Genomic DNA, 72,089 nt, shown 5'->3' on the forward strand with positions numbered 1-72,089 from the left:
TTGAAGAAGTGTCAGGGAGCCTCTTGTGCTTTTGGAGGAAGTTTCATTAAAGTCACACTGCTGGACAGGTGTCTGAACAACTGATAAACCTTTAGTCAAAGATGCACTTATCTGCATACTTGAGAGCATTTTTTCAACTTAAACTCTTGCTTTAATCTAAGCACATGCTTAGTGTTACCTGAACTAGAGCAAGTTCAGAAAATGGCCCTCATAGAGCCAGTCACCAACAGATTCACAGTCCCATGCCTACACTGCTACTCATTGAAGGATGTACTCTACTACTTAAAAATGTGGAGTAGCAATAGCTTGGATAGCTTGGCTCTGCAGGAGAGGTTCAGGAAAGTTAGAATTTCTTCTGTAGTGTATAATTTGTCTCTGAGGAAGGAGCCTGTACCAAGTGATACCCAGAGACTTGACAGGGATGCAACTGATTGGATGCACTTTATACACTTTATACTTTTTTTTTTTTTTTTGCCTATATGACTTTAAGTTCTATGTTGGTATTCATGATTTATTTGGACTTCTGTTTTATTTTAACAAATTGCCATAAGGAATCCAGTGAGCTTTTGTGACCATAAAAAGCATAACTGAATACAGGCATTACATTTAAAAGGGAGTGAGTGGAGGTTGGTTGTTCTTAATTTGATCTGGAAGACAAAAAAAGACTTTAAAGATCTCAGTTGGCATATGAAAGAATGCCCTCTTCTTGTTCTGGGTTGTATTGTCTCATTAAAAATGCCCCCTTTCCTGTAATCACTATTTCGCAGTTCAGCCATCTCCAGATACTGTGAAACAGCTGTGCAAAGGTCAAGTACAAGAGGGCAATGGGAAAAGAAAATGACACCACAGCTCCCAGGGTTTCCAACCACCCTGTTAACAAATTTACTGACACAGGGCATAATTTTTACTGACGCTGCCCATTTTTTACTGACACTGACTCTTAAGACTCCATGGGGAGCAGATGCTGACATCTCTCTTGACTTTGAAAAGCTCATTGCTGAAACAAAATGGTTTTATGCAAAGATTTACATACAGCGTCTAAACATTAAGCGAGGGATCAGTAGTTCTTCAAGTCTGAGTAATGATCCCACATGGCAGAGCTACATTTTAATTAATAAGAATGCATTCGTACTTCACCTTTGTACTTTTTTTTTTCTTTTTTTTTTTTTTCCTTTCTTGGAGGGATCCAGTGCATCCTGAGAGTTTGCTCAAACACATCCCTGTTTCTTATCACACAATAATGCAAGTCTCCTTGGGCTCAGCTTCTGCTTGGTGCCAACAATCCTGACACCTTTATGACTTTTTAGTGAGGGCAGTGGAGTTTGATGCAGGTATCTCTGAATCACACTCTTTATCAAGCCCTTGGGTATGAGGTCAGAGTGGCTGGTAGATCTCAAAGAACTTGTCACCTCCTGGATAGATTTCATTTAAAATAGTCTTAGTTATTTGGAAATTGCAGTTATTTGTTTTAATGCCATGCTTAGTTTTAGTCTCCTTGGCCTCTCCAGGTTTCTTGCTGATGACCTTGTAGTCCTACATAAACATAGTTTTGCCTGGTTCATCTTTTAAACCTAACCACTAAGCTGTGCTCTGTGTGATGTGCCTGTATTTTTTTTTTCCTTTTCACTGCTTGTGTTTCCTCTCAGTTGTTGACTATGACTGGAAAATAGGCGTACAAAGCATTTTGCATTCTCTGAATGTACCACACAGTAATTCTGCTGTCTGAAAACTCTGTAATGTCAATAATTGATGCACTTGAGAAGTGGTAATTAAATTAGTTAATTATGCTGGTAAAATTACATGCAATTATGTGACTGCAGGGTATGTTTAGTAAATTAGGCTTTCCCATACTCACTACATATTGTGGTGCCAATTTTGTTCCTTGATGATTAGGTAGCTTTTGATACTTCTTAATTGATTTAATACCTGGATCTTCATTAGCCCTCGATTGCTATGCAATGTATGTCTGACATTTTTCTCTCTGATATTTCAGAGTATCGTTCATCAAAAAAAATCAATCTATACGTATATACGAATTCCTGTCAGATGTTAAAGCATCAAGACTTCAGGGAAAATGCTCTCTTCTACAAGTGTCTTGCAGTGACTTGCCCACTAGTGTGAGATGCCAATCAACTAACTGTCCCTGGAAACTCTCTGATGCAGAATAACTGATTTCATTTATTTTTCTCCTGAAAATTCCAAGTAAATAAGTGTTTCAAAGAAGACTGGCATGGTGACAGCTGTTTTAATGACACCTGTTATCTTTTCAGAAAGCAGTGAAAGGTTATTAAAAGGTAACAGTAATTCAAATGAAAGTTTCAAGGGGGTCAGATTGATTGTGACTGGTGTATGGGTGAGGTTTGCTGTTCCTCATTCATATGTGCTGAATATTGTACATGTCAGAATCACCACCCAGCAGATGGTTACCTTCATGCTGGCTGTGTTTGCTGTGACAAACCTTTACCAGCTCTGCTTGTCTTCACACCTCATATTCTCCTCCACCAGCACGTACTCTGCTAATGTCAGAAATGGTGCTTCTGCATGTGATGACTGGGCTTACTCCCTCTTTAGGGCACTTGTTACAAACTACTAAAAGCCAGATCAAGTGATTTGATTCCTTTATTTCTCTTCATAAGACAGGATTTCTGTGGGAGAAAGGAAAGGAGTAATTGCTTGTCCTTTGACTCTGGAGTGTTGAAGTATGTAACGTTGTCTCTGCCTGAGCCAAGTCCAGCAATGGGGCAAAATCAAAAACAGTAGGATCTAAACAACTGAGCAGTCAAGCAACTGAGCTGAACCTGAGATGAAAAGGTCCCACTACTAGAACAACTTAGTAGTAGGACCTGATGGGTTATATCCTGCTGAAATAGCGACTCTGGGAACTTGGTACAAGTATAGGCAGACAGAACCTTTGACTATTCTGAGTGTCACAAACTTTTCTTTGTCCCTATCTGTCCCTGTGCTGTTTGCCCAGCTGCTAGAACATGTGCTGGGATATGAAAGGCAGGCCGTGCTAATGACACACTCCTTAATGAACTAAGCATAGACTGCACAAAGAAACGACGCCCAAGGAAAGGCTTTTGGAGGTGTGCTAGAAGTCTTGTCTTTCTTCTTAAAAGAAAAACACCTTCCCTATGTTTATCTGTAGCTGCTGCATTTCTCAACACCTACTTTATGGGAGCTTTAATTTTAAGCTGAGGGGACAATCCATGTCACTTCTGTTTGCTTTGTTTAGACCTTTCCTGCCTTTTCCATTTTCCTGTTTCCTCTCAACAGTATTTATTATGTAAAGTTTTTTTTTCCCCCAAACTGTAGTTTTGTCCGGCCTATCTTATGATGTGGCAACTTCATAGCTTAAACTAAGAATTTTTTTTTGAGAGAGAAATTCTAGTATTTCTGGAGGGCTACACCTGCAGCTGGTCAGCTAGCCAGCTTCTGAATCCCCATGTATTGTAACTCTTCAGACTTACTGGTCTCAAAGATCTCAAAGACTGAATCAGGGTAGATGACTTCTAGATTAGTGCTTATAGGGATGTTTCTGCTTTTATTAATGTGAAAATGTCACAGATTCCTGAGTTGGTTCTGTAGTTTTCAAGCTCAGGGTAGAATTCAAGTTAACTGGGTACTACTGGATTTGAAGGATTTCCTGTCTGCTTGCTCCATCAACAAGAATTGTGATTCTATTTAAGAGGCTAATAGCTATTTTGAAAAGCCATAGTTTTGTTTTATGGGAAGAACTGTTCTTGAAGTATATAGGAATAGAGCCAATTAGAAGGAAGACAGTGAAAAGAAAAACCCTGTGTAGAAATGTGCAGATTTAAATGGGAAAGTGTTCTCCTAAAGATACAAGGGGGATGTATTGAGGGAGTAAGAGGACCTCCTGCAGGCATGTAATGGTCTTACCAGTGAGTGTTAAAATTCCACCTGCTTTGCCTGGCATTCTCTGACATTCACTATCTTTGTTCAGTTTTCCATGTTTGGGAAGGTACTTGAATGTTGAAAACAAACGGGAGATTAAACCTAAAATCACTATAGGAGAGCTGGGACTGTGCAGAAGTTTCTTGATCTTTTTCTTTCAATGGAGACAATTTCTACCCAGCACTTGCAATCTTTTGAAAGCAGTGCATTCAAAACAACCTATCTTAATTTGGCACATTTGTGCTAGTGAAGCTGGCATGCTACCTTGTTAGCTGGCTTGGTGCCATCCCAACAGATGGACAGGAGTATAGACAGCCAGGAGACCATGTTCAAGCATCAGTATGTGTGTTGAGGGCAAGATCCCTAGCCAGGAGTGTTGAAACACTTGTCTGTCCTGTGCTTCAGCACTCGTGGCTAAGATGATGTACCAGCCCTAAGTGGAATTAACTGCGCTGGCATAAGCCATTCCCCCTCCAGGGCAGGGGTTGCTCTGGCCACACAGACTTTGGGTTAGTGTTCTAGCAGGTATTCCTGTATAAAGTCCAGGTGTTCCTGAAAAGACACGAATGTTTTGTACATCATGGAATTTAAAATGTGGTAGGCCAATTTTAAAGCCGTATGTGCAGTAGATCATACTCAGAGAACAAACAATGCTCCCTCAGACACAGCAAAACCTGATGTGCAGGAGGTTGAGGTCAGTTCTAAACAATGAATTGCAACAAGATTTCTGCTTAACTTGGAAAGTGGGCAGAGTTTGACCAACACAGAAATTCATTGTTGAACTCCTCTTGGCATCTTTCATGCTGTGTTTGTCTTTGCCCAAAGGGACTGCACTTTCTGCACTTTTCCAGAAGGACAGACAAACACACATCTGCAGACACTGGGTGCTTCTGTAAATTGAAGTAGTTACTTGACTGCATTTATGAAATCAAAGACAATGAATAAGGAATGATTTGGTAGTCTAAGGGCCTGAAGGAAAGCCATGCCTCCATTACAAGAGCCACTTTTTGAACTCTAATCAGCTTTACATTTGTGTCTGAGAATGGCCACTTTTGTTTTAGTTCATATTTGCTCCAGGGTAAACTAAATCTCCACTCAAAACTGAAATGAGCACTTGTTTGTAAATATCTTTCTAACTAAATTGCTTTAAATTTACTAGGGTTAAACTGTAATCAAGCTCTAAATATAGACTCTTTCCAGACTCCTGCTTGATATAACTTCAGTTAGAGAACTGGCAACCATTTCAAAAGAGTTGAATGGTATTTTCAAAACCATACAGAAGACACTGATAGAAAGCTATGAGGCAGCCCGCCAGGAATTGAGATCTGCAGTCCAGAGGCCTGAACAATTATAAGTGAAGGCAGACAGTGATATTTGCAATAGATTTATGAAGCCAGTGCTGTAGTATATCATATATGGAAAATTATAAACACAGTTTGCTTAGATTTTCTCTTCCATCAACAAAGTCTTAGATTCAGCTTTTAGCTGAAATGTTGTCATGAGGAAAGGTCTCTCTTGCCATAGGTGACCAGACAAGCATTTTGTCTCAGGCCATTTGGAGTCAAGCTCTAAGTCATCATGTGATATCTTTTCTTCAACATATCCTGATAGATATATTAGGATAATTTTGCATGGAAGTCATGTAACTGTATTTTTCTAATTTTAGCAAGAAGGATAAGTGTTGAACTGGCAATACTCATTCTTACACATAAGCCATCCAACAGTTGAGTGCATTCTCTTCAAATGTGTGTAACCCTAATACCCAAAATCTGCTGTATGAAGTAGCTACACAGCTCCCACTGTCTGGCTGTTTGGAGAGGTTTGGATCTTTGGGTTGTAATAACCTTTCTAGTCTCTTGCTATGGAGAGAAGAGTGCCTTGCTCCTTACTCTGCAGTCTCCTAGTATGCACATATGCATGCAGATTTCTCTACTTGCACAGTTTGGGTGGAGCTTCACATTCTCAATATTCTACAGGCTAATGAGTCTGTCTTCTACCCTTCCTCTCTGGTCTCACGGCCATCTACAAGTGAGTTACAACGACAGGCTGAACTGAACTTGGAAGCTGATAGAAGTTTTCTGTGGGAACCTACAACTTGTGCCTGATTTATGAGGATATGTCACTGGTCATACAGGCTTCAAGCAAATGTCCTTTTATCTCTGTGGCCTTTCTCCAGTTGAGGCTGCAAGTGGTGTGTTCAACGAGGAGTAAGAAGAGAAGTGTGCGTGATACTTCACTGTAACACTCCCATATTTCCTCCTGGCCTTTCCTTTAGCTGGAAGTTGGTGGTTACTGTGGTCTTAGTGACCCTCATGGGATTTATCTTCCAAAAATATATCTAGTTTTCCCTCCAGCTTTTAGCATCTGTAGAATCCTTTGGCAAGGATTTGCATTTGTTTGCTCTTTGTAGTGTGGTGAACCATGTTTTAGCTTGTTGAAACAGATTTTATTACCTTCTTTTTTTCTTTCTTCACCTGTATTTTTCCAGGGAGACAGAACAAGAGAAAGTGAATGAGAAAGAACATCAGTGATTCCTGTGCCTTCTGTAGTGCTTGTGATTTTGTGGGCCTATGTTACTTTGTCAGTTATTACAACTTTGACAGTTGTTGGGCTTTTTTTTTTTCTGGATTGAAATACCCTCAATAGCACTTTCCAAATGGTACTGTCATCTCTTTGTCTAAGTTCCTATGAAGGATCAGTAGAAAAATGCTGAAACCATAGAAAAGTCTGTGTATTTAAGTACTGTTTCAATGTTAACTTATCCAGAAAGGAGACATGCCTGAAATGTGTTAGTCATCTCAGCTGATGCAAGGAAACAGTCTTCTCGAATGGCTTTAAACTGAAAGAGGGGAAGTTTAGGTTAGACAGTAGGAGGCAATTCTTTATTCAGTTTGGTAAGGCACAGGCACAGGATGCTCAGAGGAGCTGTGGATGCCCCATCCCTGAAGGTGCTCAAGGCCAGGTTGCATGGGGCCCTGGGCAGCCTGATATACTGGGTGGCAACCATGCTCTCAGCACAGGATAATCTTTAAGGTCCCTTCCAACCCAAACCATTCTATTATTCTTGCTCCTCCCTTTTCCCGCAGCCCCTCTTTTTTTCAGGAGATCTTCTTACAGTGTCTTGGATAACTTCCCTGCATCTAACTTCTGATTGAGGCTTGGCATCTTTCCAATTAATGACATTTTTGTGTTGTTAACAGAAATATTTTATCCTTGTCTGTAATTTACTTTCCTACTGCGTCTCTCTAATTGGGAGAGTTCAACTTTAAACTTCTAGCTCATGTAGCCAGATAGAACAATGTAGTACAGATAAATTTCAGGTCAGTAGTAACACACTACACTTCTTTTTACAGACTTTCCCTGTTCTAGGTGTATGTTGATGCAGGAATATTCTGCCTCAGTGTATTCTACACTGCTACCTGCAGTGAGAATATGATCATTTGCATATCCTTACATGAAAAAGGATTTAATTGTGTATAATCTTCTGTATAGACTTGCAGGGCACCAATTTGATTTCATCCCTAGTCCACTTAGATTCGTAAAGGTTCACATACAGTGCAAGTGAATGAACACTATTTTAACAGTAGGCTTTTCATTAATATATTCTTGTCTTTTGCATTTTACATTTTAAATTATAATTAGTAGCAACAGGTGCAGACTAGATCATCTTTGCAGAAAAAAAGAAAAAAGCAGCTGTAAATATGTATTACTTCACTTTCTTTAGAGTGAGATTTGGTGCAAATCTGTCAGATTCCTTATGCATGAGTTCTGTCTGCTTTGCTGATTCCTGATTGAGAAATGTAGCTAGAAAGGCTAGGCAGGGGGTTATGAAGAGATTGAGATTATCCACTTCATGTTAACTGTAATGTCTCAATTTGCCAGTGAAGTGGATCAACTGGCAGAACTGTCTAGGGCAACTATGTATTTGAGGCTTAAAGTAGTGTTTTCCCAAAGGCTTTGGGAGCTGAAACTTTATTGCTGCCACTATGCAATGTATTGCAATGACACCTGTGTAATTTGGTAGGCTCCATTTACTATCACTTTGGCTTCTTGTTGGCTTTGATAGAGACAGAAGAAGTGAAAGTGTCGCAGAATGAGGTCTCCATGTGCTCACTGGGCTGGTATTCAATCTCTTGCCTGGCTTGCTGGTACCACCAGCACCAGATATTTAAAAGATTTGATGTTAATTCTCCAAAATGTGTATGTTAATGGCTTTGAGTCACGTGATACAGTAAAACAAACCAAGATATTAATATTAATAAGGAGCATTTTATCATAGAGTCATAGAATTGCTCAGGTTGGAAAAGACCTTCAAGATCATCAAGTCCAACCTCAGCCTAACCATACTACCTAACTCTAACAACTCCCTGCTAAATCACATCCCTGAGCACCGCTTTTATAGTCTCTTCTGGTCTTTCAGTCTCACGATGCCTCTTGGGTCACGATTTTAGCATTTTGTGTATCACTGTTAGTTTTAAATGAAAGTTTTGGATCTCACGTAACCACTAACTTTCAGGAGCTGGGACTTTCACCGAAGTATTAAAAGTTCTAATGTTTATGATTGGAATTGTGGGAGCTGGAAAGACTGGGCTTTGTCCTGATTGTCCGTTTATTTTATAGGCGCGATTGATTATAATAGGTCATCTAAAATGCTGTAAAAAATAATGAAATCAGACGTTCCTGCAATTAGTTGCAAAGTATTTGAGAACATGCTGTTCAGTCAGCTATACCTATACACCATGCTCAGCCAAACCTCAGATATGTTATACGTGTTAATCTGTTTGTAAGGAGAGTTTATACATATGGACGATTGCGGCGTGAGTTCTCTGGGCATATTTGAAAAGATTTTTGCTTCTTTGCGTAAGGAATACTTTTATTTTACAGTGCATTAAAAGTAACTCTTACTAAGCCATATAAAGGCATATCACATCCTTCAACTTTGTGACTCACTTATTTCTTGATTATACGCCAAACACAAATTCCAATTCCTTGTGTTTTACTTACAATAACATTAGTGTTTAATTCTACAGATTCAATCAAAGCTACACTTATATAAAGAAAACAAGTTCTCTACTTTATAGCTGCATTAAGTGCTTTCCCCCAAAATGGTTTAGGGGAGTTGTTTTTATTTATTTTATTTATTTATTATTTTTTTCACAAAGCTAAAGACTTTGTTTTGGTTTTAGTACTTTGTATTTATAGATACCGAGTGATCGTTTTCTGGTTGATTTCACATTGAGCTCTCTCAAGACTAGTTGTAATAGTTTCATGCTCTTTAAATCTTTTCTTTCTATTACTACTATACTTTATATTCTTAAGCTATTAACTCTGAGCTCAGTTAATGATTTGCTGCTTTTTTTTGAGAGTATCTGAATTGTATTGGTGTTAGCTATTAAAAAAAAAAAAAAAGCGGGTTAAAAAAAAAAAAAGAGCAGTAAGACTTTGTTTCAAGGGCATTTGACAAGATGGACCAACACATAATAGAGTGATCTTTGCCTATTTTTGGTTTTGTTTCCTAAGTTTTGAGTTGTTTTTCTTAGCCAAATGCTTGCATAGGTGTTTGGCAGTTGATCATTTGTTGTGATTTTTCTGGACAGAAGCAATGAATAAATGAAGCTTTTTCTCCTGATTTCACCCTCTGGTATCTAAGAAGGTTTGCAACTTACTTGCAGGCTGTTTTCATTGATCTGACACTCAATTCAATTTAAAGGTGCAAAATCAGAGACTGTGAATATCTCTGCAGGCTGAAGAAGGGTCTGCTTCCGAGCACAGAATGCAATGCCTTAGGCTGCCACTCAGCACAGGAACAACTATGCAAGCCAAGTATCCCACTGCAGAAGCAGAGTGCTTTTTTGTTCATGAGCTAAAAAAAAGGGGGAAGAAACCTGCCTCCTCTCACTTGGATTTTTTATCTTGCTTTGAATAGCAGGGGTTTGGTTCAGAAGTTCCATCTTTTCTTCACCTGTCTTTTTCCAAACACGTATATGTATGTGCGCACTGACTTAAAGGAATAGAGAGTGGACAGAAACTATGATGCTATCACCTGTCTGGTACTTGGGTGTATGATGATGATAACTGAGCAGCAACTGGATTTAATCAGTGGGATGATCTCTGTTCTTAGGAGAATGTGGCAGTAAAATAAAGCTGCAAGGGAAGAACTGGGGATGGAAAGAGGATTGCTACACCATCCCCATGTTGTGCTTGTTCATGAAGCTTGACTTTGTAAGGATCAATCTCTGTTCTTCCTAGACTTCCAAAAAGGCAACATCATATCTGACAACATCACAACTGAAATATGTGGTGGTTTAACACCAACGGGTAGCTCAGTTTCATCACACTGCTCTTTAACACTTTCTTCAAAAGGAGAAAGGGGAGAATTTGATGAGAAAAGTTCATGGATTAAGTCCAGGCATTTACCTGGATGCCTAACTGTGCAGCCTGCTGTAGGGAGCCTGCTTTGCAGGAAGGTTGGACTAGATGATGTCTAGAGGATCCTAACAACCCCTACAAATCTGTGATTCTGTAATAATGCTTTGTCATTGCCACTCCTCCATGGCCAATCTCTGCCCTTTCTCCACACTGCATACTTCCCACAGGATGCTGTCCTTCCCCAAATGATCTACATCCACTGCTGCACTGTGGGCTCCTCTGTGGCTGCACGTGGAGATCAGCTCCATGGGTGCCCACCATGGGCTGCAGGGGGACAGTCTGCTCCTGGGCTGCAGGGAACTTCTGCTCTGTGCCTGGAGCACCTCCTGCCTTCCCTCTGCACTGATCTTGGTGGCTGCAGGGCTGCTTCTCTCAACATTTTTTCTGACATGAAACAACTTCTGGGCTGTGTTCACAGAGGCCACTCCTGCAGCACTTCTGCTACCAAAACCTTACCATGAAAGCCCAGTAATGTGGTATGGGACCAGTGTCCTTGGAGAGACCTCAATTAATCATTGTATCCATGGTTGGGACAGTACTGAGATGCTGCCTTCAGGCTTACTAAAGTTACAGTTTGACTATGGATAATATTAAGTGCCAAATATGAAATTTCTTTATCAAATTTGAATGCATTCCTGTATCCAGTGCCTCTTTTACCAGATATTCAAGTTTCCCTCTTAGCTCCCCTTCCCCCACAGGACAAAATGCCAGCTGTCGTTTTTTTTGCTATGGGACTGAGTGCTGCTTTACAGCTTTTGCTGAGTGCTTGCCTTCCGTGTTTGTTGGCAAGGATCCTGCTTTTTAATGTCTAGTTTGTTCCTTCTCTTTAGTGACTATTTGCAGAAAGAAGTGCTACAACTTAGGGAAGGAGAAGGGAAAATTTGCGTACGTCAAATTGAGGATAGAGCTGCAGACTTGCCTTTAATTTCTGCTTGAGGAATTGGACATGCAGAGTCATATTCAGACTTGTGATAGATAATTGGTACTTGCTGAATATGTGTTTTCATAAAACAAAACAACTTGAATATGAGGAGAAATCCCTTGGCTGGTTCAGCCCAGAGCAGAGGAGCTGATGGGAGGCCTCATGGCGGCCTGCAGCTCCTCATGAGGGGAGAGGAGGGTCAGCGCTGAGCTCTGCTCTTTGGTGGCAGCAACAGGACCTGAGGGAACAGCATGGGGCTGTTCAGGGGAGGGTCAGGATGGCTATTAAGGACAGGTTCCTGATCAAGAGCGTGGTGGCCATGGAACAGGCTCCCCAGGGCAGTGAGCATGGCCCCAAGCTGACAGTTCAAGAAGTATTTGGACAACGCTCTCAGACACAGGATTTTTATTTTGGGTGGTCATGTATGGAGAGAGGGATTGGACTTGATGATCCTTATGGGTTCCTTCCAACTTGGGATATTCTATGATTCTATGAATAGTTGTATTTACTAGATATGTCTGAGTTATTACATTTGCACTGAACAGCATGTGAAATTCACATAAGGGCATGGGTGATAGAATTAAGGAGTTTGTCTCAGACTCCTTGTAGCTGAGAGTACTGAAGAGTATGATCTGAAGGACAAACCCTTGAGTTATGGCACAAACTGGAGAAGATTTTGCAGTGAAAGTTCAGAGGAGCACACCACCAAAAGTTGAAGTCAGAGGCGAGAATGGGCTGTTGAAAGAACTGATTTTTGGCTGATGGATTCATGAACAGCAGAACAAGAGAATGAAACCTCACAGAGCAACAGAAACGAGTGTGTCTTTTACTGCATCCTGTGTGTTGGCACTCCTCTTTCTCCTTGTTACCAGAATAATTCCATGAAATGGAAAAGACTTCTTTTCTCCTACTGTACCCTGCTCCTTTTGCAGAGAGATATTCTTCCTCTCTACCTGTGATAAGTATCCCATATGTGACAAACATGTACCTGGTGTGGAATTACCATCTATTGGTTTTCAGCTGTGAGCAAACCAAGAAGTTACAATTTAGGTTAGATGTTAGGAAGGAATTATTTACTCAAAGGTTTAGGGAGGCACTGGTACAGGCCACCCAGAGAAGTTGTGAATACCCCATCCCTGGAGGTGTTCAAAGCCAGGTTGGAGATGGGGCCCCGGGCAGCCTGATCTGGTGGGTGGCAACCCTACCCACAACAGGGTGGTTGGAGCTCAATGATTTTTAAAGTCCTCTCCAACCCAAGCCGTTCTGTGAACTTACTACCTGTATGGATTATTTTCCATTATCCAGGAGGTAATGGTAGCACAGGTTGTCCTTTGAGTTAAAACCTGCCAGCACAAATATTTTTTAAACCCTGTAGTGCTGTCAAGAGCCCTTGCAATGAAGTACTTTGATTTGAGAAACACTTGAGATATCTGACTCCAAATTCGTGAAAGTCGTTTTCACATTAGATACGTATAGATGTGGATCTAGTTCTCATCATGCTCTTCTAGAGCTTTATTAAACTCCTCACTCTATGTGTGCTCAGGGAGGATATGAAGTCCAGCAGAATCACCGAGAGTTTACTACTCCCACAGAGAATGTTTTGTCAATGGGAAAAAAATATATATTACAATGCTGTCTCCTGGAAGTATTTCATTACTACACTTTCCCTTCTTTAGTAGTTTCTGATCTTAGTATTGTGTTGCTTTTTTTCTCTCTTATTATAGCCAGATGATACCTATTATTTTGTAAAGCATTCTTCACATAGTATCTACCATCACTCCAGGGTTAAATAGGATAGCATATGTAGTCTCCAGTTATCTCTGGAGTAGAGATAACTACATACCATAGAAAATGGAAGGTAGAGTGGATGTGGAGTACTTTATGTTCCCCTGTCTGAGTAGTCTTGCATTCAGGACGTCAGTGGAGGTACCAAGGCAAATAAACAATTGTAAAAGGAGGAAGAAATCAAGAGGAAAACAAGGTGGAGAAAAGAGACTGTTGTAGTTTTTCTTTGTTTCTGTTGAATTCTGTTTGCATGGGTGGAATTGATGTATTGGTGAATCACAAAATAAGTGTTAGAGAGTGGAGGGATAGAGAGTTTTTTGCACTATTGGAAGTGAGAATGTGTGAAAAGCTGGAAAGAAAGTCAGTACTTGTTGAACACCAGGGCCACAGATCGCACATTGGCAAGAGTAAGCCTGTGGAGGGTTTTTAAAATAACAAAGTCAGTTTTGATCTGAATCTTGTGATGAAGTGAAAGCCAGTGGAATTATCCAGCTTTGCCAGGCCCAAGTCATCACAGCTCATGAGCTTTATCTCCCCATTCTATTACTGTATCTTAAAATTTGCCTAAATACAACAAAACTATCACAGATAATCTTGAGTTACTTTTATTCTTTTTTTAAAAAAACTTCTTTCTTCTCATACAGATTTGTCAAATGTCAACTTCCTCCAAGATCTTGCAGAGCAACAAAGCAAGCAGAAATTCTTATGCTTATGTAGGATGTGGTTTTGTGGTGTCTTAATTCATTTGAGTGAATTTAGCTCAGGCATTACTGATGACTTTCTAAATCTGTCACGTCATAAATTATTTGCCAAAACTGTTACTTTTCTTTCCCTCCCCAATTTATTTGTTTATCTTCTTTGATAAAGGAAGACATTTATTAAATTTATTGAGAGGATCAGCAGCAAAAAATTTATTCAAGGTCTATTTTTAAAAGTTGGCCTCTGCAGTTTCAGAGCAAGACTATGAAAGTATGTGGTGGTCCAGCTGTTCCTGAGTTATCATCGGTAATGTTGATCTATGCCTGGTTTGTTTTTTTATAATAGAACAGGCAGCATGCTAACAGAATAGAGACTTCTTCACAAACTGTCCAGGTAGTGAATCTTAATATAAATGAGATTGGCATGTGGTTCTGTAGTAGCACGTCTGGAGAGAGGGGTGGTTCAAATGCAAGGCAATATGAAAATTTTTCAGCAAAGATATCTCTGTGCAGTGCATCAGATTCTCTGCAGCAGGCTTTTAACTAGCAGATCAAAGTAGACTTGCTTTTAACTCTCTAAGACAGTAGTGATAACAGATCACAATTAGAATAAATTTATTCCTGTGTAAGTTACATTGCACAGCATCTGTCGTCCCTAGCTTCTCATTTTGACCTGTAGCAGAAAGAGATGGAAACCATTATGTAATTAGAAAACTATGACTTAATTGCTATCACAGAAATGTACTAGGGCAAATCGCACAACTGGAATACTATTATTGAGTGCTATAAGCTTTTTAGAAGGGTAGAGTGGACATGAGGGGTGGGGGAGCTGCCTTCTATGCTAAGAAGTGGATTGATTGCAAAGAGCTGCCACTGATAATCAGCCATGACCAGTTGAAAGCTTGTGGGTTAAAATTAGGGACCAGATCATTAAATTAGGGACTAGATCTTGCTTCAGCTGCAAGAGGTATTCCACTCGCAGCTGATGGGAGACTTCAGTCACCTGGATATCTGCAGGGAAAGTAAGATGGAAGTTGCAGGCAATCCAGAAGGCTTCTGGAGGATAACTTCCTAGTTCTGAACAGACCAATCAGAGGTGAAGTGTTACTTCATCTGGTGCTCACCAATGCAGAGGAGATCATTAAAGAGGTTAAGACTGGAGGCAGTCTGGGCTTAGCAACAACGCCCTGATTGAGAATGTGATCTCAAGGAATATGGGCCTTAGAAAGAGCAGAGTCAGGACCCTGAACATTGGGACAGTGAACTTCCAGCTGTTTAAGGAATCATTGGGTGAGATGTCTGGTGAACTGTCCTTAGGGAGATAGGAGTGGATGAGAGCTATCAGCTCTTTAAGGACAACTTTCTGAAAAAGCACAAGAGCTGTGCATTCCCCCAGCAGAAGAAATCAGGCAGAGAAGGCAGGAGACCAGCATGGCTGAACAAGTACCTGCTGGTCAAACTGAGGGAAAAGAAGGAAAAGTACAAGCAGTGAAAGCAGGGATGAGTGGCCAGGGAAGGATACAGGAATGCTGTCTGAACATGCAGAGATGAGATCAGAAAAGCCAGAGCAAGTCAGAGTCTGTCTCATGAGACTGGAGTCCATGGGACCAGACGAAATGCATCTCAGAGTCCTGAATTAATTGGCTGATGTGGTTGCCAGGCCACTCTCCATCATATTTGGAAACTTGTGGCTAGAAAAGCTCCTGGTGACTGGAAAAAGGGAAACATCATTTCCATTTTTTAATAAAGGGAGAAAGAAAGACCCGAGGAACTACAAGCTGGTGAACCTTATCTCTGTGTCTGGGAAGATATGGAGGAGATCCTCCTGGAAGAACTATTAGGGCACATGTGATATGAGGATGTGATTGAGACAGGCAGCATGTCTTAACCAAGGGCCTGACTAATCTGGTAGCCTTCTGTGACAAGGTGACAGTGTTGGTAGACAATGGAAGGGCAACTGGTATCGTCTACTTGGACTTTTGCAAAGTGTTTGACATCGTTCCACACCACATCTTTATCTCTGAACTGGAGAAATAAGGATTTGAAGGCTGGAATATTTGGTGTTTGGTTGGATGGTTGCAGCCAGAAGGCTGTGGTCGACAGCTCTGTGTCCAAGTGAAGGCTGGTGATGAGTGAAGTTCCCCAGGGGTCAGACTTGGGACTGGTGTTCTTCAACATCTTTATCAATGACATTAACAGTGGGATTGAGTGCATTCTCAGCAAGTTTCTAATGATACCAAGTTGAGCAGTGTAGTTGATACAGAAGAAGGAGGAAATGCCATCCAAAGGGACCTGGACAGGCTTGAAAAATGGGTCCACTACTGAGGTTCATCAAGGCCAAGTGCAAAGTATTGCATTTGTGTTGTTGCAATCCCAAATATGTGTGCTGGCTGGGAGAAGAACTCACTGAGAGCAGCTCTGTGTCCAGGACTTGGAGATCCTGGTGGTTGAAAAGCTGGACATGATCCAGCAGTGTGCTTGCAGCCCAGAAGGCCAACCATATCCTGGGCTGCATCAAAAGACAGGTAGCCAGCAGGGATAGGGAAGTGATTGTCCCCTTCTATTCTGTCATTGGGCTCTAAAGCTGCGTTTCAAAACAAAATCAGAACAGAGCAAGAGCAAAACGTTTAGTTTTCAAGTTACTGTGTAATATCTGATCATTTTATTTCTTTCAACTTTCTTTCATATGGGCGACTGTGGATGTGAATTGACTGTGAAAGTGTTTGCCACAAGGTATTGGCTGAGGCCAGAGGATTTAGCAGGATTAAACAAGGGATTGAACATTTATATATAAATAAGTCAAATATTCTGAATTATAATTGTTAATGCTTAAAAAGAGATACAAAAGCCTCACACTTCAGGTTTTAACTTTTAGGGATGAGGATAGAAAACTTTGCTACAGAGTGACCTTATTGCATTTGACTGGAGTGTGTTGTGTGTGAATGTGTGTTGGCATGTGCCCCACTTGATAGCTGGGCAGCAACAGCGGCTGTAACTTTTGTTCCAGTAGTTGGGCACCCTCACAGAAATATACCAAAGGGTGGTAAGGAAATGAAAAAGATTCAGCTTTCATTACATTTGTTTCTGTGGTCTCAAGTTATGAGTCACCTTTCAGGCATGAGAAACACCCATGGTACCACACCTCCCTGGCAAAGCCAGGTGCATGAGCACTCCAGAGGCTTGATCTTGAGGGAAACACTGGGAAGGCACTCGTTCTCTGTGTCTCAATAACAGTTCTTGTTGTTACCTCAGGCATTTTTCTGTCAAGCCCTGTTAGTGAAGGAGTGTCATACCAAACTATTGCTTTGCTTGCAATAGTGTTGTAGCACTTAAAATAGTTAGTCGTGACCTAAAGAGGTTAACAGGAGAATGTGCAGATTTTGAAAGCAAATGGGCTGTAGCCAGAATAGTGCCTGGCTCTTATTTCTTTGGTCTACGGAAAACTTTCCTTAATCTCCTTACAAGTTTATGGGTGGGAATGTGAGCACACACAGGAAGAGAAACTGCTGAGGATTTGCAAGCAGACTACAAGTGGAGCTGTTTGTAAGGTTGTTTTTGTTATGCTCTGCTACCCTTAAACCATCAGTGTTGTTCAGGACCTCATACCTATAGATGGACTCCCAGTCCAATTTCTTTGTTTTCTGTTTGTTTTTTTTTTTGTGGGGGAGGAGGGGGTGGACGGGGGTTTTGTTTGTTTGTTTTTCTGATCATCCTCTTTCTGAGCTAAGGTCAATTGTGTAATTCTAAATTGTCATGTAAACATGGATTTTATAGGATTACTGGACAGCTTTTGTGCTTTGATCTGTTAAAGCAAACATTAGGGTATATTGTTGGTTATTATTATTATTATTTTGGAGAGGTGGTTCTTCTAATTCCTGAATTGTAAACATGGCCAAATGTCTTCAAACTAGGTGGAAAAAGTCACAGAAGGCAGAATTAATGGGATCCTGTAGTCTAAGCAACACTCATTGACTTGCCAGATCCTCCATCACTGATGATTTAAACAGCATGAATTACAGAGGCACTATCTGTGTAAAATGCACTTTTTTTTTTTCTTTCTCTTTTTTTTTTTTTTTTCCCAGAAGGGCAGAAAACTGTCTTGGCTTAACAGGAGGCTCCTTCTGGAACTAGGGCAGAAAAAGAAAACATATGTCCTCTGGAAGCAAGGTCTGGCTTCACAGGGAGAGTACAGAGCTGCAGTTTGTGTCTGCAAGAAGAAAAGAAGAGCCAAAGCTCAACTTGAGTTGACACTGGCCACTATGGTTTCAGACAAAACAAATGACTTTTTTAAGTATGTCAACAGCAGGAGGAGGTAAAAGGAAAGTGTTGGACTTCTATTTTAGAGGATAGTCCCCTAACAAGTAAGGATAAAGACACAATAGAGGCGTTTATTGCCTTTTTTTTTTTAACATTGATGCTTAGTTGTAATGACAAATCTTGACTTCCCTGTCCTCTGAGTTGGAGAACCATGGCTGGAATTATAATGAAAGAGGGTGAGGGTGCATCGGCTGCTGGCAGGTCACCATTTGGGTGATCTGGATGTGCATCATAATGAATTTGCTGACAGTACTAAACTGGAAGGTACTGCTGACTCCCTGGAGGAATAAGAGACGTTGCAGAGGGATCCAGAAAAATTGGAGACCTGTGCCATCAGCAATGGCATGCAGTTCAACAAAGGAAAATGCCAGGTGCTGCACCTAGGATGGATCAATGCCAGGTACAGATGCAGACTGGGAAAACAGTGGCTAGAGAGCAGCTCAGCAGGAAAGGGATCTGGAGGTGCAAGTGACAGCAGCTCAGCACAAGCCAGCAGTGCCCAGCAGCCAAGGGACAAACCACATTTTGGGGTGCCTTAAACACAGACAGATAGCTAGCCAAAAGAGGTGATTCTCCTGCTGGATTTAGCATTGGTGCAACCTCACCTTGAATACTGTGCTTGGTTCTGGGCTCCACAATATAAAAAGGATGTTAAGATCCTTGAAAGCTTCCAGAGGAGGCATGAAAGCTGATAACAGGGTTGGTAGGTGTGTCCTGTGAGAAAAGGCTGAGGACGCTTGAACTGTCCAGACTGGAGGAGGCACAAAGGTGACCTCATTGCTCTCTGCAGCTCTGTGAGGATGGGGAGCAGAGAAGTGCAAGGCTCTGTTCCGGGTCACCGATGGGAATGGCACAGGGCTGCCAGGGGAGGGTCAGACTGGGCACTGGGAAACATTTCTGTGCCACGAGGGTGGTCAGACACTGGAGAAGGCTTCCTAGAGAGGTGGTTGATGCCCTGTGCCTGTCAGTGTTCAAGGGTCACTGGGGCAATGCCCTCACTGTGCTTTAACTTTTGGTCAGCCCTGAAGGGATCAGGTAGTTGGACTTGATCTTTAAAGGTCTCTTTCAACAGAACTGTTCTTTTATTTTCTATTTTGCTTTTCACCATACTTGCTTTAAGTTACTGCATTTTTTCATTTAATGACTATGTGTTGGATTTGGAACACGCTAAGCGAGTGAAATGCTGCAATTCTTGCTAAAAATCTGATTTCAGTCAAAGCTTTCTAAGACAGAAGAATGGGTTTGGGCATGTATTTTATTCCTCTTCTGTCCTTCTGAATGAAGAAGCAAGGATATTGTAATTGTTCTACCTGCTTGCAAGAATAAGGAGATGACTCATGCTGCCGCTTGTTCTGCTACACCACAACGGCAAATGTCATGCTCCTTTCTTTGTCTTTTGTCTGCTGAGATCTGTGGTTAGGTGTCCATGACAGCAGCATAGTTCAGCGACACTCAGATAAAAAGAAGCTCTCTCCAAAGCAAAGTCTTTTCTTTGTTGTAATTCATTTAGCTATCCCTGCTCACAACAAAGACTTAGTAAGCTTTAGCAAGACTTATTTTTTATTTTGCTACAGTGCATGCTACTATACATTGAAGTATATCTTCAGCACCAAAAGGGATGTTTATTGAGGTCTAAGCATATTTCCTTTAATGTGGCTCCTTTGTATACATACCTACTTATTCCTGTCATCTTTATCTGTTCCCTGTGCATGGGAAGGGAATGCGCACTTCTCTCCTTTTGCAGGTCGGGAATTTTAAATGCTCTGGAATAGCTAATGACTTTGTTCTGCTGCTCACATGAAAAGCGTCTTCTTTTTTTTTTTTTTTTTGCCTTCATTTCAGCCTTTTTTCTTTTTCTAGGAGATGCTCGTTTTAGTAAAAATGTCAAATAATGGAAACATTTTTCTTTTGTGCAGGTTCATTAATGAGCCTCCCAGTTAATTGCATTGCTGGAAGTAATGGGAATATCCCCCTTGCAGAGTGATGTGGGGGTCATCAACTGAAAGATAACCCCAAGTAGGCTGTTGAACAGACAGTTCTGTCCAATTCAGCCACTTCTGAAAGATGAAATCAAGTGATGACTTGCATGTTTCGCATGCAGACGTGACAAGGAGGATTCTAGATGGAGCACATTTTGTGTATTTTCTAATTGTCTATCTTCGAGAATGTAGTGATGTTAGCCATTAGAAGGGTACAAATACTTTCTTAATGAAGCAATTGGAGTCCATTGCATTGGTTATTTTTATCTCTGTTGCTAATATCCAGAACCATTCCCAGTTTCAGGTCCATTTCAGATTTCATTCTCAAAATCTTGATCTTCCTTTGTTTAGAAGAATCAGAATTCCTTACAAGGGTTTGATTTGCTTGATCCAAGGCACATGTTTAGAGATATCCAAGAGAACGACTGCATCGAGGTGGTGCAGCCAGCTGAGTTTGGGAGGCAGCTCCTTTGCCCTGTCTCTTTGTGTAACCTGACTTATTTAGTGTGGATGTGGTTCACTGTTAATACACTTCCAATTTCAGAACTCATAGAACCATTTAGGTTGACAAAGACCCTCTAGATCATTCAAGGCAGTTGGGTACTCTACCTCTTTCCTGGGCAGCCTATTTCAGCTACTTGCTCACCTGACTGTGAGGTGTCTGTTTAACATTCCTACATGTGCTTAATAAAGCCCTTTGCTTTGTTGATCCACCTGCAAGTATCTGTGTTCTGGTCTTCCCTATTGCATGCTATTGAAGTTAGGTTAGGGCTAGAAAAGTCCACTCCTTTATTAGAGAACAGGATAATGAGTCCATTGACTAGTTTTTAGAACCATTTATTCGATTGTATAATAAATAATAAAATTCCTTTCTCAATGTATGCTTAAGCATATGTTCTCTTGTAGCTTTTTTGATGCTGAAATTGCTATCCAATTTTCATTCGCTATATCAGATAGAATGAAATATAATCAAAAATCAAAGTTCTCTGGATATCACATCCCTAGTTCAGATGTAATGATATGTACAGCATTTCAAGATGCATGAACTGGCACCAGGTGTTTTTCTTTCCCATTCTCTGCTGTACTTTTTGGAAATATATGTGTAGCTATAAGATCTTCGACCATTATTGCTAAGTGAAGCAGAATAAGGTTTCGTCACACATTTGTGCTTGATGCCACCAGCAGTAGAACTGCAACTCTTGAGTGTAAGATTCTTAATTGTTGTGGAGTATTCCAGTTCAAAGTGTCTTGATTAATTTAGGCAAAGATTTAAGACAGACATATCAAAACTGAATGTAAGTCTTTGGAGGATTAGAACAAGTAATTACAATCAGACAAAAATTAATCCTATGTAACTTAACTCCTGTGTACTTCAGCTTGTAATGTGTCAAATCTTTTGGTATGTTTTGCTAGCTCAATGTACCTTTTCTGCTTCTTGAAATTTAATAGTACTCACTCTCCTAGGATTTTCTATCTTCTAAAACATTTTGAACATAAAATGTTCTATTTTCTAAAACTTTTTGCTGTGTAAGCATGCTGTTTGTGGACCCCCAAAAAGTTCTCCTCTGTCTTGCATCCATTGTTATGTAAGCTTCAAGACTGCTTAAAATTTAAATTACCAAATGAAAGTTGATATGGGAATATCAGTGTTGAAGATTATCAGACAAGTGATATATCCAGGATGAAAGCTCTGAGCATGAACATCTTCAGATTTTCTGTGTTCACCTTAAATACAAATCATGAAAACAAAAAATATATAAGAAAACAATTCTGCAGAATTCCCTCCCCCTACGTGTGATTGATTGTGCACCTTTAAAAATAAGACATGCATTCAAATTCTTTCTTAGATATATTATTCTGTACTTTTTCTGATTCTTTTATACTTGTCTACCTCTAGTTTTACAGCTTTTGTCAAATGTTTTCTTTCCTTCCCAATCAAGTCCCAACCTAACATTTCAAAGGTTCAAGGCTTCAAATTCAAAATTCAAACCTTCCTACAACCTTCTTTTTGTAAATGATCTTGTGAAGTTTGTGATGACAAATTGCAGTTTGTAATTGGTTCCTCTTAAATTGGTATGCAAATCATGAGTAGGGAAACCAGGAACAAAGTGCTGTCAGACTTCCTTGGGAGCCTGCTGGAGGCATAGTGTGTTTTCCAATAGCTCTCCATTACCATGGTATCTAATCTAGAGGGTAAAAAAGGAGTAGAAAGGAAGGATATGCTTAGTCAAAAAGACCTCATAAGTGATTGCTTGAAGTGGTTAGGAAATTTGACAATATAATTGCTGTGCAGACTTTTTTCCAAGCCTCTTGACCATAATAGTCATTGGCTGGGATGAGCATAGTACTGTACTGTAACTTTAAGTATCCTGCCTGATAGGTGGATGTAATTTGTAATAGGCTTTGTAGAATGTGGGTGAATTTAGCATGCAGGGGTGAAGCTTGAGAAGCATATAACCATAGAGATAGTAACCTTGGCATCATAAAGCCCAATGGAATTCCAGTCCTCAGCCCCAGTGACTGGTGTTCTGGCCCAACCTTCTTGCCTTCTGCACACAACACTGAAGGAAGGGAGTGAGAAGGAAGCATGTAGCTGTCATATTCCATTTATTGGTGTGCCCAAAGGTTGTAGAGGTGAGTGCCTGGAGGCTGGACAGCTGGGGATTGAAGAAGACAAAATCTTGTTTTTGCTGGTGCCCCTGGGGCATGTCTCTTTCTGCATGTCTGTGCCTCACTTATCTGCCAGTATCTTTTTGCTTTATCTTTATTACAGAAGTCTGCAATGGAGACATGCCCCCTTCTAGTGAATCTTATGTGATAATTTGGTAGGTGTCAAGAGGTCGGAAGTTAAATATTTGTTTCCATTTTGGAACAGTGTTGGTTTTCTGGAACCACTGTGTATCCAATTTGATCTTTTCCTTGACTTTCCAATCTGTCTTCTTTTTTTCCTGTGTCGTCTCCACACTGATCAAATGATGATATTAATCCATGACATTTTTTAGTCATATCTGTTGTCTGCAGGAATATATTTGGGAGGCCTGAGTTAACAGTGCAAATCATTTTGGAGTTGAGGCTTTAAGAAAAATATGTCTTCCTGCTCAAAAATATGCTTTTTTGAGGCCCTGTGCACCAAATTATACTTCGTATTCTTAGGTCTAGCTTATATTTGCTGTAAATACTTCAGATATTCTTCTTCACTTCTGATTATTTCCCAGCTGTGGCCCTGAAACACTACTCTCCAGGTACAGTGAATTTATTTATCTCATGACATATTCATGACTTTGCAGTTCTTGAGGTTATATTTAAATGGGGGATTTACTTTTGGTCCTCTCTACTTATGGAAGGAGAAAGCTTTCACTCACTCTGCTTGTAGCAGATTCTCAAAGGTCAGTGGCTCATCTGATGTGATGGAGGGGGCTGTATAAAATGTGATGTGTAATCTCTTCATCTGTCCATTGAGTTTAGACCCTATCTTTTACACTGGCAAGAGAAAACCACTCACCATTAATCAAAATGCTGATAAATATGAGAAGTTTTGCAGGGATGGTGTGTTTAAAATGCTAAGGGTCTGCCCTAAATTACTTGCTCTGATAATTAAATATAAAACATGTACCCAGCAGACATTATCATTCGACTCAAGACTGCATATTTGGAGCTTATCTACCAGCCAGATATATCAAAAATGTGGAAATGGTTGAATGCTTCCAATTCAAGAGTTGGAGGTCTAGTAAGATGTGAAGGTATTTGTGTAAAAGATAAATGTGCTAACTGGAACATTAAATTTATATTTATCATGTTTCCAGTGCTCATATTTTTCAAGTATTTTATCAGATTTTATTAGTGTTTTAGAGTCACTGTCATCTTGGAAGGAATTTTTAAAGACTGTCGTACTTAATGCTTTTGGCTTCATTTCTCTATTCTTAAATGATTTCTGAACAGCGTAGTGTTTTCATGAATTTATTTAGCATTTTAAATTACATCTTGATCTGTAGATTGTTCTCAAGCAGCTTGTTATGACTACACAGGATACAAATTTGAGCTGTGTTAGTTGCTGTGATTGGATTAAACTAGTGCTTGGAATCAGAATTTGGGTGCAAATACATAGAATTTCATGTCCCAAATCTGATTTCCAGAAATATTTCCTAACACTCACATTATGTCTGCCAATAGGTTTGCTTGCTGGACTTCCCACAGAAGCAGCTGAAAATATTTGTTAGTTGTTACTAACTGTAGTTATTTTGAACATATTACACTATTTCATTTAATCACAGTCCTGTTTTTACATGAATAACAACAAAAAATAGGAAAAACAGAGACCATACCTGATGAAGTACATTGAAAACCTCCTTTTGGGTGAAGAATAACAGCAAGTGAGAGATAGCACTGCTTTCAGGACGTTGCAGAAACATAATCATTCACATGATTATGGATTTCTAGAAAAAATAATCTTACACATAAAGTGATTAAGACAAGTAAACTCTGCATTGCTTCTTTGTTGTTAAACAAAGATGTTATTCGCGTACTTGTAAGATTTAGTAAGACATTAAGCATGTGTGCATGATGTCAAGATTTTGGCTGTAGCATGTGTTCTTACAGCCTTTGTAGTTTGTGATGACATAATTAGGTACATTCTGTGAAAGTAACTTAAAACGTTGCTGTCTGTTCCAATGAACTGAGTGCGTTTGGTCCAGAATATCTTGCTGGAACATTAGCCCAGCCTTTTGTTTGGAATCCTGGGGAGTTCAGAAGTAAAACCATCTTTCTTTTGTTCAGTGCAGTCACATGTCTGCAGGTTTCCATATGTTTTCAGTGTCCGGAGATGCTGTCACCACTGAATGCCTAATAAAAAAAAAAAAAAAAGATCCCTGGCCAGAATCATCCTCTGGATCTCCTGGCTTTGCGAGCAGCTGTACCTCATTGCAGTTTGCAGGCAGACTGGTGCCCTGCCTGGATCTGAAACTGCTGGCTTAATATTCAGAGGTACAGTTCACCCAGCGATACTTAGCTTGCTGGGCCCACCCTCTTTTTGTTTTTCCCATTTGATTTCTCATACAAATGTCTGTGCATCTCTTACAGTTAGATAACCCTTCTGTTTCTGGCTCCTGGTTATTAAATACTTTGCACCTGGTACATTGCCATTCTTTTCAGGATCTCAAAGTGCTAGGAAGCCCTAATTCACAATAGAAATGGATATGTAGGGCATCTATTTTACGGGTAGCTCAGCTGATGGGCAGCAGGCAAGCTGCAGCCAAGGTGTGACAAGTGTGTCAGTGCACAGCCAAGCGTAGACAGCAGGTACCCAGGCTCCAACTTCTGTTACTGTAGTATTATTCCTTGTTATAGTAGTATAGACTACAAATATATTGCAATTACTTATTATAACATAAAAGGAAAACAAACAAACAGAATGAGCTGCTATTAAATTGCTAGCGTTCACTGGTCAGTGCTACCAGGAAAAATAGGTGAGTCAAGTTTTGGTTTGAAACCCAAGCTGTTTGTGTATGTATACTGCATCATGCTAAAACATATATATATGAAGGCTGCTCCGAAAGTAACACTACCTATGTTATTATGTTGGCCCATGACATCAGAGTCAGATGTTGGTGGTATGGCAGTAGAAATTGAACCTTCTCACAAATATTCCATTACATGGTGTTGCTACGTGACAGATGGCAGCAGAGGGGCAGTCCGACAGAATGGCATCTGACATGGAACTGCAGACGAAGCAAAAATGCGTCATTGAATTCCTTCATATGGAAAAAATGGCACCCATTGACATTCCTCGATACTTGATGAATACTGATGGATACCACACAGTGGATGCAAGCATTGTGAGGTGATGGGTGGTGCATTACAGCAGTGGCAACAGTGACAGTGGGTCACCTCCACTGGTACAGATTTTTACAAGTGCAGCATGCAGGCTCTTGTTCATCACTGGCAAAAGTGCATAGCTAATGGTGGTGACTGTTGAAAAATAGTGTTCATAGCTGAGAATTCACTCTATCAAATAGTGTTACTGTGGTCTTTGTATGTTTCCATGGAAACTACATAGGAGGCATAAATTTCAGAGCACCCCATCCCCCCAAATCTGTCTCAGAGCTGTATTTCTGTAAAGTAGCAGTTTTTAAGACAGAGTGGACAAAGCAGTACTAATTTGCAGCTGCAGTCCTTCATCAGTCTGGAACTATTCTAGCTGTATCAACTCCTTGGTTGCTACAAATCAGTTCTTCCTACTCCTGCTTTGTGGCTGTACTCAAAATGAGTAAGACTAGTTGTAAATATTCCCTTTTTATTTTTTCTTTTAACTCGGACTCGGGACTCACTGGGATATTGACACTGCAGTATTTATGAAAACGTAATTGTGGTTAGATTTCATAATACAAGAGCTTGCTTTGGGAGTGGAACTAAAATGAGGTATGTGTGTGGTTCTCGCTGGATCCCAGAATAACGACTTGTTCAAGCTACTTTTTCAAATGTGTTGCCACTCAGCTGAGAATGGAAAAAAACCCAAAATGTGCTTCAGCCTGGACATGGTCCCACCATTTTTCTCTCTCTCTGGGGAACTCAGCTGGTGTTTCACGTGTCTTCAGGGTGGAGACTTATAGCTTTCGCTGGGCTCTCAAAAAAGCAACAAGGGATTCTGTTTTTGTCGGTTTTTATAAGCACAGTGGTCATTGCAAGCAAATCAGCTGGGCCCCGCACATGGAAATTTTCATTTTGAAGTCCTCAGCTGATCTGTTCAGAGCTGTGCAGATGAATCACTGCCTGCCTGCCCTGGTAGGGGAGAAACTCGCAGTACCTGAGTCATCGAAGGTGGATGATCACACTTGGAGGGCGAGCTCCCTGCATGGGTTGTGGTGAGAGGAACTGATTCAGGCCATGCTTCAAATCACCTGCTGGAAGAAATGTCCTCTTTTTTTTCTAGAGTGAGCCTAAAGCTGATTTGATCACCCAAGTTAGGCAGCTAACATAATTCATGTGGTTATTTCTCCCAGAGCTTGCTTGGAAGTTAGTTGCATTCAGAGTAGAAGTCCAGCTTTCTTGTATGTGGAGCCAGATGAAGAGTCAGAGTCAAAATTCAGACAAGGTCCAGCAACCTATGATGATAAACAGGTATAGAAAGAGAAACTTAACTGTAGGGGAAGTGAGAACAAGTGGTGTGTAATATCACATGGCTGTCCTGAGAGGCAGTTTGCCACTGTGCTTGTGTTTATTTCTCCTCCAGTTAATGGTAAGTCACCTGGTAAAAGGCAGAGGGGTAAATAACTGCTCCTAGTGTGGCATGCCACCAGCTCAGCCTGGCTCCATTTGGTCTTTTTTTCCCTACATTTTGGAACCTGTTCTACTGGATTCAAAACAGTTTCATTGCTACATGGAAAACGGCGCAGTTACTGGCTGAAGACCTGGCCCTGGATTCATAGAGATCTTCAGTGGAATTTATATCTGGATGTCTGCGGCTTGGGGTCATCTCTAACATGTAGTGATCCTGAGATCCAATACTGAACTGATTAGACTGTCTAAGTTACGGTAGAAAATAACTTCTACCTCCTATTTCTCTGCTACTTACAGTGGGGTCAGCAAGTGTCTAACTTCTTGATGAGAGTCTGGCTTGCTCCTTTCCTTGACTACAAATATAGATAGAAAATTCAGTGGGGGTTCTACTTTTTCTTCCCGGAGCCATACAGGCAAAGAGGGAAGGACCCATGGACCAGCAAAAATAACTAGAGGATGATTTTCACATCCTTGGAGAATATCTGATGTGGGGTTCCCTCTTACCAGCACTCCTGTTGTGAGACGGCAGTGTCACATAGTCCTGGATGCAGATCTGTGACTAATCTGCCTGAAATCAGAGTGGATTGTTTTGGGAGCAGATATCCACTCTTCTCCCTTCTTACTTGAGTGCAGAATCATGTTTGTGTAGGAAGGAAAGTTCTGGTGTTTTAGCACAGCATCAAATTCTGCTTTTATAAAAGACAGGTAGAGAGAAAGGAGAGGCAGCTGTAGCATCTTGGAAGGAAGAGATTGCATGCAGCTGATGTGTTTATATCTGTGCGAGGAGCTATTCCCTGAGGTGCATGTCTGACTGGATGTCTAATATAATTCCCTTAAGTCTGACCTCTGCTTTCAGCACAGAACACAGTGGAATTACTGCTGTAGCTGAAATATTCCATGCATCCAAGTGTCCCGCTTGCAGAGAAGTTGCTAAGTCTGTTCTCACTGTGGGAACGTTCCCAACTCTTTCAATTGTTAAGAAGATATATTGCTTCCCTCATCCTTAGATCATCCTTTGGCCCGTGTGGAACTGTTATTACTTGACTTTCTAAATTTAGCAGTTTTAGACACCTTGGGCTATGAATTTTGTGCCCAACAAAACTGCCACTCAGAAGAAGAAAATTCTCTCTTCACACACAGAATCACACAGAATGGCCCAGGTTGGAAGGGACCTCAAGGATCATGAATCTCCAACCCCCCTGCCACAGGCAGGGTCACCAACCTCCACATTTAATACTAGACCATAATATATACTAGACTGCAATCCTTCATAATAGGCTCTGTTCAAAATGCTTTCATTTGATTAAAAATATGTTTTCTTTAAACCATTAAAAAGAATGGAGAAGTGTGCCAGACAGCTTCACTAAGGCATGTTGGCGTAGAACAGGAGATGGAGAGGAGGGAAAAAAAACACACATGTGGAGCATTACTACTGGTGGGCTGAGAAACAGTACTACTTCACACCGAGTAACTGACTGGACCTTGACCAAGGACACAGAAAATTGGCAGCATTTTAGTTCTTAATACAGTGCTGGTGTGTTAATGATGGCTGACTGAAGCCTGAACATTGATGTAGAGATGATATATGAGCAGGATCTCTTTGGGTCTACTTTTAATTTTAAAATAATGAAACTTTAAAACCAAATATGAAACACAACAGGGCATAGACATTAAAGCTACCATCTTCTCCCTTGTAGCTGGAAGATGTTATGAAAAATGATAGCTTTAACTTGGTTTACAAGTCAGCAAACTTCATGTCTGCCTTGCTAATAAGGTACAGCACGTCAGGTGCAATAACTTTACTTTGTGAGTCTTATTTCCATTCTTTTATTTGAATTTACAGCCTCTAGAACTATGATAAAAGTTGTTTTTCTACTTTGGTACCCACCTCTTCTCTGTCTGGTAAACTCCTGGAATGCTCTGGAAATCTTCTGCCATGCAAAGTGTAGTAGGATAAACATGATTCATTTCCTCTGTAGTGGTTTCCCAATACTTTGCTGTCAGTCTACAGAGTCTGGTTTTAAGACCTTCCTGGTAGACATCATCTCCCATGTTATTTCAAAATGAGTGTGTGTCTGTCTATACTTGGGAGCTTGGGAGACTGCTACAGATGGTTTTTTTTCTTAATCCACTGGTTATTCACATTGTGTATGAGTTGGTAGGTGCCAAGGCTCCCATTTGGAGCACTTCTGTTCCCTTCACATGAAATGCTGGGCACTGAAGGTGGGGACCTGCATGTACTGGCCATGCTTTTCCCTGAGCTGGGATGTGAGTGATGTATGCCAGGGGCTGTTGTCTATATAGCGTGGATGCAATGGGGTAATGCCCTCAGGATGGGGAACTGATGTATGTTGTGACTGTGTCCCTGTGCCAGAAAATTCTTCTTTCCTGGAAAGGTAGCACCTTCTGCTGAACATGTTTTTTTTTTTCTCTCTAATTATCCCTCTGCTCTTTCAGCAACACTGCTGGAAGCCCTTCCTTGCCTTTGGACCTTTGCTTAGCTGGGATGCAATTTAATCCATCCAAGCATGAGATGCAGCATAATCATCATCTGCTCTCTCCCATTTTGCCACCTGCAATGGATCTGTACTTGCCCAAGGGTCTGCACTCACATGACCATGCTGTGCTAATGGAAGACCAGTTCTCTTTTGAGGGGTTGTCCACACACATCTCACGTGTTCTTGTCCCAGTGGCAGTGTTCCAGTGTGATCTATCCTCTTCCAGTGTGATCTATCCTCTTCCAGCCCGGCTCTTGGGAATTAGTTTGACATCTTTACCCAACGGTTCCAGTCTTGGAGTTGAGTCTTTGAATCGTGGCACTTCAATTTGCTGTGCAGCCTGGATTTTTCTCCCACTGTTCCCATGTGTTTGCTATGAAATATGAAAATAATATTTGACTTGTAAAATGTTTCCTATTTTTTAGTGTCCAAATGTTAGAAAATAAGATAACGTTTGGATAGCACACTGAGCATGAGAAATGCTAGAAATTTGTTATTAAAATATACCTATAGTGCTGAAGTAAGGAGTTTGCATGTGTTTGCTCAGAAGATTCCAGTGGTGAATGGAGGAGTTTAGGAGTTGCTTGGGGTGGCAGAGTAATGAGTGACTTTTAGGAGATTTCTCTGCCCTGGAGATGCAGATATGCAAAAGCTTAATACCTCGTTGCCAATAGGTGGCTCCTAGGAGCATTTTTCTATTCACCTGAGGCTGAGGTTTTGGTGCACTGACAAGCTCCAGTGCTCCATGATGTACCAGCTGGTTTGCAAGGCATCAGGACTTCTGTTCCAGGCTTGTGGCACTGTTCTGTGGCCAGCAGGCAATACAGATGGTGTGTGCAGTCTGGGAAGATCTCATCTCCCAGCTACATGGTGGTGTTGGTGGGAAAGAACTGAGTTAAAGCATACGAAGGAGGCAACAGGTGGAGATCCCAAAACAGCAGCTGTGCTGTGCAGTGACTCGGTTGTATATCTCCAATGCTGACAGGGTACAGGTGATGAGAGAGGGTGAAAACCCTGCAGAATGTTTCTATTCTGGCAAACAGAACCTGCTTTCAGTACATTTGTTGAGTGTTTCCAAGAATTAGGCTCTGATGTCTCTTCTAGAAATAGAAACGATAAATAATTGTTATCACGGCTTCCAAATGGATTTTTTTTTTTTCTCCCCAGAGATTCTAATTAAGTTTTACATGAATTATAAGTGTGCAGCATCCTTTTACCAGCAGAAGGGCCTTCTGGGAATTTCTACTGTGTTGAGGTTTTAAAGGCCTGGTTTTAGTCTGTTTGCTGAGACCTGTGATCCCTGGGGCTACTCTTCCGTTTGACTCCCTCATTAAATATCCAGAGAAGTCTTTCTTTCTCCAAGATCTGAAATCCTTAAGAAGCTTTATATTTTCTCAAGCAAATGTGGTTTCCTGGGAAAGCTGGGAAGATATTCTCTTTCACTATTTGGGGAATTCTCCGCGAAGGGAAGAAGAGATTTTGTTTGTGCATAGAGTATCTGCCATTATTAAGAGAGGTCGAGATTCATGAACAGGCAAACAATTTTCTCAAGGGTATTTTTCCTTCTGCCTGACTCTTGCAGCAGAAACTGCCAAAGAAATGCCAACTCTGAGTGTGGGGCTGCTCACTCAAAATGAACAGAGTGGATGAGAAGGTGAGACTGAAGCACAGCCTGTTCATGGCAAAAGTGCTGTGGCTGCCAGATTTGTGGAGGAGAATTTTTCTACTTGCTCTGAAAATGATGGGCAAATTGGCATAGACATCTTGCTTGAAGCAGTTTTATTTCTGTGCTTGCGCAGTGCTTTGAATAGGGGGGTTATTCTCTTTGCCTGGGGTTCCTAACAGGATGCACACATGAAAATAGCATGAAAATGAAGAGTGGGCCCCAGAATAGGCTGTTCTTGGAGGAGAACGTCAAGACCATATTACTGTAGTTTTCCCTCCAGAAAATGTCAGAGCTGTGCTTGTAGGCCTGTTTGGCTGCATTTTTTTTCTCTGTTGCATCATCCTTGTGTTACCAGCAAGGAGCATCATGAGTCACACATATTTTTATTATGGTGCTGTAAGATAAACACGTCTCTCTGTAGTTCAGGCAATGCTGTATTGGGTGAGCAAACTTCTGAAACATGTTGGTGATGATATGTATGCACAGCAGCTTTAAAGGAAAGGGACACAGTGCAGTGGCTGAACATCAGTGGTATGCTTTCTGTAGGCTGTCGGGTTAGAAACTCTTGGATGGTTCTCTGCCCTTCTAAGTGATAAATTTCTCCACTCTTGATTTATGCTGTAGGAATGGGGAAGTATACTTACATTATTTGTTCTTGTACGTGCATTTGTACATCTTGGGTGCTTAAAGAATAGAGACAGTGTGGAGAGGCATCATTTGCCTTTTCATTGCAAATGACTGGATAAATGACAAGTATTACCTACCTCTGTTCAGTGATAAGTAATGGATGGAGATTTTCAGGTTTGTGTAATGCTTTAGTGAGTCTGTGTGCAATGCATTAGTCTTCAGTAGAAGTCTGGCTGCTGCTGGCTTATGAGACTGCAGTGCAAAATATGTTTTGAGTTTATTATTTCTGAAATAAACCAGCCACCTGAGGGCAATTATCTTGTTTGCAGTGTCTTTTTACATAAGGGTGTTTTAACCAGGATATGGGCAGTGAGAGTGAAGGTAGGAGTTAGAGAAATAAGCGCTAAGTAAACCAGCACCTGTGTATTCTTCCTCAAATAGCTTTATGTGCTTTTCGTGTGCCTGAATAGCCTAGTGGTGGTTGTAGCTCTTCCCTTTGGCAAGTAGTCTATTCCCAAGGAGTGGAGCAGTCCCAAGGCTTCCTGCCAATTTTTCTCACTGCCAAGTGTTGTGGGGTAGACTGTGAATACTGTCGTTTTGAGATCCACAGGAAGGCTGAGAAATTCACTGTAGGCCCAGCAGTTCAATTCTGTTTTACTGTTCTGATGCATCTTTGACGTATTTTTAACATTCTTGTTAGCAAACATAGGGTCAGTGGAGCTTTCTGCATTACTCTGGGAGCTTTGCAGTTGACTTTGTCATATTCTCAAGTTTGATGATGGCATTGCCTGTCACAAAAGAGTTCTGCCTGTGAGCTGTGTGGAAGTGGAGGAGACATCAGTAAAGGTCTTTCTGTAGTCCTCAGACACTTCCACAAGAGCACAGTGCATGAAATCTCAGCTTCTCCTATGCTGGGACACCTTCCTGTTTGGTGGCAGTGTTATGCAGTAATTGAGAACGTTGCCAAAATTGCCTGAAACTGTTTGGAAGAAATACATAGGTGGGAGGAGTATTTTTACATAGAAATATAGCAGTGATACCTCTGCTTGTATAAATAAATGAACTCACCACAAGTAATACTCTCTGGATATCAAATTATTAATTCAACGTCTCATCCTAAAAACTTGATCTTCTGCAGCAGGGCTTTTCATCAGCAAATAAGTTATGTTTCCATTTTTGAGATAAGCGTGTAAGTAAGTTGGTTTCATTTGTGGTCATAATGACATATTGCTCTGGTAAGCTGAGTGTATGCTTCTACATTCTTGTCAGCTTTTTTTAGCTTTGATATAAGTTGCTCTGAAAGTTCTTCTTTGCAGATGTAGAGATGGCACAAGATAAATGAGTATTTCAATTATTTATTTGCCATGAAGACAAGCTGTAAACATTACTTATTTCTGACTTTACATATCTGAAATCAACTCTAAACAAAAATAGACCAAGTCTAGATGTCTGAGAAACTGTTTTGATGAATAGCCCAAGATACAATCATAAAACCATCAGACTTGATGTACTACTCTTTATTGTATAAATTATCTTGTTGCTATAGTGAAAAGGTTATGGTTGATTGCTAGCTCCTGTAGATCATTGAGTTAATGACTTAGATCCAAGTTCACCTGACTGGGTGAGATCTAAGTCCATAAAAATACAGTTCAGTTCTATATTCATTGCTTTATGTATGAATTTGATGCCTTAGTGAGAGACTGAACTTACAAACTAGAAGTCAGTGCTGTTGTTGCCCAGGTGAGGACTTTGGACCTGTTGGTGTTCTCTGCTAAGTTAAAGCATAAACACCTAATTTCTATTATTTTTTTTTTTTAATTTGATTGAACTGTTTTGATTAAACCATTTTTTTTGAATTTTTACATAGAAATAAATAGTGTTTATGTACAAATGAAACTTGTAATGCAGATCTCAGAAGGATAATTCCTGTTATCTTGTGATTCTGCAAATCTGGGATTTGTTTCCAGAGGAAATTCATGCAGGGGAATGCAGTGCTTAGTGCTGGGCAGGGTCAAAGACAGATTTGGTGAGCAGGCTGAAATGGTATCTTTCATCTCAGATGCATGGATTTCTGGGGATGACCCTGATGGGGGGAGAGTAACCTGCCAGGCTTAGCACACATGCCATCTCCCAGAGGAGAGGGCAGCAGTGAAGAGAACCTTGTTAGAAGAAAATCAGCACAAGCCTTTTCCGTACAGCATTTTACTAAGTTATCAATGGCATATTAATGAATAGTCTTTCTGAACTTGGTTAGAGTCATTATTTTTATAGACATGCTATTTTCCCTCATTCTTACTTGGATGGGTGTCTCCAGTAGGTGGAGAGAAGACCTAAAGGGTAGAGATGGAGCATCTTATAGAAATCACAGTTCTCATGATATGCTTTTTGTACTGAATGAAATCCAGTAATCGCTGAGGATTACTGGGGCAGAGTTGTGGGGACTGGGAGGGAACGGGGAGGATGCTGAAATACGACTGCTAAGCATTTTAAAATTTTGTGAGTCTGCGTTGTTTTAACAGGAATTGTCTCTGTGGAAGACAATTCCTTCTAATGGAAGATTAAAAAGCTAAGTGATCGTAATTACCCTGATTGACCTTAGGCTGGAAGAATCTTCCTAAATTTGATTCTTGTTCATTAATACTGAGTCACCAAGCAGCACAAATATGATCTGGATCAAGTGTCAAATTAAGCAGAACACACAGTGTGGAATTTATGCTGGATTTGTGCCAGCTGTGGGAGGACACTCAATACTTAATCCAGCATAATACACACTAGAAATGAGATATCCCTTTTTTTTTTTTTTTTCTTTTTTCTTTCTAAACATGTTTGTGCATACAAACAGAGTTTGCAACAGCTCAGCACTTTCCTGATGGGTTTGATCCAGCACAGGTGGCCTTAGAATGGAATTTTGTTATACAGAAGAATGGGATGATCAAGTCTTGTGGAATTGAATCTTGAAGGAATTGAAGTTTATGGGAAGAACTGCACTCCCTTCACTTTCCAGAGGGCATTTCCACTTCTCTTGCCAGTGGTGGAAGCAAAGTTGTACTACAGGGTGTCTTTAAAATGAATTTCTTGCACTTAGCTCTGGTTGGTTCCTTTCTCTGCATTGAGATTCTGGGAAGGCATTGCTCATGGATTATTTTCTGTGCAGTACTGGTGCAAGCCACTGGTCCTGCCAGCATAGCTAAGTTGCAGGAGCTGTGCATATAGTTCACATGTCCCTTCCTCAAACATGTTTTTTACAGTGAGAATATGTGGCTACATTTAATAAATTAAATGTCAGCCCAGAAAACTTGAAATAGGAGGCTGGGGAGTGTTGGAGAAGAGCTGAATGATTGTACAAGTACTTGACATCGTCATGCACTCCCTGGCTTCCCCATGAACATAAAGCTGAAAGCCGTTGCTGCTGGCCTTATCCTCACAAGCTGTAACCCTGAGTCAGATCCTGGGTTTACTGTGGCTGCTTAAACAGAAAACACAGATCTATGCTGCTGGGTCTGCCTCTTGCTTTGCAATTGCAAACTTACATCTTAGCTTACGGATAAAGGCTCTCTCAAATCAACAATCTCTTCAAACTTTGGATTGTGCACCTTACGAATCTGTGCTGTACTCGTCAGGCTCTGTTTCCTGGAGCCTTGAATGCCATTATTGAAAAATGTATTCTTTTTGAGGTGGCAAAAGCATGGATCAATTTTTTTTTTTTTTTCCAAGACAAAAACACTCTGAAAACAAACTGCTCTCATTTTACAGCAAGATAAATTTACAAACAACAGTTTCAGACAGGCATGAAATGTTGAATTAGCTTTATGTTAGGGTTGCCAAGGTTTTATCTGAGGGATACCTTCTGCATCCTAGTTTCTACGAGGTTAAAATTGCTCCTGTTCTTAGCAGTGAAGGGAAACTCTAAATAATGATAGAACAGCATTTTATACTGCCTTTGTTTCTCACAAGCTTGTCCTTTTCCTAACTGCTGGAATACGCACACTGCTGAAGCTGAGTTTCCAAAATAGGCTCTTGTCTTCCATTTGGAGAGATGAAGTTTGGCTGGGAGCAAGGAGAGGAGAACTATATGCTTTTTCTATGGGAAGTATTTATAGCTGTTTATGAATGCAGCTGCATTCCAGTCGTTTAAAAAAGGCATGCTGAACAGGATATATGATGTATCTCCTTATTTGAACTAGCTTTGAAAAAACTATCACCATTCTCCTTTTTTTAGCCCGCTTTCCTGAGGAAACTTGGCTTGCAAGATCATGATATCGATGATCTTTCACCATGCCTTTCTCTTTACTCCTAACTTCTCAATGGTTTGAGGAGTTCTAACCAAACTTTGACAGAAGTTCTATGGGTGCATTATTCCTACACAGCTTACAAAATGGGATGGCACATGAAAGTAAGTAGAGAGGACATATTGTTGATGCCCATGTTGACATAAAGGCACCAACATAAATTACTGGGCAGTGGAGAATCAACAGAGAAGAACGCTCATATGAATGTCTGGATCTGGATGAAAATCTGCCTGGAGCATGAATGTTGTTAGAAATAGAGAGTTCACTTGTGTTATCCTGTCTGATACCAACCAGTTTTCATTAGTTCTGCTTCTCACTGAACTTTTGTACCATGAGTTAGTAATAGAAATACATCAACAGATCCCATAGCCATTCAGCAAATTAATGTTCTCGTGTCTGCATAGCTCTGGAAAAACTAGCATTGTATTTTAAAACTTTTAATTTTAGTCCATCTTTTCTGTAGAAATCCTGTATGTTTGTCCTCAGAAAACAGCTATATAGCTCCCTGAGTGAAAATACAACATATGTGACTTTCCAGAATAATCACACTTTTGATGAAGTCAATTTATCTGAAAAAGGAAAAAAAAAAAAAAAAAAAAGCAGAAAACTGTAATAAAAAGTACTAATTATTCAAAAATGTTCCCCTCTGGAAAAGCAGTATAATGGGAAAAAATAAAAATCCGAGCAGGCTTATTTTGCTTAGTACAATTCCATATTGAACAGGCAGATATGTCCAGACTGTGAGAGTAAGTTTCAGTGACTTGGTGTGTTTCTGCTGTGACTTGCTTCTTCCCTTCCAAGGGAAGTCATCTGCAATATTTCAAATGAAACTGAATATCACATCTAACCAGTAGATCCAAAGAGGTAGGCTTTTACTGAAGCATCATTGTACTGTGAGACCAAGGATAAGATTGAGAGAACTGAGAAGTCTGTATGGCAGACAACCCAGTTTCTTGTTTCCTCCTGTGATTTGGCATAGCCAACATAGAGGCATGAGAAGAAGCATTCTGTTCTATCAGTGCTGTATGTGAAATAATAGAGAATTACCGTACTGCTCATTTGGGCAATAGGGAGTTTAACCACTTCTCACTGCCTGACTAAAAATACTGGAAATGTTTACACATTTTAAGACTTACTAGAACATCAGTGACGTTCTATCACAGCTTTCCCATTTATAAGTAAAAAGATAAAGACTTGGTACTGAAATATGAATCTGACAGTGTACAAATCTGCCTCCAGCTGAACCATTTCCATTTCCTCAGATTCCTTTAACATGAAAGTCTTTCCTTCTCTGCACACACAATGGCATCCAATTTTCATCTCACTGGGTGCTGACACTGCATTCCTGTCTGTCTACTGAGTTATTGTCTGGATTAATGTTCATTAATTATGTTGGTTCAATGAGGCTGTACTTGGTAAACAGCTTCTCGAGGACATTAACCATTTTCCTGTGAGTGGTGTTTAGCATCCTGAACATTAAAGTGTAAAATGATGAGTATAATCCTAATCCAACAAATGCTGTTCTTTCACAGGGTATTTTAGGGCAGAGGGGATGGATAAGGGGAGGTAAAGAAAGAGAGGAAGAAACTGTGGAATGGGTTTTACATCAATAGCAGGGGCTGCCCTGTCGTTGTGCTGTATGGCCAATGCTGGCAAGCCCACAATATCTGGTATTGCTCATCTGCTGATAAAGTCATGTGTACCACACCAACCTTTTCCTGCTGCAGTTCAGAACTCTAAGATATGTTTCTTAATGCTATTCATCTTAATTTGCATAATCAGTTTTTCTGAAAATGATTCAGACATTAAGATGCATCTGAACAGGCCTCTTTCCTGCCTGCAAAGGTAAATCCCTCTGGTGAGCTGAGCATTATAAATTTAAATCCAGGATGTGGGCTTGGTTGATGTACTGTACTTAGCAAGACAGGTACAAATGATTGGGAAGAAAAACTTGCTCTAAATCGCTCTGTGCTCCTATACCCAAAGGGTTTTGCTTTAAAGAAGATTACTAATGTTTTAAGACTATCTTAAGGTAATATGTAAGTAATTAAGGAACCAAGAGCAGAGGAAAGTTTTTGAGCACAAACATTGCTCAACAGTAATCTTTTTAAAGAATAAAGGGTCACGAGGATGATGAAAGTTCACGGAAACTGAATTAATTCTTTCTCAAAGAGAGGATAATTCTGCAACCAGCACTTGTCAGTATGAGTATGACATAAAAGTCAACGTGACAGTAGAAGTTAACTTAGTAGTAGCTGAAATCCATAGATTTATATGCCTGCAGATAGTTTAAAGGCTGTTAGGAGTATGTTACCTATGCTGTTAATGGAGATTTCATGCCTAGATCTGGTCTGGTTAAGCTGACAGTACCCAACCAGCTAGCAGGGTTTTATTAGCATATAATGGTATTTCTCTCTTTTCTCTCTCTCTTTAAAAACAAAAACAAAAACAAAAAAAAACACAAACACAACAAAGAAACACAACCAACTCCATTCTGAGTGCTTCACTTTCAATTTTTTTTTTCCAAATACATTTCTTTTTAAAGACAGTTACTGCTGGGAAACTGCAGCTTATGCTCTTTTACAAGTCTGTTTGAAAAAGTTAATTTATTCATTCATCCTATGCCACCTTCCATGTCATAACTGTGAGGTGTACTATAGAATAAGCCACTGCTTTGAGTTGCATTCATGGATTCCATATTGTACTTACTTATATTTGACTCTTCACTGTGCTAAAATCCCTTTGTCAGTAGGTAGCCCATGGAAATGTTTTACCATACAAAGAAGGACTTTCTGAATAGGGCACCTCACCATTCATACACAAGCTCTGAGTAAGAAGTTTAGATAGCAAAGAAGCACTCAGCTTCCTCTGAAGAAGAAAGAACTATTCCAGCTAGCAGTTTCCACTTACTTACACTATTGTTTATATACAGTATGTATAGCAAGCAACATCGTATTTCAACTCTGTACTATGGAATGTTGCACGTTGTGTTTTGGTTTTAGGAAAACATACTAATATTTTTCACCTCAGCTGTAAAAGATATGCTCAGCAGAATGCAAGCTATAGGCTTTAAGGAAACAAGACAAGTGGGGTCTTGATCTCAAGTAATGCTTCTGAGGTCTGTAGGCCTTTTTGGAGAAAAGCAGCTTCTGGAGAATGGGAGTCTTCTTACCAAAGAGTTGGCACTAGGGAAAGCCTGTCCTTTGTGAATTAGCCTGAATATATGAGATTATTATTATTATTATTATTTTGATGGACAGAGTTTCACTGTACCTTTGGTATCACTGGGATTTTGAAAAGGAAGTGCTCTTGTTCCATAACCTTACACAGCCATTATGCTTCCTAACTGAAAGGGCAGGATCTTATTTGTTCTTGTATATTTTCTTAGTTTTCAGTAAATATTTTTGTTTATTTCAGCTCAAAATACCTTCCTTTCGTGTTCCCATATCTCTTGGGAACTTGGTGAATGGAGTACGTGGAAAAATGACCTGAAAGTTACACAGATTTCTTTGCTTAAACCTGGAAGTAATGCTTCAGGTGGAACTTCTAAGTCCCTCTTCAGCAACTTTCCTTTGCAATGTGCCCCCTTAACAGATTGAAGGCTTTTGCACGTGGATCCCCTGGCATATTATTTCTACTGGCTGTGCTGATTCACAGTATTAAGTGACATATGTGGCCTGTGTAAGTTTTCATTAATGATAAAGTGTGTATATTGTTCTTTTCATGTTAGCAGTTAAATCTCTCAAGGAGCTGTGAGCTCAATTACTTTGGTTTTTTTTTTCAAGTTTGTTTTATTAGTAACAAAAGATTAATTTTTTTCTTTCTTTCTTTTAGATTCTTTTAGATTACTTCTTAATATGTTTCTATTTATTTTGATTTGATCAACAAAGTCAAAACATGCATCAAAAGAGTTGTGATGGATTACTATCCTGAGAAGCTCAGTGGCAGAAGGAACCTAAGCTACAATTATTTTGCTGCAACTAATGTTCTCAGTTGTCTTCTTTTTTTTCTTTTTTTTTTAAATTCCACTTGTGAGCTCATCGTGACAGGAACTTATTATCCATGTGTTAATCTCCCAAAGAAGTAATGTTTACATAGCTAGGATGTTTCATGGTTTAGGCAAATGATGCTAAGGATCTTTTTGCAGCTGTAATTTGACATATGACAAGTCTTCATAGTTTCTGTTTGAAGTGGCGAAAGCTATGTTGCTTTTGTGGGCACATCTCTTAACCCACACGCAGTTCTGCCCAAGTAGCAACTTCAGTAACTTCAGTTTCCTTTGACAATAGCAATTCTTTTGTCCAGTGTGTGCAAAACAAACCCATCTATAAACCGAATGTAACCAAACAAAAAATTAATGAGCACCAGTTGCTAATGATGCTGTTGCGTAGTTGCAGATTATTCTGCTTATAACCCGTTCCACTGATATTCTGTAAGATCCCATCCAGTCAGACTATCAGGATAAGAGTCTATCTGGATGATCTTATCTCCTCAAAACACTGTGGAGGAAAGGCTTAAGTAATGGTGAGGCTGGAGGCGTGCTTCCATAGGGATTCTTTTGAAAATGAAACATTCATTACTTTTTGCCTTGAATAGAACTTCAGTAATGAACGCTAATCTTCAAGAGCTGCATGAGTGCCTGCACAGGACAAGAGCTGGAAGATAACTGCATCCATGGCTGAAGCAGATGGAGCCTTTTACAACATCGGCTGAGGCAATGTGGGAGCTGGGGGTAGTGCTGCTTTCTCAAGCCCTTAACGAAGAAAAGCACTCTCCCTTTGCTTCTGTGGAAGAGGGAGCATTGTGCTCCCTCTCAGTCTCCACTCCAACCAGCAAAGGGCTCCTTGGCAGTGCAGAAGCTTTGGTTTATTTGACACAGAAGAAGCTTTCTTTCTCGTCATCAATAATGTTTTGATCTTAGCTGGGAACAAGAAGTGCTTTACTTATTAAGGCTGTTTGGCAATAACATAAAGGCATCCAGTGTTAAGCAGGTCCTCTGAATGTACGCTGCTTGGAAAGAAAATTGAGCTTCTTCATGTGTAAACATCTGGCTTAGTCCCTTAATGCTGCAAAACATGCACTCCATTATGAGTGTGCTCAAAACTTCATCCCCTGATCTATCTCTTTGCAAAACTCAAATCATTCCAGTTCTTGGGCATGGAATTGCTTTTCTTTAGCCATGACACTCAAAGAGTTCCACTGTGCATGTTCCACAAGTTGGGCTTGTACTAAGTTTTGTTCTATTGTTTCTACTTAGGATCATGTCAAATATTGCTAATGACACTGAGAATGATGAGTAACATCTCTTGTGATTCCTAGCTCTAGTCCCAAGGTCATTGGAGAATACTTTTTGGCAAGATCCCAAAAGCATTTTATGTGGGCCATGATCTAAAAGAGCTCAACTTATGGTCTGAGCAGAAAAATAGAAATGATGATGAGATGTATGTACGTGTGTATTTTGTTTTCATGTGTCAAAAGACAAATCCACACTGTGGTACTGTTTGTTTTTGTCAGCCCAGGCAATAGTGCATTGTGCATCTGCTGCTCTGTACATTCAAGTCCCACAGCACATCCTTATTTCTAAATTGGAGAGATATGGAGCTGAGGGATGGATTATTTGTTGAACAAAGAATTGGTTGGATGGTCACAGCTAGAGGGTTGTGGTCAATGGTCTATGTCCAGGTGGAGGCTGGTGGTGAGTGGTGTCCCCCAGGGGCCTATCATGAGACCAGTGCTCTTCAACATCTATCAACAACATAGATAGTGGGATCAAGTGCACCCTCAGCAAGTTTGCAGACAACACCAAGCTGAGTGGGGCAGCTGATACAACAGAAGGAAGGGCTGTCATCCAGAAGGACCTGAACAGGCTTGAAAAGTGGTCCCACACATGAAGCTGAAAAGATTCAATTGCCAAGTGCAGTGTGTTTCACTTGGGTCAGGGCAATCCCAGGTATGTGCACAAACTGGTAGAATAACTAATTGAGAGCATCCCTACAGAGAAAGGCTTGAGAATTCTGATGGATAAAAAGCCTGATGCGAGCCAGCAGTGTGTGCTTACAGCTTAGCCAACAGTATCCTGAGCTGCATGAAAAGAGGGGTGGCCAGTGGGATGAGGGAGATGATTGTCCTTCTTTACTTCATCCTTGTGAGGCTCCATTTGGAGTATTGCATCCAGGCCTGGTGTCCCCAACACAAGAAAGACATGAAATAGTTGGAGTGGGTCTAGAGGAGGGCTGGCACACCTTTCCTATGAAGGAAGGCTGAGGGAGCTGAGCTAGTTCAGTGTGGAAAAGGCTCCAGGGAGACTTCAGCCTTCCAGCACTTAAAAGGATCTTATAAACAGGTGGGGGACCAATGTTTTAAATTATTAAGTCCAGGTTGGATGGAGCCCTGGGCAGCCTGATCTAGTAGTGGGTATCAACCTTGCCCATGGCAGGGAGGGGTTAGAGCTCAATGATCTTTAAGATTCCTTCCAACTAAAGTCATTCTGTGATACTTCGTTGTTTGTACTTTGCAGAAATGCAGAAGCAGGTACCAAAAAAACCCAGTAATACTATTGCTGGTGGGACTGAATTTCTGGAGACCTTTGTTTGTGGAGGTTGAAAGATGACATTAATTTAGCGATGTCAAGGGAAGGGAAAGTTTTAGGGAAGCTGCAGTTATTTGCTTTTGCTGAGGAGCGCATCCCATCAACATGCATAGCCCCTCAGTTCCTACTCTACAGATACTAGCAGCATTCATTGTCCCAGATATCAAGGACTTTTTTGAGCCAAGTCTCTTAATAGGATTACAAAAGGAGATATTCCTCCCTGCATTTACAGAGATGGCCATTTGTGATTTATAAATGAATCAAAATACTTCAGTTGTCACATTTATTTCAAGACTGTGTGGAATTGCAGATCTAACCCACAAGTATGCTACATTATCTTTTCAAAGAGAATTACATGGCATTACATGTAGATTGCTTTTACAAGCATGAAGCAATGCTATCTGCTTCCTGTCAAGGACATTCACTTTTAAGGTGTGGTTCTCCACCCTGCAAGGTACATGATCCTGCAGGTACACAGGTGAATTTTCAGCTCACCTGCTGGATTGGACCTCTCAGAATGTTTGGATGTCCTTGTGTTTAACTTCTAGACCATGCTGGGCAGTTTGGGTATGTGAGATGGGGGATACTGGCAGCCTAGGTAACTTTTGACACTAAGGTCCTTCAACAGTTTAGGCAGCAGCAGAGCAGTGGTCCTTGGAGCATAGCTTGATGGTAAGTACCTAAAAAAGGATGTAAGCATCCCAAGTGTCTGAAGTCTGCTGTCCTTGTTTGCATTTCCAGCCAAATCTTGCCTGCTATTTTCCAGCTTCTTAAGCCACACTTAAAAATACTCCAAGGCTTTTCTCTTCCTCCTTAGCATTCCTGGTATGACATTTTATTTTGGAAAAACTAAGGATTAAGTGGCATTTCCTTGATTTTGATAGTTCTAAAATAATAGATATTTTCTTGGAAGGAACGATAGGATGTTTGACAGGAATTGGTAAATCTAGCGACCTCTGATTAAAGCTCACAGCTGTGCGATAATACAGACAAAGACAACTTTGAAGACAGATTCAGAAGCCAGGAATTTAGAAACCATTTTCAACATTTCAGCCTACACAGATTACTAAATAAAGGATTTCAACAACTGAGGCAATGTTTTTGTTTGTAGAAGTGGGCGCTTAGTACAGTCAAATGATGAATTAAGGACAGCCGGAATATATCAGAATATACTTTCCCACACAGCCAGTACGATTGAGCATTAATGCGTTTTCATCCCTTTGTAATTATTTTCTCTTTGCAGCTATTTCCAGATTGTTACCATCTGTAATTGTGACACTTTTACAAGAAAATTGATTTAGTCGATTCAGCTTTTGTGATTTTTATTATTGTTGTCATTGTTTCAAATCCAGAACCTTCTAAGTTGGCTTGATTCTGCAGAACTCTTTTATATTGCACAACCAACAACCAGCATTTTATTTTATTTTATTTTATTTTGTCAGAAACCTGGCCTTTTTCTTATTTGTTTGCTCTTATAACTTTCGATAGAGACTCCCTGACGGACAATGGGCAAGTAAGTGTTCTGTTGACATTTCAGTAAAGAGATGAGCAGTTTTGCAAACTAAAGAGATTGTGGACTATGGAGGCAGCCCTTTAATAGCTGTTTCTCAAAGTTGTGCACTGGACAATGGGAGAAATAGCTCTATTGTAAACATGTATTGTACGAATGAGACAGGCTTCGGGCTGATTAAATTGAATTCTTTCAGGACAAAGGTAGTTTGAGAAACTGTGTCCTTTTAAAATCCAGTCCTGCGGTGCCAGCTTCCTCCTGTGAGATGCTGAAGTGTGTTGCTCCCATTAAAGTCAAGGGAATTGAAGTCCATTAGCACTTTCAGCAGCTCTTGATAGAAATTATCATCGGTTTAATGTGACAAAAGTATGGGAAATATTTTTTGTTTTAAACAACCCAAATCACATCATTCGAAATGGACTTATCTTCAACTAACTTTTCTATGCTGTGTTGCACTGAAAGCTGCATTAGAAACAATTTTTTTTGAATAATTTTCAAAATAACTTGAAAATCCTAATTCACAGAGAACAGCGGGGGGTTACATTCTTGTTTAGTGAAGGCTAAGAGAAGACTGCTTCTGATGAAAGAAAAATGCCAGTGATTTTGAAAATTGCTTCAAAATAATGTGAACATTTTAAATAAAATGGTGGGGAAGGGTTTTCTGAAAGATGAAAAAAGAATTAGTGACAATCCTCCAGTGATGCTGGTACAGTGACAAAAATGTTGTGGGGACTATTTTAATGGTAAATGTACTGCATGTGTGGGGAGAGAAAAACAACTTTGTGACACAGAGTATAATTGTGTGATTGCTTTGCTTGCTGATGCATGGAGCGTAATGCCTTTAAATAGATATGCTTACGTATCTAAATAATGGAATCATATAATGGCTTGGGTAGGAAGAGGCCTTAAAATCATTCAGTTCCACTTCCCTGCTGTTGCCACCCACCAACTCAGGTTGCCAGAACCCCATCCAACCCAGCCTTGAGCGCCTCCAGAGGTGAGAGGTGAGGCATCAACAGCTTCTCCTTACAGTGTTTCAGTGCATGAGTTGCATGGATATAGCTACAGGTTGTCCAGTTGTTTTCCAAATCTGTTTAAACCCCTTCCCAGAGAATTAGCTCATGTGCAAGCTCTGGATTGCAGCAAATGCCTGACTGTTGTGAACTTCTAGACTTCCCCTAGACTTTGTCCTGCACTAGGACACCTAGCATGGGATCTGCAGTGCATAGAAATAGCATCAAAGTAAGATTCTCCATCCAAAGGAGATCTGTAGTGTGGCAGACAGCTTGTCCTGTTCTGCCTCATGGCTAAGACTGATCCCTCTGCTCTCTGCTGTACCGTGGGTTTCTGCACTGTGCTTCTAGCTGTAATAGAGAAGAGTTTCTACTCCTCTCCATCACCACATTTTGACCCTTGCAGGCCATATCTTGTTGTGCATTCCAGCACTGTACTCTCTGCAGGGATAAACAAGCCTGTTAAGATATTTGTGAATTTGCATTTTCCCTTCAGAACTTTCCTGTACAAACTGATGTCTGTTGGTGGAGGTAATGGTTGATTGACCCCTATTCCAGCAGCAAGGTGTGAGCACCAAAAGCTTTTCAGCCTCTGAAATCAGCAATCTGACAGCTAAAGTAATACAAGATGTTCTCTTACATAAAGTTATGACACAGCAGATGTCATCTGCTATGATGACAGATAGGTGATGTATTTTATGTATTGCCTATTATGTGTTATCCTTCTGCTAAATAGGCTTCTTAGTGGAAGTGTGTGTTATTTTTGTTCTTCTGCACTAGGCAAAGTAGTGATTTTACTGGCAGATGAGCAGAAAATGCATGTGTTTAAATCAGACCTTAGGTTTGTAGTGGCTGTACATGTGAAAGCCAAGTGTGAAAGCAAATGGTGAAGTGATTTACACAGAAAAACGTCCTCAGCAGTTTCAGTGATGAAACAATTGCTGTGTGCTAAATCTCATGAAAAATGAGGAGCACACACATGTCATGATGAAAAAAGAAATAGGAAAGAAGTGGCCTAGCAAGTAATTTGCTCAGAAAAAAAATGAAAGGCAAAGAGTTCTTCAGCTACCATGAAGGGGCAGGTATCTGGGATTCATGTAAAGTTAGTGGAAGTTGCTGTCTTGTTGACTTCGGAAGGAAGGAAGATCAGCTTCAAGATCAGGCAATTAATGTTGGCACCAAAAATGGTTTGAATGATGAGTCTTCCTGTAAGTGATGAATGTAAAATGGCTTGCTAATGATTAATGCATATATCATATTAATAAATCATATTAATTGTTCTCTTCCTCTCCCCCTTGCATTCTGTTTCTCCCTCTATATAACAGGGATCTGAAAACAGAAAGATGCCTAAGAAGAGATTATTATTATTGGGTCCAGGTCATATTTAAGGGGATTAAAACCAAAATCTTACGTTCCTTGTAAAACTATCAATCTGACTTAGATGGATGTTTGAGAATATTGTTGCCTTTGTATCTTCCATTTGTTATGTGACATTGCGTTATTCACAGTTGTTAATTGCTATGGCTATGACTCAGATATTTTGAGGGAATATGGCATGAGTGTAAATACAAAAAACTGAACTTCAAAAAATTGAAAATGTGTAGAACACAAACATGTTTTCCAGATTTTTTTCTGAAACCGGAGAAGGATATAGGCTCACAGAAGAAGCTAGGTAAAAAGTTAAAAAAAAAAAAAAGCTACGTATGAGGAGGTAACATAAAACATAATGTACATGACACGGTTTAGGGCAGTGAGTATTTGGAGTCAAAGCAGAGTAATGAGATTTGAAAGAAGTCTCAAGGTTTGCCATTTCTACCCTTGAAAATGATTCTCTTTTATTAATTGTAATCAAAAAGCCCAAAAGACAAACTGTTGATTACTTTTCCCTAAATCTTTAGAATCTTCACTATATAAAAGTGAGGAGTGATGCTGATTTTAATCTGAAAACATTCCAGTATATTGCAAAATAGGAACACAGTCTGGCAAGCTGTTCCTCATGAAATTTCACGTGAAGTAAAGAATACTCACAATATTAAGGACTGCTAATCTGACAGGATGTCACAAGATTAAGTTATTCAGTACACCCTAACATTCACCTGCTTGTTTTTAGATTAGTATATGACTCTTCAGTTGCCATTTCCCAACTGCCCCTGAATTGAAGATGCAAAATTTGTTAAATTTTGTATTGAAATTGTGTTGAAATGGAATTTGGAATTTAGATTAAAAAAAAAAAAAAAAAAAAAGAGGGATGCAGATTTAGAAGGTTTGATTTGGAAAGCACTTCTACTATGTGACTCCTTTTATAGAGAATAATGTTTTAGTGCAACCTGAAGTCCAGACCACGTAGTAGATTTTATTTTTTTCATCTCCTGCACGGAATCTCCAGCAATTGTTAATTCGAAGTATAAAAGTTAAGAAGAATTTTAAGGATGTATTTAATGGTAAAAATGGTAAAGCAGAAAAAGGTAAGCAAACTTTGAGGCCACATTAAAGGGATTATTAAGAGGAGACCTAGATTTGGAACTTCAAATGGAAAAATTTCAAAGGTTCTTCAGAATTTTGTGGAGAAACGATGTCTGAACTGTCTGCCCTGTGCCCTTCAAGCTCTTATCTCTTTGTAGAAGTCTCCCGTTCAAGGACCAATGACGCCTAATTCTGATTAATCTTAGGAATTTGAGGAAATAGCAACTGAAGACGACACGAATACATCCTTACCAGAGCAAAGTCCACAGTAATGAAGCATTACTGGACTCTTTGTAATGCTTTTCTCCAGTGCCATCTCTATATATAACATGTTAACTACTGAAGTGCTTACCTGATGTAGTACTCAAGACAGACATGTCCATGTAGCCATGTTTCTGATAATGTCTTCAGGCTAATTGGAGTGGGATTTCTTTTTTTGGTCAGCAATGATAATTATGGCCTCAGCAATCTGATGAGTTTATTGATGCTGTGATGAAAATGACCTCTCTGTCATACAGAATGAGGAATATAGAATTTACAAGAAGAATTTTTAACCATCCTTTTTCTTTTTTTTTTTTTTCTGTTTTAACTTGAAGTTAACCTTCAAATTCTCTGAGTTGTTTTAAAATATGTCTAATTTCTTAATATCTAATTAATTTGTGTTTCATTTTTTATGTTCTTGCTATTATCAAAATATACATTATTTTAAATGTGTTCTGGGAAAGAGCTGAGCACCCTGAATTATTTGTTGTGTATAAATTATACAATAAAGAACCTACTTTTTGCTATTTGCAGATCAAACATGTTTTCTGTGACAGTTACTGTTTGTTTTCAACATTAGGTGTAGCTATTTTAGTCTATGGATTATTCATGACAGGTTCATTTCAGCTAGACAGTGTTTGTGATCTACGTGGATTTTCTAGTTCACGTGAAGGTTTTTTTCTGATTATTATTTTTTTTTTTTAAGAAAGAGAAAAGAATAACAGTTAAAATTTGTGAAATCATTGGGAGCTGAAAGTATTTTACAAATGACCTGACAGTTGTCTGCATATAATGAATAATGCAACTTGGTGAATAATAGCAGAGCTAACTCATTAAACGACTTAATACTGAATTGCTTAGTTCACTATTAGGCCAGCTCTAGTTAATTTATCCAACCAGTACAGGATGCAGGCTGGTTCTCTTCTTCTCTTCTTCTTTTCTTCTTTCTCTTCTTTTTTTTTTTTTTTTTTTTTTTTTTTTGTGGTTGGACTTGATCATTACGGTCTTTTCCAATCTGAGCAATTCTATGATTCTGTGATTCTTCTCTTTGGCTGTATGTTGGTCTGACTCCACCAATTCTCGTTGCCATGAGGAGATGTAGATGATGAGAGAGTTGAGCAGTTGTGAAACAAATACGGACAGCCTCCATACTGGGTAGTGTGTTTATGCTACTCTAGAGCAGCAATGACAGTTGAGATTGGCTCAGATCTTGTCCTAATTTCACAATGATATCCCAGAGCTCATTTAAATAGAATGGTTTATGTGTAATATTAATGTAAAAGAATATAAATAAATATTCCAAGTGTTTTTGTTCTATTAGGTACTACTTTGTACTGCCAAAGGAGGTGATGTGACACAAGGACGACCCATTAGATTCTATTTGACCCACTAATTACACTTGAGATTTGGAAGAATTTGAAGACTTCTACTTGGCAACTACCCATGAGACTGCAATTTCAGAAAGCTTCTTGACAAGAAAAACGTAAGCAGTGGTTACATGAGAAGTGCCTGTCATGAAAAATCTTTGAGATTTTGGCTTGGTGGTCAGAAGAGAAACCCGTTTCCTGTGAGTTTAGCAACTCTGTCATGAATTATCTCAGTTTGTTTAACACAGTTTTCAAAGGTGTGTTTTTTGTTAAGACTGTGTATGTAAGTGCTACAATTTTCGTGACAGCTTGGATAACAAGTGATGAACACAGTGAATAAGCTGCACCAAATAGGGCCAGGAATTATCTGTTCTAGTAATGTCATTTTATTTTCATACTACATTACTTGGCTCTACAACTTTGCAACATTTTATAGCTTGTTTTTTTTCTTTCCACCTTTCCTCTCCAAACCCCTCCCACTCCTACCCTCCAAAAAAAGAAAAAGGGTCATGTTGTCTTCTGATGCTTGCACTTCTGTTTCATTTCTGTATTCCTCCTGGTACAATCTAAAGGAATAGGAGGACTCAAATTTGGAATTTGTGATCAAGTTACAAGGTTTCTCAAGTTTGTTTCTTGACAAAGCATCATCTTTTGGCTATTTGCAATAGGTCTGCCTTTTTTAAGAAAAAAAAAAGAAGAAATTGTCATTTCTTGGCAAGTTATTTGTTTTCCAGTGAAAGCTGTTGCTTTTACTGTAAATGACCATTCAGAACTTTGAGCACAGCAAGAATAATGTGTCTGTTTGGCTAGAAGACGTGAGCTTAGGGATTATCTACCTCTTCTTGTACAAAGAGATCTGTTAACAAGCCAGCACATTACTCAGATGCTGGCAGCAGATAAATTGCATTTTAGAATGAGGTCTAACTTATCAAACTGATGGATATTTTTTAATATACTAGGTAACCACACCTTACTGTAAATAAAAGTTCACTTTACTAGGTTCTGAAGGCTTAGTTCTTTAAACATAGATTGTTCTGAAATTATGACAATCATAATGTTTTCCTTAGACACAAATTGAAATCTCTCGCAGGGTCCCTGTGTTATTGCTAAAGATGCTATTTGTAGAAAGGAAAGCTCTGTTTCGTTCTAACCTTAGTGAACTAAAATATACTTCTTTTTTTCTTGCAAATGATGAAGTTTGGAGGTGTGGCCTTTAACAGTATGGGCTTAGCCTAACTTCACTACTTGTTTTATTGTATGTGTGTTGGGGGGTAGGGAATGTTTCAGAAAACTGGAAAGTCCAAAGTTCATATGATTTTTCTCCTCTCTTTTTTGTTTGTTTGTATGAAGGGTGAAACTTGACTGGAAATTTATTCTTTTACATTCTAGTTCTCATCTGTTCATTCTGAGCCATTCTGAGGCCTCTGTAAGGGTGTAGCAAGCTGCTTGAATAACTGCAATTGTTTGTTTAGGCAAATCACAGAGCACTAGTAGCTTGTACAGCTTGGTATATATTTCAGAAGTAGGCTCTTCACTTGATTCATACCCACAGTTGCACATCAACATAACTCTTCTGTGTGGCTGTCCCTGGTGATTGGGAGAATGATGGAAGAGAAATCTGCAGGAATTATAGCGGTTGTCTTTTGGAATTTGGGGAAAAACTGCTAATTTGAGTGAGCTGTTCTCATTTTTGCTGTTGTTAGTAATGGGTATCATATTGCACATGCACTGCCTAGCTCAGCTGCAGGAGCATGCCTGCATCTAGAATGCGGGATATGAAAAGATTTTCCTTTTGTTGGGAATCATGCTAGGGGAAGAAGGGTCTTGGAAGGTCCTCACAAAAGCTAATGGTCTTTAACCATAATTCTTCTGCTCCAGTTCTGAATATGCCTATATAGAGAGATTTAGCTGAATATGCTTTCAGTTACATCTTTATCAATAAAATAGACAGTGGGATCGAGTGCACCATTGGCAGGTTTGCTGATGACACCAAGCAGAATGTTGTCGTTGATACGATGGAAGGGATGCCATCCAGAGGGACCAGGACAGGCTTGAAAGGTGGATCCAAGGGAACTGAATGAAGTTCGACTTGTAAGAAGTTGCACTTAGATCAAGGCAATCCCAGATGTGTACAAACTGGGAGAACTCACTGAGAGCAGGCCTGTGGAGAAGGACTTGGTGATTCTGGTTTATGAAAAGCTTGATGTGAGCCAGCAGTGAGTGCATACAGCCCAGAAGGCCAACAGTATCTTGGGCTCCATGGAAAGAGGGGTGGCCAGTAGGGCAAGAGAGGTGATTGTCCCTCTGCTCTGTCTAGTGAGGCCCCCACGCCTGGAGCCCCCAGTGCAAGAAAGATGCAGAGCAGTTGGAGTGGGTCCAGAGGGACACAAAGATGATCAGGGGCTGGAGCAGCTTTCCTGTGAAGAAAAGCTGAGGCACCCGGGCTTGTTCAGCATGGAGAGGGCTCCAGGGAGACTTCACAGGTGGGAGACCAATGTTTTACATTATCTGATAGTGATAGGACAAGGAGGAATGGTTTCAAACCAAGAAAGAAGATTTAGATGAAATATTAGGAGGAATTTTTTCAGTCAGAGAGTGGTGAAGCACTGGAGCAGATGCCCAGAGAGGTTGTGGATGCTCCATCCCTGAAGATGTTCAAGATCAGGTTGGATGGAGCCCTGGGCAGTCTGTCCTGCTGGGTGGCAGCCCTGCCCACAGCAAGAGGTTTGGTACTAGATGGTCTTTAAGGTCCAATCCAACCCAAGCTGTTACATGATGCTATGTGATACACAACTGAAAATGACTGAGGTAAACATTTTATTTTAGCTGAGATACTGTGTGACATTGTGATCCGGACAAGGTGAAGAGAAGTAGCCTCAGAAATCACTAAGTCACTTTACTGTTATTGAAAGCATGTTCTGCAGCTTTTCCATCACAGTTTCATCCTTGGGAGGATAAAGACAGTAAATGTTTCCTTGACCGATAACAGAAGTTCCTCTTCTCCTACCTCTGTGCTGTAGGTACCGTGGTAACATAACGGAGATCCTGCCCCCCCAGAAAGTGATTTAACATTTGTGACAGCTGCCAGAGACAATCCAGACTTCCACTGGCTGTTCAAATGGATCTTCTGGTTGGAGAACCTCCACGCAGCCAAAACAGTCATCTTCTGTCTGAGCTGAAGTTCTGTTCTCTTCAAATAAGAATGTTCTCTGACTGCTACATGGTCATTGTTGTTTTGGCATTTTTGGATGATTTTATGATGCTCTTCTTAATGTCCTGCATATTTTTTCATTTTAAGGCAGTGCTCAAAAAATTGCCCATAAATGCCACTTCAGCTGGGCGAATACTGCCTTTTATCACTGTATTGCTAAAGGCATTTCTGTTGTTTTCACAGACCACTGCTTTGGTTTGTTGATGTTGAAATGAATTTCACAGTGGGTTAATATGTTCCTGCTTGTTTGTGTGGTGATTGCAGCTCCAAGATAAACCTCTAGCAGGCAACAAAACACAGATATTTTACAACAGATGCACATAAGGATCTGCACAGTTTGAGAGGAAAAATTTTGAGACAGCCAAGATGTAAAAGAGGGAAAACTATGGAAGCATCTGATGAAATGCAGCGTCTTTGGGAATGGGATAAAAGTTGATTTTCCCTTTTAATGCCCTACACTTTTTTTCACTGTGCAGCTTCTTAGTACATGGGAAATGCCTCTTTATTTCAGAGGGCCCTGACAAAGAGTGCACAGCCCTCAGTGGGTTTGGCAGGGATGCTCAGCCAAGGAGCCTTGAGGAGGGGCAGGACAGGAGGCAGTTCACAGCCGTGTTGTCCCAACAACAGCATCCACTTTGGTCCTTCTAATTTCATCTTCTTGCTAGATTACTACAGAAAGGGGGAAAAGAGATTTGTCTCATCTGACTCACCTCTGACAGAGGCTTATGTGGGTAGCACAAGAGAATCAATCTCTTTGCTTCCCTGTGGGAGCCTATCAGTGAGATTACCCCAGTGAGATTAGGAGCTGCAAGACCAGGCCCTGACAATTTTGGTCCTTGTTGAAGTTGTTAAGGGTGAACCTAAGAGCTGCTGAGATTTTCTTTACAAGCTTCTGTATAAAAAGCCTCACCACAAAAATCCTCTTTGTTTTAAACTGGCTCAAGCAGATACTTTAATTAAAAACTACCAGTGGCAGTACATAGCAGGGCACTAGAAACCCTTTCTCTGTGGCAGTTTCTCAGCACAAATACTTCTGTGTGGCTCTGGTCACATGTTTGATTGACTTGGTTCCCAAGCTGATGTTCACAGTGCTGTATTCATCTTGTTCAGATGACTGTGACATGCAGCTTGAATGCACTGATGCTGACAGTGAATATGAGGAGAACCAGACGGCTGACAGCTTCTCCATTTTTCAGGGCTGATGTAGGATGATCTGTCACGTGATGCTAGGCCATAACGTGTCATTTATTTAGCTACAGCTGTAATGTGGGTAAAATGAGCAGAAATGAGAGAGAAGTGACAAGAGGCAAAAAACAACAACAACAAAAAAAACATAGGAGGGAAGATTTTGCTCACCTCACAAAATTGCAGAAGCATTTGTATCTTAACATATGCAACATTAACCCCACATTTCAGGTCTACCTGCTGTTTCTACAGGTAGGAACAACACTGGCAGCTCATCTGTGCCTCTGTTGTTCAGGGTAAAGTGTCTGCTCAGGGCTGCTTCAGGTAGCGTTGGAGGGCCTTTGGGGTGGTCCTGTGCCACATCTGTTATGGGTATTAAGGCAGCCTTTCTCATAGTAGCTAGGAGTGTGCAAGTAATAGCAGCCAGAGTCTCAGGAGGTTGAAAACAAGTACAGCTTTATCTTGAGCTGAATTGCCAAACTTTCAGGCTGGGTGCAGAGGAAGGTAACCCTCCCCCCACTTAAGGGTATATACAGTGCTGCCAAACTATAGCACCTAAAGCAGGGTAGGAACCTTTTCTGGCAGACCAGTAGATGGTACAAACCATCCTTCCACATCAGCCAGCTTGTGATCTCTATACAGTTTGCCTTGTTTAGTTGGCTTTCCCTGTGAATTAGGAGCAATATAGCCTCGGAGCACTGAGTTGTTCAGAGCTGGGAAGGGGAAATGCAGCTACATCGTAAGGGCAGTATTCAGAAACGTCTTCCACTTGCCTTCTCCTTTTTTCCCTACTTTACTTCATATGACTGCAAAATCAGAAGTTGGATGCAGTATTCAAGGGAAACTGTTTTTAAAGTGTCTTAAAAGTCTTGCTTGACTGTACATTATGTTGCTGTGCCTGACTTGGATTAAAAAGAAAGCCCCGTGATGTATGTGGTACTTCTGTGACAAATGTTACATTTTTCTTGCTATCATATACTTCTGTTGAGATGACTGGGGCACCACACTTGACAATGATGAATTATTTACAGCAGATCAACAGCCATTTATCCTGTGGTACCATCTGCCATAAAGATCATGTTTTGTCTTAGCAGTTTCCTTCCTTTATTATTCTCTGAAACAATATTTGAAGATACAGAAGCAGTGAGAAATGGACAATCACCTCTGGGCCAAGGTTTCAGTGGTGTGTTCAAATTCTGCTGGACAACAGAGTTAAAGGTTAAATGCTCTTGGCATTTGATGGGAAAGACTATAACAAAAGTGGAGTGAAAGATACAAACTTAGCGTGAGTTTTAACTGTTTAGGATGTTTCCCATGTGCATCCTTTGCTGGTCTCCTTAATATAAGGGTCATGTTGTGGGCAAGGAGGAGGTGTGATTGGAGCAGAACTGGCAGATGGTCCCTTGAAGGTCGTTTCTTGTTGCTATCTCCTGTAGTGATGCCATATGCTGTGTAAGGGGATGTTTCCTTCCTCTTCATGGAGTGTAAACTCATCAAAACAGTAAGTGCAGCACACTATCAACTCTCAGCTCTTGAAGTTTCTGATTATGTCTGTGGCTTTAAGACTTTGTTTTTTTCAGTAAGTTGTCAAACAGTATATAAAATAAGTGTGTTTGAAAAGAGATTAAAACTCATCTCTCCAAGGAGGTACACAAAGGTTTTCTCGTTGATTTAGCTTTTGTCTCCTGAAATTCTGTTTCTGCATGTCAGTGCTTTTGTTTGTTTGCTTGTTTCTTTTTTTGTTTTCGCTTTTATTTCCTAAGATCTAACATTCTAAGATGTTCCTAATCTGTGAACATCCAGAGTATGAACAGTCCCCTATATGAGATTCGGATGAACCGAGTACCACCACTGCTCCTCTTAGCTGCTCTTAATGGAAATTATTTCCAACAGAAAATACCCGAAACAAATTGCCACAACAATTGGAGGGTGAGCAGTGTATCAGACAGAAGTTGGCTGTTTGTCGAGTGCAGCTGGTTCTGAGCTGCTTGCGAAAATTTTACTGTCTCACAGTCAAGTCTTTCTAAAACTGAGTCTCATTAAAAGCCCATGAAAACAATTGTTGTTCCACATAATATGTGAATATTCCGAAAGATTTTTTTCCTTTTTTTGTTGATTGTGATTGATAACATTAAGAGAAGAAAATATTTTTATCCTGAAAGTATAAAAGAGGGCATAAACAAGTTTAGAGAGATCCAAATCCTGGCATACTTTTTCAAGCAAAGTTGCCATGAAAATCTGACCGAAGCAGTAGAGCAGAAGGTGTTTAGCCATTCAAATGATTTGGGTTTCCAAAAGAACTCTGACTAGCTTAGTATTATACCACCTTAAGCCACTGGCATTGGTGTTTGAGAGCGACTGGTGATAGGCAGGCAGTTGAACTGGATGATCTTGTAGTTCTTTTCCCATCTTGATGGTTCTATGGTTCCATTTGCCCATCAGTTCTGCCTGTGATCTTATTGTCCCAGATGATACCTGTCACCCTGAATTTGACAGATCATTGGAAAAAGGAAAAGTTTTTCTGAGGTGAGTCAACACATTTTCCCAGAGCTAAGATAAAGACCCAAGTGTTTGGAGTAGTTAGGCTTTTTTTCATTTGTCTTTTTTGCTCTTTGGGTTTCATTGACATACCTCTGTCAGCCTGTTTATGATTTGCTATTAAAACTACACTTTGAATGCAATGTTTCATGGTCTGTGTAGCCAAACCGGGGGGTTTCTCATTGCAAGGACTGCGCATCAAGTTAATATATCAACTATAAAGTGATTTTTGGTATTACTGTCCAGAATGTTTAACATTTACCTGTAGGTCGTAAGTGAATATCAGCAGTGTGTACAGTCATGCAGTTTTTCTCAAAATGTTTATAATTAACTTATATTTTGATATATTGATGCATATTGCCTCATTATTTTGCTTCATTGCTAACAGTTACTTTATTAAATATCTACTTTTTTTTTTTTTTTAATAGGCTGCTTACACTGCTAACACTGCTAACTGTCCTTTTCCCCATCAGCCTTTCCTTGTTTGTATTCTAAAAAGTATAGATTATGTTCATGCAGCCTCCTTGGTCATTTTTGCCTCTGTTTGGAGCCAGCCAATACTTTTCTACCTGGATAAGATCAAACATAAAAACAACATTAAAAGAAAACAATGATCAAATTAACGGTTTTTTTTTTGTTTCATTTTTCCCTTTGACCTTGAAAGGTAATGATTGGGCAGATTCAGGTGGATGCAATGTGCAGAATCGTAGAAGATGTGGAAAATTAGAGATCTTGATCTGACTTGTATTTATTTGATTTTCCTACTTAAGAAATGCAATTTGAACTACTGATGAGCTGGCCTACCTGACCACTAAAAGTACTGTTCTAATCACTACATAGATGAAGAACAGGAACATAGGAGAGCCAACATTCCTGAGCATTGCCTAATTGCTGGCTATCCTGGGCTCCAGCATTGCTTCCATAGACTTTTCCACAGCTTTTCAAAGTTTGGAAAGGAAGTAGTTCTGAAAGAGAAAGAAAAGGTGAATAGGACATTTTTGCAAGAAGAAAGACGAAACTGATAATTTGATGCTGTCATCATAACGTTTGGATTTCAGGAAGCAAAATAACTAAGTTACACTTGCAGTGGATTCAGTATTGTAGTGCTGAGCTTATATAGCAATAGGTACAAAAGCTACACTTTAAAATTTCATTTTCACATTCTGTTAAAACAAGTGAGCCTTACTCTCTTTTATGAATGTAGACAGTGAAAGGTTTGCACATTTAACTGTGTACATTAGGCATAAGTCTAATTCAATTACTATTTTGTATGGGCTGATGTAGAGCTCTAATACTTTGTTGGACAGGCTTTCAAGTAATACTGGATATAAAGTGTCAGAGGAAGGATCAGGATCAGCAAGATTGCATCTAAAAAACATAATTAATGTTCAATTATGTAGCAGAGTTACAGTCAAGGGTTTAAGACACGTTGTTGAACTTTTCTTAGGTTTCAGAAAGTTATTACATGTTGGAAGCAACTCCTTTGTTTAGTTTGGCTGGGAACTAATAAGTAGTAGAATAGGCATGGAATAGGTTGGCAATGGAGGAAGAGATTAGAATGATGCAGAACACCCAGGTCCAAAACTTCATGTGGAAGACAGGTGCTGAGTGCTGGGCAGATGCAACTGAACTGCTGTAGAAACACTGCTTCCCTGGGCAGGGTGAGTTGTTGGTGAGTGCCTCAGTGCAAAAAGTCCACTGGCAGCATCTGCTCCCTATCCCCATCTTCCAGAACAGCTACTTCCTTCATGAAGTGAAGGTCTTTATGGTAACAGGAGTGTATGACAATGTAATGTGACTTTTGGAAAGGTTACAGCAAGTTCTGAATCATGTATGAAATGAAAAATCTCTGCCTAGTGCAGAGGGAGCGTGTACAGCACTGGATGATACCCTGCCAACAGTTCTAACAAGGGGCTCCTTCACAGATTTTCCACCTCAATCAGCAGTACAGTTGACATCCCTTGAGCAAAATCTCTCCTTTGCTGTTTTTTTTTTTTTTTTTTCCCCTCTGTATGAGCAAAGAAAAATTCTCCAATTTTATAACTTACTGCCTAGAATACTCATAGAATAATCCTTCTCTGCATCCAATCGTGACAGTTTTTATCAGCATGCATTCTCTGTCTGTAATTCATTCAGGATCTTTCAGGTATTTTTGTGGTAAATTTATTGAACACATTGGGAGGGAGGAAAAGACAAGTTTTGATCAGTGATCTTGTCAGTGATGTGTAACATTTGCAGGTCAAGTCTGATGCAAAAACTAGAGAGGAGGTAAATAACAGATCAGGTAAAAAGCACTTACTTAGTTTAATCTTTCCATTGCAACAGAGGAGCATGTTTTACTACAGCCAGACTCTACCTGGTATGTATTTGAATACAGAATGGAGTAGATCACATTTGGAATGTAGCAACTTGTAGAAGGATTTAGGAATTATCCGTGATACCACCTTTAACTTGAATTTTTGCTTCTGTGCAGTGGCAAAAAAACCAAGAACAACAACAACAAAAGCACAACAACAAAAAAACTTACATAATCCACAAAAATAGAAACACTTAACACTATTTCAAAGTTTCCCCCTAGGATAGTACGTCCTGATCTGCTCAAGGTGGATTATAACATAAGTTACAGGCTGGAAAACAAGCACTGAGATGAGGGTCTTAAGGAATTCAAAGCATTCAGGAGCAGGCTGAAAGGCCTCCTGAAGAAGATAGGTGGCAGCTGAGGCTTCTCCACCTGGCTGACAGAAGGCATCTGAATCAGTCTTGGATGAAGAAACTGTTTTCTGGCTGTGAGTTCTACTGAACATCAGATTGCATCTCTAGGATAGAGGCAGAGAGTTGTGACCTCTTGATGAGCCCTATGCAGCCAGCTTTGCTCGTCCCTCTCTTTGAGAGGGAAGGCACTGCTGAGAAAACTACAGCCAGTGACTCCATGCGAGGACAAATAACACATGCGAATGCTGTGGCTCAGATTTTCAATGAGTTGTCTGAGGAAGACCAGGGCACGTTTCTTTTCATCTCCTTCCTTGCCCAATCAGCAAGGAATTCTGGATGCGCTTCTTTTTGTTGTTATTAACTGCTTTCCTCTGCAGCATCAGAGTGGACACAGCAGGAGATCTCTTCGTAGGTGGTATAGGCAGCGATTAAATATTGCCTCAGTAGGGCTAGGAGGGAATTTTCCCTGGATCAAGTTGGCAGGCTCTGTGGATCTTTCACCTCATATACCGTGAGGTGTGGTTCATCTGCTAGGATCATTTGTGTACATCTCACATGATTAATTCTTTACCATTGCAGGGCTTCCTCTAGTCTTGCCAATTCTGTGTCTGTGGCAGGTAGTTTCCTGAGCATGGGAGTGCTTTGCCCTCACTGAAGTCTTTGGGCATCAACTAGGATATTTTGCTTCAATTTAATGATCTGTGAATACACAGTAGGTGCATCTGATATCCTTTCTGGCCGTGATTTTTAAGAAATTATATATGTATACACTGTCTGATTGTTTAAGGCTGAGGTGACTATTTAGAAAAGGATGATCTGATCTGAAATACAGCCTGACTCCTTCAGAGCTTGTGTTGGCAGTCTGAGAGAAGCTCTGTCTTTAGTGAGCAGAAGCTCAGCTTTCTTTAGAGTAATTGTAGGGCTCAAACAGAAATACCCTTCAGATTGTATGTTTCCATATGTAAAAACATACAGTTCCATAGGTTGATCTCAGAAAGAAACCTGTGCTGTCAGGAAGGACATCCCCTTTGATTCACTTTCTGGCTCAGTACAGAAACAACCAGTGTGGAGGAAAAAACAAAAAAGAGAAAAAAAAAAGTCATTTAGAGTATTCTTTTTGCAGTTGAAGTATCCAGGTAGCAAATGAATTAATGTCTTGCTGTGTATCATTGCTATGGGAGTATCATTTCTACAATGACTTTTCAATGTCAGTGAAGTCAGTGAGTTATTCCTGAGTTTAAATCCTGTTTTATGAAAGCATACAAGTTTGCCCTTAAGCCTGTCTACTTCAGCTGAAAAAAAAAAGCCCTGTCGTAGCTCAGGGGCCCCGAACCTGACCTGCTATATATGCAGACAAATACCTGTGAATGTTTGTGTGTACAGTATTGTGGTTTAGCATTTTAAGAAAATTTCAGTTGCACTGGAGCTAGGATTTCACCATGCAGGTATACGCAGGTGTGCAAAGACTGTGTGTGCATGGAATGCTAAGTTGAAGTTCTCCTATTTATAGAGTAACGTATTGCAGCAGAATAGAAACAGACATCATGTAAGAAGCAGCGTTTGATAATTGTCTTTCTTTTTCCGATCAAAGAGAGAGAGGTTTGTATTTGTCATGGAACGGCCTTTGCAGGAATGCTGTAAGCAATCAAGATTTGCTTTGTGCATATCAAGAGAAAACGTGGTACTTGCACATGTTTGGCTTCATCCCGTAAAGCAGAAAACAGTGGTAGTTGTGTGATTTCATACAAATGCTATCTGTTGGTCTGCATCTTTCTTCCTTGCAACCCAAACTAAAAACTTTAAAATAAAAATAATTGAAAAACGAAGTTAAGTACTTCTATGCTGAGTTGTCCTTAAAAATTCGAATGAGTCATTTAGATAACATTCACAATACCAGCAGCTCCGGGGCACTTTAGAGAATACGTTTCAGCACAGAGACATTTGAAACAAAAATTGTAATGTTTTAAATGGAATTAGATGAGCGAAACCATGTCATACAGAGATGAAATATAAATAAGTGCTTTAGGCCCACTCCATGAAAAATGTATGTGTTTTTTTAAGAGCATTTTTCTTCTGCGATGGTTTCATTTCTGTGGAAACCACTGGTTGGTGTTCTGTGGTATTTTTTTCTCCTCTTAGTGCATTCTCTTAGAATGTGCTTCTGCCACTCAGTAAACCCTTTTTTCCACTAAATGTCTGTCTCTGTACGAAGCCCCCAAGGAACTGTACAAGCCAAAGGCAGATGGAAACAATAGGCATTCCGTGTTCAAACGTACAACCTACAGAAAGTTCATTTGTCAAAAGTCTGAGGAACATTTCCAAGGAGGCTGCTTCATAAGCAGCATCCACATGGGGCAGATCTGACTTGTGCTACTGCTTTTCATGCACATATTCCATAAGAATTTAATATGATGTTTACTCCTCAATTAATAGTTAAAGCAACATTTACAGAAACTTGTTCCAAATCCCAGTCCCAGTTTTTCTCTCCTTCCCCTCCCACCCTACTTCTTAAATCTCTTTATCTTTTAGACACCCCAACTAGTTCCTTGCTTTTTACGGAAGTCTTATCCTAGCCTCTCTAATAAGACCAAAGCACTCTCAGAGTTTTTTGGAGATTTTCTTCTTCACAGGTAAGCATGCAAACTACCACAGTGCCAGTCTTTGAGATATCAATCATTAATACCTATGTAGTAGTGCTGAAAGTTAATATAACCCTCTGACTCATGCCTGGAAGACAAAATTCACTCTGGTTGGTAATGTCTAGTAGACACTATACTGGCTTTTTAAAGCTTTCATTACTTGTGGTTGATGTTTGCCTTCATTCCTTGGCTTTGTATTAATGTAATATTTTCAATGCGACTAAGATGCTGATTTGGGGTAGTTGTGAAATCACCTTGACTTCCATGGACTTAAACACCTTCACAAGATCAGATTCCAGATTAGTGGCTAGGAATACAGGAAGACTTTATCAATACCTGGATGCTGCAGGAGTGTTTTTGAGCTTGTTATAGTGCAATACAGTGCTGACATCAGCAGAGTTAGAAAGCTATAAGCCACCTACTCACAGGTCATATATACATGTGTAGAACATATGTTCTTCTATCAGGCTATGCATATGCATATTCTACCCCCAAATCCTCTGAACATATGGACTGACATCATAGGCAGCTGATTCAGAGTGCTCTCATAATACGAATGGAAGCAGCTAGCTTCTGGATTAGGCCAAGCACAATTCACCCAGGGCATCCAAATCTTGTACTTGCTGCTTAGAATCCCCGTTAGAAGTTTCTGGTACCCAAAATGATGATTAAGTGGTGTCATTAGAAAATAGGCCCCTATTCCACATGCCTTAATCACCCACAAATGCAAGATTCAGTTTTTATCTGTGGTTAATCAATGGCCATATGTCAGTCTTCAAAGCTATCAAATGTTGGAAGGCGATGTGAAACCACAGGTATATAATGTACATTTCTGTGCAAAACCTGCAAGAAGAAAGTATAGCCAACTCTTAGCCTCTGACTGGACTTCAAAACCACCATTTGCACATAATTGATGTAGAAGAGTTGAAAACCACCTCAGAGGAGCGAAAACTGCCAAACTGTATTATATCATGAGAACTTCATCATTTCCTGCTGAGTGAAATAAGCTGCATCTGAACAAGCCATGTCCTGGCTGGAACAGTCTGAACTTGGATCTCTCCCTTACCCAAGCTGCACAGAGATGCAGAGGTAGGAGTGAGAATGGGACCAACTGCCTGTTGGCAGCCTTGGGTAAAGTTTCTCCAGTGGCTTAAGCTTTGAGGTCACCAATCTTTTTTTATCCATTACAACTGTGGCAACTGTTACCTTTGCAAGGTCTGACCAGGGTAAGGAAAGAAGTTGCAGTTGGATCCTCTTCTTGTAAGGCTGAGCGGGAGCACAGACTGGATCTGATCTTAAAATGTATCGAGGCCACCTCACGGCAGGTGCTAAGTGTGTTTCTGGAAGACTAACGACAGCAGTTTTTCATCTCCTACACTGGGGCCAAGAAGCTCCAGCTACAAGATGCAACACAGTCGAGGGTGTACCATTGCCACCTGGTGGCTGGTCCACTGGAGTATAAGGCAACAGCTGTTTACAGTTGCAGGAGTATGTGTGGGGGTTGCATTAAGAGAAGAAGGTACTAGAGGAAGCAGAGTTAAAATGGGCAAATATTGGACAGGGCCTTATTTTATATGAATTTTTGTCTGCTGTTGCTTTCATTTGTTACGGAAGTCGGAAACCAAAACCAGTGGGCCAGTGTCTGCTATCAGTTATCCCTGTGCAAATCCAGAGATGTCTGCTAGAGCCAGCCTCGTCGCAGAACGCTGGAAAGTGACTCAGAGGGAAAGTGAGAGCCTTTAAACTGCCTGACCATTAATCTATGGTAAAATAATGAATTTGTCCTTGCAGCACATGGAAAGCTTCATAGAGCGCATGCAAGAAAAGAAATTATTTGTGAAAACCTGACTACGTTTGGTACAACATGGTCACAAGGGCCAAAATGCCAGCAGGCTGAAGTGAGAACTTTTTCCTATAATAGCCCCCACTGACGTAAGTGACCTGCTCCACAAGGTTGGGCACTTCACCTCCCAAGTACTGTAACCCTAATTTACTGACAGTCCTTGACATGTTATATTGGGTTTTAGCAGATGAGGTCAATTTCTCTTTGAGTTATGCTGGTTCTAGTAGAGTAAAACTTGGATTTATACCCACGGGCCTGCTGTTTGAGATATGGAAGAGTATGAATGTTTTAGCAGAAGCAACCCACTGTAAAGCATTCTGTTTCGTTCTTGCTGGAAATTGTTCCCAGAAGAAAAATACTGTGAAGGGGAGTGACAGCCTTGGAATCCAGTCCTTTCATTTTTATTTATGTTAGTTTGTTTACTTCTGTAGCTGTCTACATATATGCTAATAATTATTTGCATGTCTGCGGTATTTTTATAGGTGGGGAAAGGAGCTGAATATATTAAACAGTTTGCTACCAGGAATGGGTCTTAACAAGTTGCAACAAAAGCGCGGTAGGAAGTAAGGCAGAGAAGCATTGCTTTTTTCCATTTATGCTGGAACAGTTTTGACTTCACAAGGTTATCTGCTGTCACAGATCAGGAAAGCCAATGGAGAATTTTCTTTGTGGATTGTTTGCACCCCAGCTACTTTTGCTTGCATTTGTCATGGAATATATTAAAATAGTCATATTCTACAGTCCACACAGCATGTCAGCTTTGAGACAAGTACTCTGAAATGTGCTCACAGATGATAAATTGCACACTATGTCAACTACATCTTTGTCATGAGATTCTATTTTCTATTTATAGTTGAAATGAAACACTTGAGAAAAAATTCTAAACCAAAGCAATTTCACAGAAATCTCATGAGTTTTCCTTATGTGTATATCAATGAGAAGACCCTCCTGTGCTATTTTTTTGCTCTGTGGGGGCTCCAACAATCAGCTTCTGAGATCAAAGTGGGATGCTCTCAAGACTACAAAACTTATATGGGTGCATGTAATCTAGATAGTGTGCCTTTGGAGTATGTTCTCTTTCAAACACGAAGAGGAAAGAATGCTTAATCACAGCATAGTGCAAATACACACAAAATTTGATACAGTTTTTGGGAATCAAAACCAATTATCTCCATAACAGATGAGATTATTTGTTACTCTTTTGGCTTGTCATACTAGTTTTGTTTGAAGCCGTCATTGATGTCTGTGGTGTACTTTGCAGTTCTGTGAACTTTTTTTTCCTCCTAAGAGGACTTCCCTTCCACTTAGGCATCTTAAACACATAATCTGCTGCAGCAAAGTTGTGGGTAGCAGAAACTGGGAAAGAATATATGTTTGGAAGATAACACTAGTTCTGCTTTGAAGCTAGAGATGCAGCTGTGTTTTTTCTCTGATTACAGCAGCCTACTTCAGGAAGAGAGTGGCTGGATGGCAGTGATAGTACACTTTGACTGGATATTTCCTGGCTAACACTGTCCTGGATATGACTGGATGTCCTGCAAAGTGATGAATGATTACTTAAGATAAGTAAACCTTGTGATGACTTCCTTCTGCCTTGGGCACCGAAGTCTTGATGGGTTGCACAGGAAAAATGCCTTGCCTTGGAAAGAATCATCTAAGTAAGGATCTAAGATTAGTGAAGAATGAAGTACAGATAGGAGAGAAGCACTGCTGCCAGGTCAACATCCTCTTTCTGGGACTGAAGCAGAAGCCTGCACAAGAAAGGACTTACATCCGTTCATGTGATGAGCAGGATGTTTGTCCTGGAGGATTCAGACCTCTGGAACCCATATCCTGAGGAAACCTGAATCAAGAACAAGCTACAGCTTGTTGGTGTCTTTTTATAGCCTTTGAGGCTTCATTCTTCTACTTCTGAACTCCTCCAAGAGTACTTTCTACCCAACTGTCCCTTCTTAAATCTAGGAGGAGTTTTAGTATCTTATTCCAAATTTACGTACGTATGATTCTAAATATAACACTTGGACAATAGAATACCTGGCCTGGAGCTATGGATATTCCTTCAATATGATGCGTTCCTGAATCTGACACTGCTCTAAAGCTGTAGTGGAAGTATAGTGATTTAAATTCTCTTCAACTCTGTACTTTAGCTATCCATTGAGTGCCACAGTCTAGATTAGAAGTGTGTATGCAGGGCATTAACTGCAGAAGAAACCATTCTAATATCAGTGTGCTGCTGAACTGGAAAGGTTGAGATGGTTAGTAAAGCAAGTTGCACTAAAAAGACCACTGATTGTATTTAGCAGCTGTTTTACAAACAGCAAGCTGGTAACTTATGCCCAGTCTTGCAAAATATCTTCATCAACTGTTTTTTTTTTTTGTTTTTTTTTTTGTTTTTTCTATGAAGAATCCCATTACAGTTACTGAGAATTTGCATTTTAAGAAAATTATTTAATGGAGGGTGGTATCTCTAAAAGCTATATATAAGAAAAGTTCTGATGTTCTTTAAGTTATCAGACCATCAAAAAGCAAATGACATCCCCATTATTTGTTTGGAGACAGCACCATAGAAACAATTTGGTTTTTCCTCCCTCTCTTCCATCTCTCTATAGTCATCATCTCCAATGCTTTCCTTCCATTCCCCTTCAACTTTTCAACAACTTTTTCTGTGCACTCTCCTAACAAATTTTGGATCATCTTAGAAAGTGAACTTTTCTCTGCTGCAAGTTTGGTCTGCCCATACTGCCAGCTTTCTGCCACCACTGCTTAATCATGCAACTTCCTCCTCTGCAACTTGTCTGTCCTGTTCATCCAAATCTTTTCACTCAGAGCAGCAATAGCGATTTGATTAACTGGTGTGCTGGCAGAGATTACTAAAGGTATCTGTCTGGATGCTGCTGTAATATGCACGTGGCTCTGATATCTTTATTTTTTGCTACACTTTGTTGTCTGCTTGTTTGTTTAAAATGTTCTTCTGTTATATTTGCAGTGATGAAAAATAAACTAACTGGCATCCAGCTCTGAAACTGTTGGTGGGGGAGGGCTGCCCATTTGAAAACAAGCAAGAAGTCTTACAAATATTTGGACTAATTAATTCACCAGCTTTTCTTTACAGAACTCTTTTGTGATAATAAAGCCATTCATTGACCAAGAGAGTACATTGTCCATTTAGTTACTGTTTTGTATCTCAAGTCAAACAAAAGCCACTGCCTCCTACAACAGTAACAGCTGAATATTTTCACTACATATGCAGTTTTCTCTTCTAGCTGCTGGATCGTCAAAAATTCTAATCAACTCTGATCTAACACAAAGTACTACATGGCATTCATCATCTGTTTTAGCCTTTAATGCACCATGCAGGTTTTAATCAAAGGCATGCAACCATTAGCAAAAAGAAAGACAAGAATTATGACAGTGTCCTAAACAGACCTCTTAAGCTGACATCACAGGCAGCAGATAAATTCATCTCCCCTTGTCGAATACAAAAACAGGCAAATAGGATGGGCCTTGCTTGAAATAATTGCAAGAGAGCACCACTGAGGTTTCAGGGCAGTGACTTCCATTGTTTTTAGTACTAAGCATTAAGGCTTATTTGCTTGGATTTCCTATAGATTGAAAGCAAATGTTGGCACTCTCAGCTTGATGTGTGGGGGCTGCTGGATAATTTCCTCGTTTGGGTGGGTGCCCGTATCATCCACTGTTGTGACAGGAAATCAAGGGGTCTGGTAGTGATTGGCAAAGCCTGACCCCAGCACTTTCCTTATGGCAGACAGGTCTTCTGATTTCTCATCTCTTCCTAAGTGAACTCTGTTAGTCATCTCTCTTCTTTTTCTTTAGCACAAGACTAGGTAAGGCACTGCTGCTTGTGTGTAGAACAGAATAGGACACTTCTGTTGAAAGGGACCTTCAAAGATCAAGTCCAACTACCTGACCCCTTCAGGGCTAACCAAAAGTTAAAGCACATTAATGAGGGCATTGTCCTAGTGACCCTTGAACACTGACAGGCACAGGGCATCAACCACTTCTCTAGGAAGCCTTCTCCAGTGTCTGACCACCCTCGTGGCACAGAAATGTTTCCCAGTGCCCAGTTTGACCCTCCCCTGGCAGCTCTGTGCCATTCCCACCCTGCCATCGGTAACCAGGAGCAAAGCCTGCCACTTTTCTCTGCTCCCCCTCCTCACAGAGCTGCAGAGAGCAATGGGGTCATCTTTGTGTTTCCTCCAGTCTGGACAGTTCAGGGATCCTCAGCCTTTTCTCACAGGACACACCTACCAACCCTGTTATCAGCTTTCATGCCTCCTCTGGAAGTTTTCAAGGACCTTAACATCCTTTTTATATTGTGGAGCCCAGAACTGCACACAATATTCAAGGTAAGGTTGCACCATCACTGAATAGAGCGGGATAACCACCTCTTTTGACCAGCTGTCTGTGCTGTGTTTAATGCACCCCAAAATGTGGTTTGCCTCTTGGCTGCTAAGCATACTGCTGGTTCCTTCTGAGTTGTTGTCATCTGCACCCCCAACTCCCTCTCTGCTGAGCTGCTCTCCACCACTCTTGTCCCATCTGTGCCTGTGTCCAACATTGCTCCATCCTGAGGTTTCTTATTCGCATACAGTTCTGGGTTTTCCTCTTGGCAGGTTGCAGCTGGTGACTGCCAGTTTCTAGATAAAGTGGCCTTTGTTTCTTGCTCTGGTTGACAGAGTATGCTATCATGCTTTGAATCAGCTTGACATGTGGGGGAGAGCTGGTTCATGCTGCAGAGTTCCTTCACTTGTGCTTAGTTGAAGGAAGGGTGAAGGTTGTCTTTTTGGAGGGGGAAGCAGACTGCAGGTACAGCAGTGTAGTCTCCCCCCTGCCACACTCATGAATGTGACTTGTTGAGAGGGGCTGCACAAGGGTGAATTACCACACATTCCCTTGAGCATCCTAGGGAAAGCTACCCTTCATAGAGGTACAGCCTGGGCTACCCTAGGGACAGCTGCTGTTGACTTCTTTTGCCTTTTATTATTCTTCTCAGTTCTGGTGTTGGCAGAGCTGTTTCAGGTCCCATCTTACAAATAAGTGGCTGTGATCTGTGCCAGCTCGTGGCATTTCCTTGAAGCCACGACAGCAACAGGAAATGAAGGCACACATCGCTCTCTAACTGGTGCAAGCAGGGTGGGAAGCTGATAGCCACCCAGGGAGCTTGTTGTGAGTGGGGAGTCACCGTTTAAATCAGCAATCGAGGGGTCTTTGAGCTTGAGAAGCCATGCAAATGGTGTGTGGGTAGATTTTTTCCTCAAGCTTGCTCACGCAGTGTATGAACTTGGTGGAATATGTTTGTTGATTGGGAGGTATTCAACAGAATGGTAAATTCATGGTAAATGTTGAGGAGAGTGCTGTGGGCTCAATTCCCTCTTCTAAATCATTGCCGCTAGTGGGAGCTGGCCCTGGACAGACATTAGAATTGGTCTTTCATCTGGGGGCTGTGACCTGATTTTGCTCACACCACGTTCAGTGCATAACCTCCTATGGGGGCTGGTGTTCAATCCCACTGCCAGGCCTTCCTCACTGCACTCTGCTTGTAGAAGAAACCCTGTGTAAATTGCTGCCTTTTATTTTGACGTAGCCTTTAATGTGCAACATGTGGATCTTTTAACAAACATTTCTGGCATAAGCTTAATTTGATTGAGGGGTGGAATGCTTTAAATCTACCTGTGCTTCCTGTGCCTGGCTGTGCATGGAAGCCAGAGATTTTCCATGACATCCAGAGCCCAAACAGTGGGATTATATTCTTGGTTTCCTCTAAAAAAATAAACAAGCTTCTGTTGTTTTAACCCAGGTACGTCATTTGCTTTACCTCGTGTGTAGGTATTGCTTCATGGTTGTGCTGCATTGTTTTGGGTTCCAGAAGTAGATAATCAACAATACAGTGTTGCAAAGATTTAGTTCCAGGTCACAGACAAGTAATGAAAAAACAGCAGTCACTGAGGATTTGATTTACACACTGCAATGACTGTGTGATAGCCCCTTTTGTGAGAAGGAAAGTCTCCCTCTGGAGACCACATTCTAACCAGTAGTGAGCATTCAAGCTCCCTGGTGCTTCAGATGTCAATTATACCATAGCCTCTTATTGTATAATGTATGTCTGTTATAATAATACTGTCTGGAACAGTAATAATAATGTGAATGAACTTCCAAACAGTGGAGATGGGAGGGGGAGGTTGATCAATACGGCATTAATGATGGCCTTGTCTTTCACTAAAATAATTGTGATAGGGTTTATAGCGCTTCCTTCCTACACCATGCTGTGTGGCAGTGTTGGTTTACTACCTGCTGTTATTGCTTTTGTATAAGAAGGTGTTAAAAAGAAACGTCTGTCAAGTTTTAAGGCTGCCAGTTTTTTTTACTGCAGCGAGGTTATTCTAGTCAAGATGGTCTGAGGATATGAGATATGCAAGGTTCGATGGGAGAAGTGAAATTTTTATAAGACATGATGATACAGTCAGGAAAAAAGAAAAAAGAAGCCTTTATGCTCAGAAGATCAGTAGTAAAGTCCCCGTTTTTACAGGGAATTTCTCATTCTTTATCACAAAGATGCCATTTGAAGGCCAGATTTTCTGAGTGATCTCATCCTGCTTGCTTGGACATAAAAGGTTACTCCTCTGAGAGAGAGTGTGAGCACTTGAACACATAAGAGTTGAAAAGAAAAGCTCTCTTGCACACTAAGTATGTTTTCCATTTATGTGACCCTGTTCCTTGTCTAATAATGAGATGGGGTTTTCTGTGTTGTTCCACCATTGAATCTTTTGGTTCAGAAAGATGTTTTCCTTTGTAAAGACAGTCAAATTTCACCTCAGTATTTGTATTCATGCAGCGGGAAGCCGAACCTTCTTAATGTGTTCCTGAATTTTGTTGGAGAAAGTAGGAAGGCAGAAGCGTATTAGAAGAAGTTATTTGTTTGTTATATAATAAGTCCTAACATTTTCTGCGGTGTCTTGGAGTTACTTTATTTCTCAATATACTGGAATGATGGATTCCATACATTTTGTTTTGTGAAGTGAGAGAAATTGAAAGAAGTCATAACCTGAATCTCATGATAAAAATCCCCTCAGTTGAAGCTCTTCATTACAATACTTTTCAGAACAGAAAAGATGAACTGCTTCTGCAGTGGCACAGGTCCAATCTCAAGCTAGAATCAATTGCTTTGCCAACGCTGAACACAAAGGATGTTCATTGTTTGCAAACTGAATTTTTCTTAGTGTGTGCAAAACCGATGATCAGATTTTTTTCTTTATAGAAACCCCTGCAGTGAAAAAACTGCAGCTGATTCTATGCTTCCCATCCTGGTTTGCAGGAAGGCTTCTTGCCTCACAGTGTGATTTCTTCATAATAGCTGCATGACAACAACATGCCAATGTTTTGAAAAAGCAACAGCCAATGTTATAAGACAGTTGCTTATGTTGGTGACTCTCAGTTCCTGATTTTTTTCCTCAAGGAAATATATTTACCTTTGTAAAGGTAACTGTTTACTCTCCCAAATCACACCTTTCTATATACAACAACTCTATACCTACATCTGTCTATGTACATGAGCTCTGACAGGAGTAGAGGGACATTCCCAGGCTGTCCCCTCCTGTCCCAAGTAATTGCATTGTATCATGCTTGGCATCATCTGACAAAGTTCCATGTGAAAAATGAGGAAAGGGTTTTCCCTTGCTTTTTTAATGCAAAATATGCCTCAGAATCTCTTTGGAAGCTCATGACCTTTTTTTTTTTTTTTTGGCTACTAAACATGCTTCTGGCCGACTCTTCCCTGTTCCTGTGCCAACATTGTCTTGACATTCTTCTTTTCTCTCCACTTATTCTTCTTCCTTGGTATATTTAGAGAGCAAACATCCCTTTCTATATGTTTTGATGCTGAGCCAGCATCCAGCAATACAAGTTAATGATGGGGGAGCAAAATCTCACCTAGATATTTATGTTTAAGCCCTGGGAGGTGTAAGATAGGATATCCACAAGAGTCATCCAAGTATTTTGTGCCTTAAGAACTGGTTTCCAAGAGGAGGGCAGTGATGTTAATGTTTCTAAGTTTACTCATTAGTTGTACCCAACTGAGGGCAGTGCTTAGGATTCCCTGGCAAAGAAAGCTCCTCCATACCATTGCTCAGGCTGTACTTGTTCCATGGGAAACAGTCCTCCTTGCTGATAGGAAAGTGAAATCCAGATGTTGCATTAGGCATGTATGTATCAAAGCTGAATCAATTGCCTGTTCGAATCTCACTATATGTGTCTTTATGCAACATCTCCCATCTGGCTGCAGTTCCCTTAAAGTTCTTTGCAGCTAAATGACATGTAAATTACTCATCGTTTGTGGAGGTG

The 72,089-nt window shown here is 40.3% G+C and overlaps 1 long non-coding RNA gene across 1 annotated transcript; it reads left to right on the forward strand.

Annotated features, from left to right (window-relative positions):
- The first annotated feature begins 22,542 nt into the window (after positions 1 to 22,542).
- On the forward strand, positions 22,543 to 53,550 carry LOC116239946 (uncharacterized). Its single transcript, XR_004169193.2, has 3 exons — positions 22,543 to 22,682; positions 49,558 to 49,719; positions 52,624 to 53,550. It is a non-coding gene; the product is annotated as an uncharacterized LOC116239946 (long non-coding RNA).
- Positions 53,551 to 72,089: the final 18,539 nt, after the last annotated feature.

The sequence above is a fragment of the Phasianus colchicus genome, chromosome 3 (genome assembly GCF_987193195.1).
Source record: "Phasianus colchicus chromosome 3, bPhaCol1.hap1.1, whole genome shotgun sequence".
Taxonomy (NCBI): Eukaryota; Metazoa; Chordata; class Aves; order Galliformes; family Phasianidae; genus Phasianus; species Phasianus colchicus.